The 69,521-nt window shown below is 38.9% G+C and overlaps 6 protein-coding genes and 1 long non-coding RNA gene across 12 annotated transcripts; 5 read left to right on the forward strand and 2 right to left on the reverse strand.

The window, feature by feature from the left end:
• The first annotated feature begins 247 nt into the window (after nt 1-247).
• On the forward strand, nt 248-7,991 carry dhx40 (DEAH (Asp-Glu-Ala-His) box polypeptide 40). Of its 2 annotated transcripts, XM_042486445.1 has the most exons (17): nt 248-574; nt 961-1,106; nt 1,962-2,081; nt 2,208-2,444; nt 2,533-2,599; nt 2,677-2,808; nt 2,958-3,057; nt 3,178-3,264; nt 4,456-4,638; nt 4,735-4,815; nt 5,231-5,388; nt 5,858-5,972; nt 6,147-6,255; nt 6,544-6,638; nt 6,758-6,827; nt 6,966-7,194; nt 7,371-7,991. In XM_042486445.1, the coding sequence occupies exons 1-17, from the start codon at nt 403-405 to the stop codon at nt 7,490-7,492; spliced, it is 2,223 nt and encodes a 740-aa protein (XP_042342379.1). In that variant the 5' UTR covers nt 248-402; the 3' UTR covers nt 7,493-7,991. The 2 variants fall into 2 exon arrangements, with proteins under 2 accessions (XP_042342379.1, XP_042342380.1); XM_042486446.1 differs by lacking the exon at nt 248-574 and having other exon boundaries at nt 997-1,106; nt 2,003-2,081.
• Nucleotides 7,992-8,849: 858 nt separating this feature from the next.
• akt2 (v-akt murine thymoma viral oncogene homolog 2) lies at nt 8,850-21,104 on the forward strand. The gene is made up of 14 exons (XM_042486390.1): nt 8,850-9,250; nt 11,762-11,937; nt 12,701-12,832; nt 12,961-13,072; nt 14,186-14,339; nt 15,160-15,291; nt 15,421-15,486; nt 15,697-15,765; nt 16,003-16,125; nt 16,279-16,407; nt 17,131-17,345; nt 18,802-18,889; nt 18,978-19,080; nt 19,189-21,104. The coding sequence occupies exons 2-14, from the start codon at nt 11,892-11,894 to the stop codon at nt 19,266-19,268; spliced, it is 1,449 nt and encodes a 482-aa protein (XP_042342324.1). The 5' UTR covers nt 8,850-9,250; nt 11,762-11,891; the 3' UTR covers nt 19,269-21,104.
• A 2,343-nt stretch (nt 21,105-23,447) lies between these two features.
• On the forward strand, nt 23,448-29,898 carry LOC121943540 (cyclin P). 2 transcript variants are annotated; one of them, XM_042487080.1, is made up of 9 exons: nt 23,448-23,614; nt 24,905-25,030; nt 25,320-25,395; nt 26,127-26,299; nt 26,517-26,615; nt 26,909-27,064; nt 27,310-27,468; nt 28,277-28,455; nt 29,334-29,898. In XM_042487080.1, exons 1-9 carry the CDS (start codon nt 23,561-23,563, stop codon nt 29,500-29,502), a joined length of 1,191 nt encoding a protein of 396 aa, XP_042343014.1. In that variant the 5' UTR covers nt 23,448-23,560; the 3' UTR covers nt 29,503-29,898. The 2 variants fall into 2 exon arrangements, with proteins under 2 accessions (XP_042343014.1, XP_042343015.1); XM_042487081.1 differs by having other exon boundaries at nt 26,130-26,299.
• A 1,132-nt stretch (nt 29,899-31,030) lies between these two features.
• On the forward strand, nt 31,031-37,916 carry LOC121942785 (CLOCK-interacting pacemaker-like). Of its 3 annotated transcripts, none has more exons than XM_042486041.1 (4): nt 31,031-31,276; nt 33,861-34,043; nt 34,703-34,902; nt 35,740-37,916. In XM_042486041.1, the coding sequence occupies exons 2-4, from the start codon at nt 33,869-33,871 to the stop codon at nt 36,754-36,756; spliced, it is 1,392 nt and encodes a 463-aa protein (XP_042341975.1). In that variant the 5' UTR covers nt 31,031-31,276; nt 33,861-33,868; the 3' UTR covers nt 36,757-37,916. The 3 variants fall into 3 exon arrangements, with proteins under 3 accessions (XP_042341975.1, XP_042341974.1, XP_042341976.1); XM_042486040.1 differs by lacking the exon at nt 31,031-31,276 and adding an exon at nt 31,440-31,637; XM_042486042.1 differs by lacking the exon at nt 31,031-31,276 and adding an exon at nt 31,440-31,637 and having other exon boundaries at nt 35,743-37,916.
• Nucleotides 37,917-39,277: 1,361 nt separating this feature from the next.
• LOC121942784 (sodium- and chloride-dependent GABA transporter 2-like) lies at nt 39,278-46,410 on the reverse strand. Of its 2 annotated transcripts, none has more exons than XM_042486039.1 (14): nt 46,236-46,410; nt 46,021-46,080; nt 45,401-45,541; nt 45,026-45,113; nt 44,786-44,918; nt 44,568-44,702; nt 44,387-44,490; nt 43,372-43,496; nt 42,549-42,661; nt 42,329-42,466; nt 41,981-42,083; nt 41,678-41,778; nt 41,343-41,513; nt 39,278-39,726 (listed from the first exon to the last, which is right to left on the reverse strand). In XM_042486039.1, exons 1-14 carry the CDS (start codon nt 46,393-46,395, stop codon nt 39,634-39,636), a joined length of 1,665 nt encoding a protein of 554 aa, XP_042341973.1. In that variant the 5' UTR covers nt 46,396-46,410; the 3' UTR covers nt 39,278-39,633. The 2 variants fall into 2 exon arrangements, with proteins under 2 accessions (XP_042341973.1, XP_042341972.1); XM_042486038.1 differs by having other exon boundaries at nt 46,021-46,155.
• Nucleotides 46,411-48,486: 2,076 nt separating this feature from the next.
• LOC121943397 (sodium- and chloride-dependent GABA transporter 2-like) lies at nt 48,487-52,058 on the reverse strand. Its single transcript, XM_042486922.1, has 7 exons — nt 52,013-52,058; nt 51,070-51,182; nt 50,844-50,981; nt 50,039-50,141; nt 49,685-49,785; nt 49,362-49,532; nt 48,487-48,597 (listed from the first exon to the last, which is right to left on the reverse strand). The coding sequence occupies exons 1-7, from the start codon at nt 52,056-52,058 to the stop codon at nt 48,487-48,489; spliced, it is 783 nt and encodes a 260-aa protein (XP_042342856.1).
• Nucleotides 52,059-52,160: 102 nt separating this feature from the next.
• On the forward strand, nt 52,161-56,107 carry LOC121942787. Its single transcript, XR_006105827.1, has 7 exons — nt 52,161-52,221; nt 52,541-52,603; nt 53,359-53,399; nt 53,585-53,743; nt 55,129-55,202; nt 55,412-55,516; nt 55,673-56,107. It is a non-coding gene; the product is annotated as an uncharacterized LOC121942787 (long non-coding RNA).
• The last annotated feature ends 13,414 nt before the right edge of the window (nt 56,108-69,521 follow it).

The raw sequence follows: 69,521 nt of genomic DNA on the forward strand, positions 1-69,521 counted from the left end.
CTACTGAGCTCTTTTTTGACGAACTTATAATAATAATAAACGGACCAATTACAAAAAAGTCCTCGCATCGTGCGGTGCTCGGGCCCTAATTAAAAAACTGTCCGGTCAGACTTTTATTGTGGTGGGGGAGCTTTGGTCATGTGCAGAGCCCTTTAAGAGATTTGTTTATTCTCGTGCACTAGTCATGTGGCCGCAACTCGACCAATAGAAACGCAGAATGGGTTAGTTTGCGGAAGTTATTGAGCAAGCGTGTCGTCTTTGAAACGACAGAGAGAAATGGGAGAGAAGTAGCTCTTTAATAAAGTTTAATATCGTCTGTAGGCACAAACATTAACTCAAACGTGTTCCGCAGGATTACTGTCAGCAATTCTTCAGATGTAAAGTTACCTAGAGTTGTCAATTATGTCCAAATCAACGAGGTGGGAGCCAAAAGAAAATGAGTCGAAACATCTGCCGATTTATAAGCACAAAGCTGAACTTGTTCGGGCTGTTAGAGAGAGCACTTTTCTGGTCGTCACCGGTGAGACTGGCAGCGGGAAAACCACACAACTACCAAAATATCTGCATCAAGCAGGTAAGCTGTAATTTAGATGTCCTACTCCGGCATGAAGTTGATGCTAACGCACAAACAACATCAAGATACAGTTTAATGTGATTTTGTTCACACAACAAACAGCAGCCGCGTCCCATGTAAATTAGTGATGTTAGGATACAAACATTGAGTCATATTTATTTATTTTATTGCATTTTTTTGTGGCCGACTGCACGTTTTTTTAACGTTTCTGTATGTTTTTACATATGTATTTATCTAAGCTAAGGGTATATTTTATTCTACATTGTCTTTCTGCTGTGCTGTGTAATAGTTTGTATGCTTTCAAAAGCCAATAAAAATATGTTTTTAAAAAAAGAATACAAATGTGACCACTGAGATCAAATGTGAACCACTTCCTCTTCTTTAAGGTTTTTGTAAAGATGGCAAAATTGGCATCACCCAGCCCCGCCGGGTGGCTGCTATCACAGTGGCCCAGAGGGTAGCCCAGGAGATGCAGTGCACTCTGGGTAGAGAGGTGGGCTACCAAGTACGCTTTGATGACTGCACATCACAGGTGAGAGACAACAATGACTCATCACTTGTAGAAAATAGAAATAGAAAATTCAATGTGTTTCTTACAAGTATGTGTTCACCCTTTGAAACCTGGAGCAACATCGCATTAATCGTAAACCATTTGAAACTGAGCAAATTGATTCAATTTCTTTCAAAACATGGAAAAAAAGGCAATGAGCAGCTTGGTAAGAAATGATGCACAAATTGCAAGACATAACAAGAAGAAACTTTTTTTTTAAGGGAAAATGTCCTTTTCTATGTCTTGTTTGTCTTGTTCTATCTTTTCTTTTTCTTTCTTTTTCTCTTTTCCTGAATTACAGGTAATGTTATTGTACTGTTTTTTTGGTTTTTTGGTTGTTTTTTTTTTTTTTACCAATTTCTTAATAGTTTTGGATCATTTCCTCTTTGTTGCTCTTTGCCTTCTTCCCATTTTATAGGAAGAATTCAAGCAGGTTTGCCCAGGTTTCAAAGGGTTAAAGGTCCCGTATTATTCTAATTTTCAGGTTCATATTTGTGTTTTGGGTTTCTACTACAACATCTTTACATGCTTTAATGTTTTTTAAAAATGCTTTATTTCTCTATACTGTCTGCCTAAGTATACCTGTATTACCTGTATTCTGAAACGCTTCGTTTGAGCATATTATATAATGTACTTGTGATATCACAACATCACAGAAGTCCTGACGGCTTGTTTAAAGGCACAGCTTCTGAATACAGGCTGTATGCAGTTCTCTGTTGACAAAGTATTTGTATTGAACCTATATCTCCTTTGAAATAATAAAAAAAAAATGAGCTGGAAATCAGATTTTGGCAATATGGGACCTTTAACATGAAAATATGACTATGTTTGAGCCAGAGTACAGTGGTGAAGTACATGACAGACGGCTGTTTGCTCAGAGAGATCCTGGCAGATCCGGTGCTTTCTCAGTACAGTGTCGTAATCTTGGATGAAGTCCATGAACGCAGCCTCAACACAGTGAGTCAAAATACAGTATGACATACACCCAGTATCATTAACATTTATAATTTCTGCACTACGCAGTTTGTGCTTTTTGTCTATGTTTCATTGCATGCTTTGAGTATGGGTTTGTATTCGTTACAGGATATTCTCCTGGGTTTGTTGAAGAAAATGTTCTCAAACCCTGCAAAGGCCAATAAGGGCCGATCTGTCCCTTTGAAGGTGGTGGTGATGTCCGCCACCTTGGAAACTGAAAAACTTTCAGCCTTTCTTGGCGGCTGTCCTGTCTTTGCTATTCCTGGGAGGACTTTTCCTGTCACCTGCACATTTGGTTTTGCTGTGGGACCTAAAGACATTGAGAGCACCGGTTATGTAAAAGAGGTACTGGCTTCAGCTTTAGGTCAAGTGATTTTCTTTATTCTTAAGATTGTTTCAGGAAAAACAACATTTATATTATCTTCCTCCTCAGGTCGTCAAAGTGGCCCTCGATGTGCACACCAGTGAAATGGCAGGGGATATTCTAGTGTTTCTAACAGGTAAATCATAATTAACAAGTTCACAGTGTGTCTTAACCCTGACAAAATCAGTCACATTAATCCTCCATGTTCCACAGGTCAGTCAGAGATTGAGCGTGCCTGTGACTTGCTGTTTGAAAAAGCTGAGTCTATAGACTACCGCTACGATGTGGAGGACCAAACAGTGGAGGGCCTTCTCATTTTGCCACTTTATGGATCCATGCCCACCGGTGAATACACACAACAGCTGGCACAATTTATTCATTGTTGAATAGATAAAAATGGTAGCTTTTTCTCAATTAAGTCAGTATTTTTCTTTGCGATACCACTGTGGTAACACCGACAAAGAAAACATTTATCATTTATGGTGTCATCATAGATCAACAGAGGCAGATCTTTCAGCCTCCGCCTCCAGGAATAAGGAAATGTGTCGTGGCCACAAACATTGCAGCAACATCTCTCACCATCAATGGCATAAAGTGAGTGAGTTGCATTGTCACTGGCTGACAACTAGGCTGCATCACATATACTTGTGTGTGATCAGCTGCTTTAAATATTTCACACAAAACATATCATCCTCCATTACTTTCCTCATGCAGGTACATTGTAGATAGTGGGTTTGTGAAGCAACTCAACCACAACTCAAGGGTGGGCATGGATATCTTGGAGGTGGTGCCCATTTCAAAGTGAGTTTTTGAAGAATTAACTAACTTTTCTTGCTGAAACCTGTGCTATTAAAAGGAAAATGTGCCAGCTTTTTTTAGATGTCTAATCAGTGACCAAGAGGCTGAGTTTTTCAGTTCGCAGAGCCGTGCAGGTAGTGCCTACCTGTATACCAGGATGCATTATGCATGAGCTACTGACACCCATAGCTATTAGCCAGCTAGCATATAGCCATTACTTTATTGGCCAAAACATAGCGTAGCTGAGGTTTTTAAGTTGTAAACCTGCTTAGGCAACAAAATAAAAACCAGGAGGCTCTGTAGTCTGAACCAGCATGAACCAAGATGGCAACACCCTTTATTATTTTCCAGATTGTCCATGGCAGTGCATTACTGCTCCACACCTTTTATTTTTTTACCTTTCACTATAAAAGCCCAACTTAAATTACTTGGAGCATTTTGCTAAAAGGGAAATCAACAAAATAGCTTACAATAGCATTAGGTGGTGAAAATATTCACTCAGTGTACTAATCTGCCCTCTAGCCCCTGCTGGTGATGGTTGTCTTTTTCCAGTTTTTCCAAGTGAGGAGTAAAACTTTCATGCTCACACACACAGAGGCTTCACCAGCGTATGTGACATTTTCAACCAAAAAACTGCCCATGCTCAAATTCATTGCAGCAGAGTGATGCAGTTTCTGTAGGAATCAGAGGCCAATCTGAGCAAAGACACCACCAGTCGGTGTTTCCTATCCTATTGAGGTCCCCACCAACCATATCCTCTTGCACAGCATCTGCATCCTCAGCCGCTTTCTGCTGCATTTGTTTGGCCGTATACTCTGGCTCAAATAAATATGGCTAAATATCAGGGTCAACACTGTAAAGTCCATCTTCGTACATAACATCCTCTGCACTCATATTGTTGCATGCGGGCTACCACAAGCCGAAGTCCAGCCTGTAGTTCTTCCTGTATCCAACCATGTCACTGTTACATCAAATGATGGCAATGGATGCAGGGAGAACAACAGACTTTGCAACTGTGAACTCAGTTTGATTGGTGAGTTTGGCACCCTCTCAAGAATGTATTGCTTCTATTGACTATATTTACCATCAACACTGATTGGACATCCACATAAAAAGTGGCAAATTTTCTCTTGAAGAAAGCTTGCCAACAGAGATTTGGATGGGATTTTTTGGGGGGGGATTTTCTGTGATTAGGAGCGAGGCTCAGCAGAGAGCAGGCCGAGCTGGACGAACCTCAGCCGGGAAATGCTTTCGAATATACACCAAGGAATTCTGGGAGAAGAGCATGCCTGAATATACAGTTCCAGAAATTCAGAGGACAAGTTTGACTGCAGTGATACTCACACTCAAGTGCCTGGGCGTCCATGATGTCATTAGGTACGCTGATACCCATCCTGAGTCTATTTGCTTTCTTATAGCTCATCTTTTTTTGCTCCCTGTACCTTCTTTAGTAATGAGTTGATCTGTTTTTAGGTTCCCATATCTTGACTGTCCAGAGGAAAGGTTTATTCTTGAGGCTTTAAAGCAGCTCTACCAATTTGATGCAATCAACAGGTGAGTGGTTATACCTGTGGACTTGAATCAAGCTTTTGGTTTTCTATGCACAACAGTTATAATAATGATAAGAAATTTATTTATATAGCAAGGCAAAGCTGAGGCTGTAAACCCTAGAGTTAATAAACAGTAATAAAACAATTTAGTCAATAATGCCGACAACAGGCAGACGAGTAAAGACAGAATAAATTAGGGAATTCGGAGCAGAGACATATTCGATAAATACCACAAATAACAAAAAGGCATAGGACACAGAACTCTGATAATAATAACAACAGCAATGATGATAAGCAAGTAAAAAGACAAATTAGAGACTAAAATCAAATGAAAATATAAAAAATTTAAATAGTTGTGGGTTTTAGTAAAATGTTGAAGTAAATGTCATGAACTCCTATCTGTCTGGTGTTTGATGTAGGAGAGGTAGAGTGACTCAGCTGGGCGAGCTGATGGTGGAGTTCCCCCTGCATCCAGGCCTCACCAGGGCCCTGCTCAAGGCTGCCTCGTTAGGCTGCCAGGACCTGCTGCTTCCTGTGGCTGCCATGTTGTCTGTGGAGAACATTTTCATCAGACCAGGTCAGCAATTTGTCTTTAACTGTGTGAAACCTGAAAAAAATACTTTATTTCTTTATGGGAAGAGGGCAATGAGGAATGTAAGATGAAATTACTCAAAAATTTGCAAGAATTTGGTAAAAAGTAAAGGAAAATTATGTGAAAATTAGCACAGAAAACAGTAAAGTAATGTAAAAAATGACGTGGAAAAAAGCGTTTAAAAAGTATGAATAATTCTGAAGCATGATATTCAATTTATAATTATGATAATTGTGTATATCTAGTTTTCTGAACATTTTTATGTAGCCTTTTTTAAAAGTCTTTTTTTTAATCAACTAATTTAAATTTTTTGGCATGTTTTTGGCAAAACGTGTAATTAAAGATTATGAGGTAATGTATTACTTACTGCCATGTTGGTTTAATTATTTAATAATTCAGGAAATGACCCATACAGAGCAATGTAGAGTGAAGACTGACCTCTTCCTGCCTGCAGGCCACCCTGAGAAGCAGAAAGAGGCAGATAAAAAGCACAGAGAGCTGGCTGCCAAGAGCGGCAGCATGAACGACTTTGCCACTCTCCTCAGCGTGTTTCAGTCATGCAAATCCAGGTAAACAACTTGACTGATTAATGCTGCAAGATGCATACATATTATTTAACTTTTTTGCATTCAAAGAAGTGGCCGTGTTAGTCTATCACTTGCTGTGATTTCAAGACATCATTCTGAATGATGTGATATTATAACAGCTATTATAAGTGTGAGCCTTTTTCCTACATCCTGCAGTGACAGACCCTCAGCATGGTGTAAAGATAACTGGGTCCACTGGAGGGCGCTGAAGTCGGCCTTTAGTGTGGAGACTCAGTTGCGAGAGATCCTCCTCCGCCTCCAAGAGGTACAGCAGTTTACTTTTATTTTGGTGTGTTTATCTTGGAGTGTGTTGTGATTGCTTTGCTAAATGTTTTATGTCGCTTTTAACAACATCTACATACAATTCTGCCCATTTATTACTAGCTGTGATAGATAATGCTCACTTCCCACTTCAGTGTCTTACTGGAATATTTGTAATGGATCTCTTTGCAGATTACTGTGGTCAGATGTTTTACTCTGTCATTTATTAATTTATTATTTCATTTGGCAACATAATGATGTAATCATAAATATGAGTGTGACCCTCTTTCAGAAGAGAGATTTCCCTGTGGAGACATTTGATGGCAATAAGAGTGAACTCTTCAGATGCTGCCTGTGCACAGGATACTTCACCAATGTTGCTAGAAGGTATTTTCTGGGTCCATTTAAATAATCAATATTTAATTCTCCTTTGTAGTACTTCTATTATCTGTTAGTAATGTGACCTTTGAATAATTATTCAGTTAATTTTTTGCCACTTTACATAGGTCTGTTGGAAAGGTGTTTTGCACAATGGATGGTCATGGATCCATGGTTCACATTCATCCATCCTCATCGGTAAATGCATTTTTTTTTTTTTTTTAAATCTTGATTAATGAAAAATAATTTTCACAGAGGACAAATTACGTTTGGAATCAAAGTGTCTATGCTTCCTCTCTGATTTCTCCTTTAATTGTGACCCTGTGTTGCTCCAAGCTGTTTGACCAGGAGGCTGAGCTGAACTGGGTCATCTTCCACGACGTGCTGGTGACCTCACGAGTTTATATCAGGACTGTATGTCCTATTCGATACGAGTGGGTGAAGGACTTGTTACCTAAACTCCATGAGGTGGACGTCTATGAGCTGAGCAGTGTGGCACGAGAAGAAGTCACTGATGAGGAGATGGTGAAATGGGAGACCAGGGAGGCAGCTAAAAGGCCACCAGGTTTTCAGAATTCATCATTCTGTGTTTTAAAACCGTGATCTTATACAGCTTAATGGTTAATGCCAATTCTCCTTGATATGATTGTGTATGTAATGCTCAAAATTGAAGAGTTCCCTTTTAATGAAGACATATAGTAATTTATATCAAACTAATAGATTACTTTGTTATTTTTTCAGAGGTTTCTACTGAGGATGCCATGAAGAAGCTGGAGAAACGAAACAACGAGGCCTCTGTCAGCGATGCTCGTGCTCGATACCTGCAACGAAAACAACAAAGACAACAAAAAAAAGCTCTTTGATAGAAAGGGCTTTCTTCAGAGGACTTGATTCATACAGTGTATCACAAAGGAGCATTTTAATCCCTCCACAGCTGTGATAGCGGTGACTAGAGGCATTATATTGTCAGATTGTCCATCTGTCTCATTTTTGTGAATGAGATTGGAGGGAATTTCTTAAAATTTGAACATTAACTTTAACTCTTCTGAATTAAGCAATTAGATTTTTGTGGTCGTAGGTCAAAGGTCACTATGACCTTGTCTGTGTCATTCCCATCAATGCAATATCTCAAGAGCACCTTGTGGACTTTTGGTTGAGGGGGGATATTTGGTCAGAAACTGAACTGGTGACATTAATCCTTGAGTGTTCACCTTGAAACTGTGCTGACTGTATAGATCTTCTATGCTGCTGCAGAGAAGATGTGTGTGTTACATCCATGTTTTGACAGACATGGATGTAAACTGTAACTACAATATGACTGTTTTGCGGAGGTATACAACCACAAGGTTGTGATTCTAGTTGGAAATGATATGAGTAATAAACATTTGTTACATTTCTAACACTGGCTCTCTTCTTTAATCACTCAACTTTACACACAATGCTGTAGCAGTAGTTGGGTCATGCGTGTCAAGGTTCATATGTAAAGAAAATTGGTGCTTTGTACTTAAACTGTGAGTAGATCCCATGAAAACTAAGTTTAAAGTGGAGGTTTCGAACACTGGGTAGAAAGAGACAAAAGTCTCTGAGATAATCTGTAAACCAGCTTTGTACAGTTAGGGAGAGGTTAAGGTTACAGTATAGTACTTGATGTACTTTCACACTGACTGTTCAGGTGCAGTGAACCCACTCTGGCCTCCTGTGTCACCTCCTTTTGTGTGCATCTGCGGGGAAGATGTGTGTGTTGCATCCATATTTTGACATACATGGATGTAAACTGTATATGCAATTTGACTTTTGTGGAGGCAAAACAGGTGGTAATTCTAGTTGGAAATTATAATTAAATAATAAAAATTTGTTACATTTCTAACATTTTCTTTAATCGGCCACCTTTACACAATATGCTATAGCAGTAGTATGCTCATGGGTCTTTTAAAAAGGTTCCCATGGAAAGAAAATTGCTTTGTACTTAAACATGAGTAGATTTGAAGAAAAACTAAATTTAATGAGGTAAAAAAAAACCCACACATTTTTGACACATTTTAGTTTTTTTTTTTTCTAAAACAACGTCTATCTAGAGACAATCTGTAGACCATCTGTGTGCAGTTGGAGTGAGGTTAAGGTAACAGTATAGTACTTGATGTACTTTCACACCGACTGTTCAGGTGCAGTGGACCCTCGCTGGCCTCTTACGTCACTTCCTTTTGTGTGCGTCTGCGGGGCTGCTGTACTGTCTGGCTGGGACGGAGGGCTTCCACGCTAAGCAGGCGACTGACCACATTAAACCCATCAAGAGGCGGTTTTATCTGTCCGTAATTGGGAAATTATTTGTATTCGACACAAATATCCATCAGGTTGGAGCTCAGCGGACTTTATTCTCTCTCTGGCTCGCTTGCATACGCTTCAGTGAACCACTGCAGCAGCAACAGACCAAGCACGCCGCCGCCGCCGCTGCTGTTGTTGTGAGAGAAGAAAACAAGCTCGGCGAGCTAAGCTGTGTGATCATTGACAGAGTTCAATACACACAAGCTTCAAGTGATAACTGGTGGGAGCTTTGTACAGCCTTACCTCCAAGCCTCTTCAAGAAAACAACAGCTGGGACTTTTTTTGTCGCTGGTGTCGAGGTAAGAAAAGCCAGGGTAATGAGAACTAGTGGCTAACTGACATGCTAACTAGCCGTTAGCTTGGAAGCTATTTTGGCTAGCTGCCTTGTTTGGTCGTAATGCGGTCATGGTCAGTGTCCTCACTGCTGTCTGTCTGTCTGCCGCGCCACTTGGACAAACTGCCCATCAGCTATAGTTTAGTGTTGTAGCAACTTGTTTATTGCAGTGTTACGATAGAAAAGCTAACGACCTATCTTGGACTCGGAAGGTAACGTTTGTTGACTTTGCCTCAGTTAGCTATCGTTACTCTTAAAGGATAAGGATGTGTCAACGAGACGTTAATGATCCGCTAACGTTAGGCACCTTGTGTTTGTGCTGGGTACACTGTAATTTTTCAGACATTGATTAACTGCAATTAGCTAACAGGGTAGCTATGTAAGGTATTGCTATTCATGCTCTCCAGTGGTGGAATTTAACAAAGTAGATTTACTCAAATACTGTGCTTGAGTCCGGATTTGGGGCACTTGTACTTGGCTTGAGTCTGTTGTTATCATGCCATTTTATACTTCGAAGTTACTCCACTGCATTTAAGAGGGAAATATTGTACTTTTTACTTAGCTACATTTATGTGAAAGCTTTACTTATTATTATATTTTACTTATTAAGATTTTTGCTTAAAAGGCACAAGAAGAGGAAGAAATTTCTATATTATGTTTTATCATAAATTAAACTACAGAACATACATTTATTTGAATAGTATAAAATTTAGTAGTTGTACTAGTGATATATACATGTATATATGTATGTGTGTATATATGATATGATGTGGTACTTTTACTTTTAATATTTTCAGTACATTGTCCTGACTAAACTTACTTACTTTCACTTAACATTTTCAATGTAGGACTTTTACTTGTGAAAGAGTATTGTTGTTACAGTGGGGTATTTTCACTTTTATTCAAGTAAAGGATCTGAATACTTTGTCCAACACTGATGCTCGTGAAGGTTTGACTAGACAATTTTGTCCATATCCTGTTTATAAGAGCATTGAACTTGTAACTGGTGGACAAGGTCCACTTGCACAAAGTTATTGTGCTTTGTATTTATTGTCTCAAAGAGCAGCCACTGTGACTCTAGCCATTCAAATTAGTAGTTATGAACAGCTGTGGATGCACCTCTGATGGCCGTAACAAAGTCTGAAGTCGTGAAGTTGTCGTTATCTTTGTAAACAAAGCAGTTCAAACAGTCTTTGTAATCTGGTTACTGTATGCACTGTAATATTCAACCCCATCACTTTCACTGAAATACTGCGAAATTCTGCTAAACCTATTATCTAACATAAGCTGTTGATTCAGGGCTGACCCTGGATCACCAAGGCCTCTCCACAAAAACATTAAGCAAGAGCTGTGGGAGGCTTTTACAACTGACAATACAGAGCTTTCCATTTTGCTTATTGTGAGCACTGTTGCATATTTGGCAGATATTTACTTGGCATCACAAGAGTAAAAATATCTACCATTTTTAGACATGGCACTGAAACTCTTTTGAAGTTCAGGGAGATGATGCATGAGATGATGGAGGTGCCTGGAGTCTTAATATCTAGCTTGTGGTCATGATAGTCATTATGCTAGTCTCATTTCGATGTCAATGCCATAAGTGTCAGATGGTCAGATATGAGGTCGTGAGAAGACGTGCAGATTTCAGCAGTTTTCTTTGTTGTGGAGTTGTTTCAAGTCAACAGAGCGCCTCAGAAGGTGAGGAAGTTATTCAAGCGCAGTGCTGTGGTGACAACACTCAGATAGGCATCAAGAACAATACAGTTTTGAAATATGGGTTTCACTTTATGTCTTCAACAACACCCTCCCGGCTGTAGTTTTACTTTCTTTATGCCCCATCTCACATATATTTTTTATATATAATTTTTTTACCTCTTTTATTCAAAGGGATAAAATTAATTTTAAATAGTCCTAAGTCACACAGCTGTTTTTCTCACACCTTTACAAGCCAGCAGAGGTGTTGCAGTTTAGCAAAGAGTAACAGTGTGTGATATTTGTGAGTTGTTGTTTTTTTCAACTAATACAAGTGGTTTAAAGCCTTTGAATTGTAATTGCGTGATAAAGCTACAACCAGGCTATGACTAACATTGTTTTTGTATTTTAGGTATTATTTGTCCCCTTTATTTAATTCAATTTTATTAATAAAGCCTGATTTCGTAAATCACAATTTGCCTCTGAGGGCTGTACACCACATGACCTCCCTGTGTCCTTGTACCCTCACAGTGTATAAGGAAAATTTCTCCAACAGAAAACCTATTACAAGTGAAAAAAATGGTAGAAACCTCAGGAAGAGCAACTGAGGACGGGTCCCTCTTTCAAGACGGACAGATGTGCAATGTCGTGTTGACTGAACAATAAAATTACAGTAATCAATATGACATATTGAAACAAAGGAAAGAGAAAGAAAGAAAGGGAGGGAGAAAGTTACTAATTATGTCTTTCGCACTAACAGCATTTCTTTGTTCTTTTCCTCCAGGTGTTACATGATATATATTATTTTTTTATCTGAGCCACCGTCGGGGCACCTGACCAATAGGAACAGTTTGCACAATTTTCACCAGCTCGTCTGAAGCCCCCTCCCAACCCAGACAGTCTTCTGCCCCAGCATGAATGAAGTCAGTGTTGTGAGAGAGGGATGGCTCCACAAGAGAGGTAAGGGGGGCCCTTGTGTTCCCTGTCCATCTTCTGAGTATACATTTAAGTCATACAGTCCATGTTAAATGTGTATCTTGAGTATTAAATACTAGACCTGTAAGGTATCTGTCAAGTTTATAGGTTCGTCATTAATGGAGAACAGCTGTGCTCAGCTTGGTGTAGTCCAGGGGTTGACAGATTATTGGCCTGGCCAATTATTGGGCTGTTATTTGGCATTTTGCTGATTATCTGTATTGGCGTTTTATTTTAATGATTGCCAATAAAATTAATTGATTAAAAAATTGCAAAGAAAATGTCAGCATGACATGAACTTTTATTTTGTAAAACCTCAGGGAGCTGTTTTTATGTATCCATTTTTAATTTAAAGTTTCACTTAACTTTATTTTTAAAAAGTTGCTGGGAACATGCCGTATATGATGTTGAAAGTTTCGGTTTTGATCAAAACATTTGCTAAAGGCATTTAAACAAAGTTTTGTGTTGTAGTTTTTAATATTCCAAATTCTAAATGTTGAAAGAAAGTTTTGCATTCTTATTAGAAATGCTTTTCCAAATATTGGTTATCAGTCTTATTAACAACTAATAATTGGTATCGGCCCTGGAAAAAAACAATATTGGTCAACTGCTAGTTCATTCACTTAAACTGGATTCCTTTTGTTATAATGATGTGACATGGAAGCCAAAATTAACCCCAAACACACAAGCAAATAGTCAAACATTAGAACAAAGTTGGATCAAAAAACTCCACCTGTCTGTTTTCCAGGTGAATACATTAAAACGTGGCGGCCTCGTTACTTCATCTTAAAGAGCGATGGCTCCTTCATTGGCTACAAAGAGAAGCCTGAGGTGTCCAGTGACCACAACCTCCCGCCGCTCAACAACTTCTCCGTCGCAGGTCTGTTTTCCCTTCTGGCTGGCAAATTTCTGCAAGTGCCAGATTAAACTTTGAAAGGTTCTTTTCTATGGTTATGTTGTAAGTGCCTTCAGTTATTCAGTGTTTTCTGATATGTTTCTGCCCTGTAGAATGCCAGCTGATGAAGACAGAGCGCCCGAGGCCTAACACATTTGTCATTCGATGCCTGCAATGGACCTCAGTTATTGAGCGGACCTTCCATGTAGACAGCAACGAGGAGAGGTAAAACACTTTCATCCCAAGGCTTTTAGTTTAAGTCATATTCTCTGTCTCTTTGGTAGAAAAAGGCCTGGTGAAAATATGAGCCACCTGTAGCGGACTTAGGCCAGTACATCTGAAAATTAAATTCATGTGTAAAACAGACTAGTTAACTCTGCTGAGTCTCGGCCTAGTAAAACTTTTTTTCTTGTTGCCTCCTGCTTCCAGTTATGAGTTACAGAATACAATTCTACAATTCTACAATTTCATTTAGCAGACGCTTTTATCCAAAGCGACGTACAACACAAGCAAGAATTTAGACTTAAGGAATAGTGGTGCAGAACACCCAAACTGCCTGTTTAGTTGTTCTCACTAATATTTTTTTCTATCGTCAGACATGAATAAGTTCAAAGTTAAATCAGCTGTTTACAAATGCAAGCTCTTCTTTGTTACTGCGCTTTTGCACTGAAGCAACAGTCAGATCATCTTTAAAGTGATTCATGTTTGACAGGGTAAATATAAATACAAATTTTTGGAAAGGATTTGTGGCTTAGTTTAAATAGAAGGCCAAAATGAATGAAAAGAATGAAATGCATTTTCAGATTTCGTTTAGTATGGACATAGCCCAAGCCTCCTGTCTCTATTGTATTAGAATGGATATTACAGAAGTATTGAAAGTGGCTTGAGGAAAAATGTGATTTAAAATTTGTTTTACATGAGATAAACATAACACATAGCAAGGACAGAAAGAGACAAGGTTCAAAATTTAGTAGGAAAGACCATCATGCTTGAAACAGAATTCAATGCCAGATTAGACCTGATTATTCACCCCTAACCCAAGCAGTCATTGAGTTTTGTTTACATCAGTTCTGCCAAGCACTAAATCCCGGCAGCCCCCCAGATTAACCTCTACCTTCTAAATTTAGCTTGCTAGACTACCGTTTTTCCTTTAAGATATATTTTTGGCACAACATCTGAACCATCTGTCTGCATACAAAGAGTTGGCAAAAACATGTCATTGCTAACTACAATTTGTACCTTAAGGCAAAACTTCTGCCAATTCAAATGTTTACGGAATTGATTCAGAGTAATGTGGACAGATTTGATAAAGGTAACGTGTGTTTTGTCCTGGGTCAGGGAGGAATGGATGCGATCGATCCAGGCAGTGGCAAATAGCCTGAAGAGTCAGCAGCAGGATGAGGAGCCCATGGAGATTAAATTTGGCTCACCAAGTGACAGCAGCGGCACAGAGGAGATGGAGATTGCTGTGTCCAAATCCCGCACAAAAGTGGTCAGTATTTGCACAAGCAGCGCCTGGCAGCTGAGCGTATGCTGTGTTTGTCCAGCTAAGCTCATCTTTATTGAGCAAGTTGTTTAAACTTTAAGCCTCTTTCTCAAAGCTTTTTTTTTTTTTTTTTTTTTGGTGAAACAACCTTTAAATGAGCAGAGGGCAACATTTGTGTTCATATTTGTCTAGTACTGAATCTTTTAGATGGTTTTCAGTGGTTCTGACTGTTGACATACTGCATATTTAGGTACTTTATATGGTTACTGATCAAGTCAAAGTTTGTGGTTCTTCAAAGTATTTTGATTATTTTGTAAAAAAGAATGTTTTGATACTTTTGTGGGCTTATCCTTATTTGAATAAGTGTCCTGCTTGTACATTGTATTTGATATTATTCAAATAGTGATCAGTGTCCACCTTGTGTTACACACCTATCACTATATTTTGGCAAAAGGCTTTTAAATAATTTTCATCGGTGTTGAAAATGTTCCACCTCCTCACTGCTGTTTTTCAAGTGTTAATTTAAAGGCTTGGTCCTACAGTTTTAGGAGAATCATTTAAAGCTATTTCAGCGTAAAATGTCATGTCTCACATGCATGAGAAAAATGTGTGTGTTAGAGTGCATCATATGTAAAGCAACAACATCAGCAGTGGGGACGGTACAATAGGGAGCTGCTGACTCATCCAAATGCTTATTACAGGCCAGTACTTTTTAAAGACAGGCCATTATATATATTTTTATATTATATAAGAACACATTTTAAGTCCTATCAAAACTCACAGATGCACATTTGCTGTGGCTTGTCTTTGAACATTTTTCCTACAGACCATGAGTGATTTTGACTATCTGAAACTGCTGGGAAAAGGGACATTTGGTAAAGTGATCCTGGTGAAGGAGAAGGCCACAGGGATGTACTACGCCATGAAAATCCTCCGCAAAGAAGTCATCATTGCTAAAGTTAGTGCTGATCCCACCACAGTAAAATCTTGACTTTAAATTGTTTTGCAACAGCAATGTTATTTATTAGTATGGGGTTTCTCTGGTTGCATGTATTACATATGTGTATATGATTGTGTATTTTTCTAGGATGAGGTGGCACATACAGTTACAGAAAGCAGAGTTCTCCAAAATACGCGGCATCCCTTTCTAACGGTGAGTTTTCTAACGGCAACTTTCCAAAGTTGATGGGAGGGGAGGCAATTATGGGGAAAGATAGTTGATTGTTGAGCCTCATTTCCAGTTTGTCAAATACTGATGGAACCTGGCAATCAACTGTCATTCTCCAAAGTCACCTACTTCACCTTAAAGGGACCATTAAATCTGTGAAATAGGGATGCTTATATTTGTTTTCCTCTTCAACAGACACTAAAATATGCATTTCAAACGCATGACCGGCTATGCTTTGTGATGGAATATGCAAATGGAGGAGAAGTAAGTTTTCTACTTTATCTGGCCTCAAATTGTGTTCAGTGTGTTAATATACCAGTTAATGACCTATAATCCAAAAATTCTGATTACAAAGCTGTTTTCTAAATGACTGTCGACAGGCAGAGAGAAATGTTTCAACACCTGCATAAAAAATTGACCCCAATAATGAGTAGTATCTCAATGAACATGGGGAATTATTCTGTCCCTTATTCCTGTATCTGCTTTTTTACTCCTTTTCAGCTCTTCTTTCACTTATCGCGGGACAGAGTGTTCACAGAAGACAGAGCAAGATTCTATGGTGCAGAAATAGTGTCAGCACTGGAGTACCTACACTCACGAAATGTAGTTTACAGGGATTTAAAGGTAAGGTGACTGCTTGCTCTGACATTATAGTATTTATTTATTGCAAATAAGATATAGGGGTTTTTGTTATATGCTATAACCATAGATTATTATACAATCTAGATCTGAGATACATCTGTATCGGTCAACTAATAGAAATCTTCCCCTGCACAGCTGGAGAACCTCATGTTAGACAAGGACGGCCACATAAAGATAACAGACTTTGGGCTGTGTAAAGAGGGGATCACAGACGGCGCCACCATGAAAACCTTCTGTGGAACCCCGGAGTACCTGGCACCTGAGGTAACTCCATAATGGATGTGGACGATGATGTAAATAAGCACTGATGCCGCTGAGCTGGATGAACATATGGTTGAAATTATTTTTGATAAGTTTGTAGCTTCATGTATGAGTGTTTTGGAGCAGCTTTGTTGACTTAACTGTGTGAAAACCTCTAAGGACAGAAATTTAGCTGGTAGAACTGGTTGTCAAATCACAGTGTTGGTGCAACAATGGTGCAACAATACAATGCGAATGGTAAGTAATGGCTAGTTAACCTGTAGAATATTGATAATCATCAGCCTCCTGGGATTGGAAAGTTTGCTCTTTGTGTTTGTTGTTTTCTGGCAGAGATGCATCCACAGCAGACTTCGTCTCCTCTGAGCTGAACTGCTGTAAAACGAGTTTGTTTACATTAAGTCAGTTAAATAAAGTCATTTTATATCTGTAAATAGCACTTATTTGAATTATTTGGGGGCTTTTTGCCCGATGTGACCATTAGGTTCCAGGGTCCTCTGGTTCTGTAATGTGATGAAAAACACTAGGAGGTATAATGGACTATTTCCACTGAAAGCATTATCTTGACTTTGCCAGATGATAATTTATAAGCTGAGATGGCTGCTGCTAAAAACAAAAAATCCAAATCTATAATCTATAAAGGGCTGTAATATTAGAATAAAAAAAGATTCTCCTGCACTGATATTCTGGTTTTGTTTCTCTCCCAACTCTTCATTCATACCCTGTCAGGTGCTAGAGGACAATGACTATGGACGTGCAGTGGACTGGTGGGGACTGGGTGTGGTCATGTATGAGATGATGTGTGGTCGGTTGCCCTTCTACAACCAGGATCACGAGCGTCTCTTTGAGTTAATCCTCATGGAGGAGATCCGCTTTCCCAAGAACCTGGCCCCTGAAGCCAAGGCCCTGCTCGCCGGCCTGCTCAAAAAGGACCCCAAACAGAGGTTCGTGGTTGCAGCTACTGTATGTTTTTACAACATAGGTCTCTGTCATCAAGCAATAATTTAGTAAATGCAAAAAGAATTCTTTGTGTGGATAATTAAGATCAAAATCAGAGGATGATAATGTAATAATGATGTCTCTTATAGTGTCTTTCTGTGAACCGAACTGGCAAGCATCACTAATTATTTCTGTAGTTGAAAGTCTGAAATAAAAATTGTACCCAAATATATTTTTAAGATATTTAACCAAAACAAAAGCTTAAAATATTTTTAAAGTCATTTTTTTTTTAAAAAAACTTAAAAAAACAGTAGACATAAAAGACATAATAAAAGCATTTCAATCTATTAAGCAGCATTTCGAAATGATAATTTTATGCACCGCTGCTGTTGCTTAAGATTTTCATTGTTACACAACAGATTATTAAAGGTATACTATGCAAGATATTTAAAAAAAATCATAGACTTTTACAAAAGTCACTCCTCTAAATCACACCTTATGGCCCACTAGAATATGTAGCAGTGTTTTCCTGTGGAGAGACTCTGCCCTCTGCCTGAACTTTCTTATTTTCTTATTATTGTGTTGTTTTCTCAAAGTTCCTGGCCACAGCATGTAGAGGAGGTCAGGACTATAAAAAGGTTACCAGGTGCCATACCATAAGCAGCACGCATCCAAGAGGAAGCTTGGAAAACAGCGAACACAGTGTTTAAAAAAAAAAAAAACGCAAATATTATGAGGTGAAATGTAAAGCGTACAACGCTGGGGTTGGCTTTCGCTTTCACCAGCAATACTGTTTACAGATTCCTGCACAGTGTACCTTTAAAGTCAAATTTTATTTTTGAGACGAAAAAAACACTGTGAAAATTACATAGGCGATGGCGTGTGGAGGGTCAGGGAGTTATCATTCTTTGGCATTTTCGCCTTTATTTGACAGATTACAGTGTTGAAACAAGGGAGAGAGGAGTCTTCACTCTAAAAAACAAGGCTGTTCAGCCGAATTACCGGCTCCTGAAGATGCAGCAGCACAGCTCCAGGAGAACATTGTCTTCCTTGGATTTTGTACCATGTCCGTAGCACTCAATTAGTTTGCTGAATCCTCCATTGTGCTCGGGGGCACCACATATTCAGCTATAAAATATGTAACCACATTATTAAGCCTTTGTTCCTTCTTGATTAGTTTTGGTACAGGGTAATGGCTATAAACAGGGACATAATAGATTGTTGTTTTGGTCTAGCCCCAGTGTTTCTGGGAACAGGCGAAGAACACCTGACTTTTGTACATGGAGCACTTGCCTGGCTTAGCAACACGTGCACCTGTAAGTAGTCAGGAAATGAAAAATAAATTGGTTTATACTAGTCAGAAGGGAACAATACGTTTGTAATGACTGTTGGCACAATAATCTGAATAAAGGAAGGGTAGCTGGTGAATGGGTGGTGATGATTAAGTGTTTTTGTTTACAGACTTGGAGGCGGACCAGATGATGCCAAAGAAGTGATGAGCCACAAGTTCTTCACCTCCATCAACTGGCAGGATGTTCTTGAAAAAAAGGTGAGTTTAAACAAAAAAAACAAAATATTTTGACATTTAAAATAAGATATTTAGATTGTAAAATGACTGACATCTTTCTTCTCTTTAGCTTATTCCACCCTTCAAACCCCAGGTGACATCAGAGACGGACACGCGTTACTTCGATGATGAGTTCACAGCACAAACAATAACAATAACTCCTCCCGACAAGTGTAAGTATATCAGTCATTTGGCTTTAATATTGGATTTAAGTGCTTTTAGGCATTTATGTGTGTTTTGAACTCATATTTTTTCCCTCTCTCCCTTTGTGTGTGCTCCAGATGACAGTTTAGATGCAGAGGATTCAGATCAGCGCACGCACTTCCCCCAGTTCTCCTACTCTGCTAGCATACGAGAATGATCACTCAGACTCTTGAGCAAGCAGGCAGGCTAACACACGATCACAATCCCACATACACACTTGCACTGCTGGGGAACGACACAAACAAAAACTGGCACAAGACACATTTTCATTCGGTCTTTAACGCACACACACACACACACACACAGACACGCACACACACATCCTGGCAAATCAGACAAGACAGGGATCATCGAGTATGAAATGAACACACAGGCCGCGAATGACTGACCTCAGCAGGTTTGTGTGGATAGACTGGCAGCTTTGTATCTGTGTGTCCTCTCAGGGCTGGCTTTAGGCTTCCCTGCAGGACCTCCGCTGCACTACACTGGGGTACCACATCAAAGCCTTGACACTTTGAAAAAAACCAGGTTATGCCAGCAAGTACCACCTCTTTACCAGCTGTACCCATGCTTCACACACACATACCAACCCATGCATAGACTGCATATATATACACACACAAATGTACTTGATAGAATTTTAAAAAAAAAAGCATAATCAAAATTAGGAACATGGAAAAGATTTGGGGAAGAAGACAAATTTTTATTTCATCGATTGTTACGGTTTTAACTGTAAAGCCATATTTCTGCATTTTTTGTGATTTTTTTTTTTTTTGGTTGTTTTTATTATTTTTATTTTAACAAGTGCTCTTTCTGGAACTTGCTGTTACAAATCAAGTGTGGGACTGTTCCTACAGTAAGGGGGAAATGGGGAAGAGGGGGAGGGGAAGGAGGGTTGCCATTTCTGTGTTTGCACTGCTCGTGTGTATAAGCGAATGGATGAGTGGACGTGTGAATGGATGTATGATGTATGAACTACCATTTTTATTCTCAACCATCCATTTGTGTCTGTTTTCATGCATGTTTTTAAACTCTGAACTATTGCTGGAATATCGATGAGAGGACACAACAGGACACACTCAATGGCCTTTTTTTTTAAAGGGAACAAGCATGTAATTTATGAATGCTGTGACCAGCTTGGCACTAAACTGACTCAGTCAGGAATAGAAACAGATCTCTTGCATGGCTAACCTTTGCTTAAAAAGCTGCATTAATTTAACTGAAAGCAGTCAGGCTCTTAGAGTTTGTGTCACTGTATCCAGACTGACTTACAGACCAACTAGCTGCTGGTTAGAGGTGTAAGTGTTTTCATGAGGCCAGTCGCACTATGTGTTGAAGAGAGCAAGAACATAAGGAAAGAGGAGCATAGACTAGACGCTTGACCACACTTGTTCCCCAACTTATCTAGAGAGACCAATGTAGACGCACACAGCCACTCGCTGTCCTCCATCCAGTGATTCTCACTCCCTAGCTGAAGAGTTAGGCACCAATCTTTTGTTCATTTTCTATTTGTAATATCAGTAAGTTTTAAAGATATTTTTTTAATGTTCCCATATTTAAAAAAATGAGAGTTCAATTGTTGTCAAGTCTTTGTAATAAGGCCAAAAACTGACTGATTTGGTGGACGTTTAACACTTCAAATGATTCCACGTCTGATGTTTAGAACCCTTTATTTGTGTTTTTTTTCTTTTATGATGTTATTTAGGCACTTAAATCTGAGTAGTTATATGTCTGGAACATCAGTCTGCAGGTTTACAATCCAACTTAACGCTGCATGAGCTGGTTGACCAACCTTCAACCTGCTGACAGGGCAAACGAATCAAAACACCAGCTGATGCATTGTTACGTTGAAATGAAAATGTGCATACTTTGAGTCATGAGGGCACATGATAACACACACAAGTGCTCATATTGACACAAGTATTTTATATTCCATACTGCTGGAAGAGATGTTGGTTGCTCTTTGAGCTTCATTAAAGGAACATCAAGTTTGTTTTTCGTTTCTCATTGTTTTGTTTTTGTCTGTTTATATTTCTCCTTTTTTGTCCATTTATTTCTCAAATTTTGGAGACACGTTGTCTTGTTTAAGTATACATTATATAAAAATTATATATTAAAAGTTTTAAATGGCTTTCTTTTTGATTACGCTCTTCATTTCAAGGGGTTTCCATCAGAGGAATGTTTATTCTAATGAATTTATCTTGTATGGACATTACTTCTGTTTTGCTTTATCACATACCTTTGGCTCAACTGAATACATTGTTCATAATTTGCAAAATTTTGCATATATATGACAGGAAAGTCAACATCAGCTTGACCATTCTTTTCTAAACTAGAAGAGAGACTAAGTCCCTACGTAACAGTTGTACTTCTTTTAAAAAAAATTCATACAGTGTTGGAACAAAGTATATATGACCCATTTTTTGATTTAGACTGCAGAGTGGAGAATAATCAAATTGGTAGCTTAATACCTTTTTATCTTTCATTCTCAGCAGAGCGCTTATTCAATGATTTTCAAAGTTTTTGCAAAAACCTTTATCAGCATTCCCTGGGATTCCCCTCATGTCACACATTAATTTGTTTTTATTAAGTTTGTGTGTGAGTGACAGAGCGACAAGAGTGTGACAGTGAGATGTTTGAGTGAAAGTGGTGATGAGGACACAGAAACGCAGCAGGTTTTCAACTCATCGTTGGGCATCAGGTGGCCCCAGTTCCTGCCGATGAAAATGTGATCGAATGGCATTGATTTCACAGTTCACAACTCCAGCACCTCTTCTCACTGGCTCAGGCTCAGCCATCATACTCTAGCCTAGTGTCCTGCTTTGGAAACGGCAGGATCAGATATCAGAAACACTGCACTGATGGACTCCACTGTGGATTTGCCTTCATTGCTATCATGGCCATAAGGGGGTGCTGCTGAACTTTTTTAATATTGGTTGTGAAGCCATACTCTGAACCTCGCTCCTGGCCACGCTTTAAGCAATGCTTCACAGCTGAACATGCAAGTTAATACCCCTGACCTCTCCTGTAGGCATACACAGGCACAACAAGTGCCTCTTCACTATTGTGTAAATACCAAAAAAAAAAAAAAAAGCTTGATGGTGAATGCAGCATTCGTAGTGGGGGGAAGCCTGCAGCTTTGTAGAATTTGATTTGCAGCTTTACTATGGTTACCTTGCTTCTCTTTGTATTTGAATGTGATCAACAGTCACGAATGTCACACCTATGCTGGTGTAACATTTTTTTTTTGCTTGTTGCTGTTAGTTGAGGCTCAAAGGGCAATGAAAAAAAGCAATCTTTAAGGGGAGGACATTGTCCTGGTAGACAGTTTCAGCCCCCCTTTGCAAGACTTTACAATGTAACGGGTGATACCTGCTACAATATGGTAGCTTATAACATTTGCAACTATAATGTGCCAGTAAACATTTTTACTGAATAAAGCTGTGTGGGTCTTATTTTTTTTTATTTTTTTTTTTTTTTGTTATCATGCACAGTCTCATGCATTCCACTGTGCAACAGCTCTCAAGTCTTTTGTAAAACTTACCATATGTATAGGACACAGAAGTCATGGCCTGGATGTTGTGTCAGGAAATTAGAGCCTTTTAACATTGTGACAAATGAGATGATGAGCCATTTTAAAGCCTGGTTCTTATAACTTTTTTGTAGCCAAAATCCTTAAATTCGGAAAGTTTCAGATATGAAAAACATAAATTTAGGTACTGTACTTGATTTGTCAGAGTAAGGAGGTGGCTGGGCTGTAACTTTTGGGCTACAAATATTTTACTGTAGCCTCCCTGAGTGATTGGGGGAGATGACCCTCCCTCCACTATAAATAATCTTATTTCACAGGTTAAACTGTGTGATTTTGGAAGTTTTTAAAGAAAACATGCCTTCAAAAGTCACTTGTATGTTTTGGTGTTCTAAAAAAAACAGTCCCTTAACATATCCAAAATTAATTTTGTGCATTGTGGGAAAGGCTGTAAAACTGAATCTAGGTAATAATTGTTTAGGGAGATTAAATTTTAATTAGACTGCATTTGAATGAATTCAGCACCTCAAAAAAACTGAATTTGTTTCGGTTATTGCAAAAAATAATGGATTGGGTAAGGTAACTTGCACCACGTTGCAAACTTTATAAAATATTGCCGTATTATGGTGTATTGGCTATTTAAAAGTAACCCATAGCATGCAATAATAAGCTTTTGGTCGCTTAAATGTAAAAACATTTTTATTGCAACGTGAAGCAAAACGTGGTTTATTTGTAAACGCCGACCGGAAGTCCCGTGCACGTTGACACCGGTGTCCCTACAGCAATCAGCGCGGCTCACCTGTATTTATTGGCGGCTGCTCCTGCGGCATGGCTGCTCTCTGTGCTCCAGGCCACCGCCGACACCTGTGGATAAGTAGCTGCAGCGGCCCGGTACAGGGACACTGTCTCCGGCTGTGACCATGGCCAGGACTGGTTTCTGCGAATCCAAGCCCCTGCTGGACTTACACAAGAAGGTGAGCATCAGTCTGCTCAGTGGGCTCTGCAGACCACAAAAAAATACAAAAATACAAAGTTCTCATATGGAGTGCTATTCCACTTTTCACGTGCTTGTATGTATTTTCTGTTCCTCTTACATTTATGTTTAACTATTTCCCTCGATGACAGCTCATTTAGGCTATTTTCTAAGTAATCGATGGCTGACAATACTTATTGAGAAATTAACAAAAGAAAAACTCTCATTGACACTTTAAAATTCCTTTATTTTATGTGTTACTTAAAACGTGTGTTGATAAATATTGTAATAAATAACACAGAATTTATTTTAGATAATATGAAAAACGTAGTTGGAACAAATTAACTTGTATGGGTTGTCGACTTAAAATATTGTGTTCATAATTATGGGAATTAAGCATTTAATTAACATATATATTAACACACATTTTTAAGTTGATTGTTCATAAAAAAAGTTTTCACATCATGTAAAAGGAATTTTAAAGTGTTATATACTGTTACCATAATTCTGAAAACACATTTTTAAGTTGCTAAGTAGTAAAAGTTAAATTGATCTAAATGTTTCCACATTTAGAAGGAATTTTAAAGTTAAAGTATGATAATTATGAACACACTTCATTCCTTATAAAATCATGTTATTTGGACTTATTTTTTCACATTATTTTAAAGGAATTTTAAAGCGTTAAACCTTAATCTCAATAATTACACTTTCCCAACTCATGCTTTTTTTCCCTCAAACATTTTTTTTTTTTCAATTGCTTTGTTTGTCCTCGAACTCTACATAGTTCAAACAGGCGTGCTCCGTTGTGTGTGTGTGTGTGTGTGTGTGTGTGTGTGTTGTGTGTGTGTGTGTGTGTGTGTGTGTGTGTGTGTGTGTGTGTGTGTGTGTGTGTGTGTGTGTGTGTGTTGTGTGTGTGTGTGTGTGTGTGTGTGTGTGTGTGTGTGTGTGTGTGTGTGTGTGTGTGTGTGTGTGTGTGTGTTTCCAGTTGGAGTAATTGCATCCACCTGCCATGATCCCAGGTGTGAATGAGTTGCTGATTAGATAGGTGGAGTAGGAGCTTTGGTGCTACTGATGACCTGAAGTCAACCACTATTTAAGCACATTTATTTTGTGGCGTTACTGTCCCCTGATATTAACTGATGTTTGTACATAGAACTCCAGCCAACTACAGTCACTATAAAAGAATATTTATTTATTTATTTATTTATTTATTTATTTGCCTCAGCATTGGTAATAAAACTGGGTAGGTCAGGGTCATATCTGTGGAAAGACTTAGTGTTGTTTCTTCCAGGCGGATGAGAGGCGAGCCCCGTTAAGAACTCGGTTGAATGCCTGTGGACCTATAGATTGCTGGCGGCCTGCAGAAGTAGATGAGTCCAGAATGGCTCCTGTGAAAATGGAGCCAGAACGCAGATGGGTACGCCTTCTTTTTTGCTTGTCATCTTCACACAACATACTACAGTGTCTTGCTCTTCTTTCCTCCTGTTTGAACTTATTTTCACAGCATACCAGTCTTACATGATTGTGTATAAAGACAACCGTGTTTGTAATCTTGCTGATCCGTGAATATGTTGCAGTCACTGTAAACTGATTGGTTCAAAGAATCAGCGAAGAGTGTTTCATCTTTTGTGTGTGTGTGTGTGAGTCATGATCATAACAACCCCACTTCTGAGTGCATGTGTGTGTAAAGAGATCTCTGTTTGCAGGAGAGGAGGTTATCGACGCAAACAAGTGAAGGCATCCTCATGGGGTTCCATGAAGACAGTCAAACACGCTCAGCTGGTAGTGTAATTGATAGCAATGTTTTGTTTTTTTTTTTCCTCTCACACCAGTCTCAAATAAATGCAGGTAAATGTCCAATGATTAGGATTTACCAGAACTGAAACTGCTGTGTGCCAAGCGTGTAGAAGAACTACGATGATCATCGAAACAAAATGGCCCTATTAAGGGTCACAGTCTGATTTGTCCGTTCTGGGCTACTGTAGAACAACATGGCAGACTGTGGGAGAGGACCCACTCTGTGTGTAGATTTAAACAACTCATTTTAAGGTGATCACATGCAAAAACTCCTATTTTCACCCCAGGCGTGTGTACACATACAAGGAATTTCACTCTTTTTTTTTTTTCTTTTTTTTTTTTTTGCTCAGTGTACTTCGACAGATAAAAATGCAGCTTTTTAAAAAAATCAGGACACAGGACACAAGTTTAACAAAACTAAGCATAAACATTTTAATAAATATATAAAAAGTATATTTATGCCTGACAAAACAACCATGAATAAAAACACGCAATGTCCAAAAGTCTTTTTATGTAAATTGTAAACAATAATACAGCAGTGCTGAATGCAAATTTGATGGAATAAATATTGAATGATTGTAAGTACAAGCGGTCATTTTTGCTGGATGATATCTAAGATTCAGAGCTCAGATGCTGGCAGATTGTTACTTATGCTGTAAAAGACAAGTGAAAAAAAAAAAGTGATTTCTCCCTAACCTCTTTTCCATCCCGTGTAGCAGATGGGTGTTTGGAGGAGCCTGTGCTTCGTTACGCTCATGGGCTGCAGGGTCTTCACAGCCTACAGGCACTGGTGCCCAGCTTGCTGCGCCATGAAGTGGAGACGGCTCTGGAGAAACTGGACCTCATATGGGACCGGACGTACGCCTGGGACATGTTCTTGGATATGATGGTGAGTCATCAGGAACAGAGATCACTAAATGGCTTCATGTGTTTATGATTTGTTTGTAATATTGTAAAAAAGGAACATTATCCCTAAAATGTCCTGTATGCAGACCTTACCACTAATGTGTACAAGAGAGGCAACATAGAAGATTGGCACACTTATCGCACTGTATCTCTTAAAATATTTAGTGCTTGCCTCCTGTTTTTCTGTTCTCACCCTGCAGAGAACTCAAACAAGACAGTCTTTTCCCAATGCCGACCTGCCCCGGCACTTCACTGATGCCACCCGCTCTGTCCTGGTAGACTGGCTTATTCAAGTACATGTGAGTCTCTCTGTGGATGAGGGGTTTTCTATCGCAAAACAAAGCTGGTCTAAATAATAATTTAAGGTCCACCTGTTGCCCCCGTGACAGGTTCTCTTCTTTTGTTATCTTTTTATTACCAATTGCAGTGACTTTCAAACCAAAAAATTTAAAAAATAAGCCTGCTATCGGCAGCTCATTCGTACCACTTATCTAGCTTGGTTCGAAAGTGGGTGTTCCCCCCCGAAAATTTGTCAAACTACCTCTGTAATAATCTAATGGGTTTTCTTGAATGCCCGGTTTATTCCTTTCAGGAAATTATGAATTTTCAGGAAGAGACCCTTTATCTGGCCATACATCTCCTCAACCGATCCCTGCGTCAGATCAAGGTGACCACAGTCAACCTGCAGCTCCTCGGCATGGTTTGTCTTTTCCTTGCTGCAAAGAAGGAAGAGTGTCTCCTACCTGAGGTAAGGTGGCTCAGCCCTCCCCAACTATAAAGCGTCTGTGACGTCCGCCAAAATACCTAAATAATCCATGATCTGTTTACTTCTGTTAGTTCAGTGTTTCTTTAAGTTTAATTTTATTTATTCATAGCTCATTATAGACTTAAAGCAATGAAAGGTTTATTTCCTTTATGAAAATTGATAAATAGGATACTTTTTTTCCACTTTAATTGTTGTAATGATTCCTTTTCTTGTGCTTCCTCTTGCAGGTCTCCTCACTTTGCTACTTGATGGACCACGCCTACACTAAACATCAGGTGCTGCGAATGGAGCGCAAAGTCCTCCAAGGGCTGAATTTCGATTTGTCCTACTGTCCCCCTTTGCATTTTCTCCTCCTCCTCGCCTCCATTGCACGCTGCAGTGCTAAGGTAGATGTGCATTTTGTGCTCTTTTTCCAGTTTCTCATCCTATCAATGAGATTATTTTCCAGTAACAGAGGTGTCATATCTGAGGTGTCAAACAACAGCTGCACACATAGATGCAGCAGCCAGGGGCTTTTTTGCTATATTTTTATTTATTTATTTATTTATTTTCAACTCCATGGCCACTTTTCTACAATAGAGAAGCACTTATCAGCAACAGGAAAAGTTGTGTGGGGTTTGGACAGAATGCAGCAGACAGCAAGAGGATTCCCAGCAATGGCATATGTCAAGCAGTGAGTTAGACCAGAGGGGAGAAACAAAACCAAAAGCGTTGGATGAAGAGAGGGAGAGCCGGCATCAGGGCAAGGCTGACCTGACATGGGCCGAGAGCTGTTCCTCTACCAAGCCTTTTTCTGGCTAATGTCCAGTCGCAGGAGAATTAAGTGGATGAGATGTGACTGAGGCTTATTCAGCAATGAGAAATCCGAGACTGCTCTGTGCACTTCTTCAGAGACATGGTTAACCCCTAACATCCCCGACCAAGCTATTGAACTGGATAGGCGGACCCTGTTCAGAGCAGACAGGACAATAAGATGTAGATAAGATGCAAATTAAAAAAAAATGCATGAATTGTATGATGCTATCAGTAGCAACATGCCCTAGCAGCCAGATAGGATTTTCATTGTAGCTGGTGATTTTAATCATCCCATCCTTCAACTACAAAGATGTAGCAGGATCAAGGACAAACTTTGATTTCATTATTTAAACTATGTTTAAAAAATGAATAGTAAATCTACTTTGTCTGTGCCACCAGGTGGTGTGGATGGCTCGTTATCTGCTGGAGCTGTCTCTCCTGGAGAGCCAATGTGTGGTGTTCCTGCCTGTGCAGCTTGCAGGAGCTGCTCTCTGCTTGTCCCGCCAAGTTCTGCAGGAGCCCCCGACACCAGAGGGGGAGGCTGCCTGGTGTCTGGCCTCCAGCATCCATGTCGGCAGGTTTGTGTCTTCACTCGTGAAGATCCACTGTCCTAATCCACAGTGACCCTGAGCCCGTTAAGCGCCTTTATCCCTGGCATCATCAGCACTGTAGTTACTGAGCTCTCTGTAGAACATGAATGAATGAAAAATTTCTTTCTGACGTGAAAACAAAATAAATAAACAAACAAACAAAAAGTTAACTTAGTGCTAACAAATAAGCAGAATAAGTGTATATGAAAATATACACATATACATGCATATACCCTTATGCACCATATATACATACATGTATACATACATGTATGCTTTATAGACACATATACTTATAAACACACACACACACACGCATATACATACACATATGTATATACATGCATATATACACACACACACACGTTCACACATAATGACCACATTTCTATATCTTACTATAAACGTTATTGCCACATATTAGACACACAAATATGCATACATACTTTGAAAACACCTAGTGATTTTTAAAGCCCACTCTCATCACTGTACCTTGTGAAAATCATCTCTTTGTACCTCTTTTTGAACTGGATCATGTTTGGACATTGCTTTAGCTCCATGCTTATATTATTCCACAGCTTCACATCACTAACTGAAATACATGTACTTTTCATAGCCGTGCGAACACCTTGCATCTTGAATTTAAATTTCTCCCTCCAACTATAACCCCCCTCTCTATCAAAAAAGATTTCAGAATATTACCTGGGAGTCGTTTGTTCCTTGCTTTATGTATTATTTGTGCAGTTTGATATTCAGCTAGATCACAGATACAAAACTTCACTTTCCAAGTGTTCTTGTATTTGTCAGCATCCATCTTACATGTCCATTTCAAATCTGTATGCTTTGTTTTTTTGGGTTTTTTTTAGTGAGCCTGCCCTGCTGAGGATCATGCACATCCTGGCCGGTGCAGCAGCCAGGGCCCACACCCCAGAGACCTGGGCTACTTTTATTAAATTCTCCTCCCCAGAGGCCATGCATGTGAGCAGACACCCAGGTCTAAAGAACGCTGCTGCTCTGCTGGGTCTTTGCACTTGACATTCCTGATTCCCAGAAACTTGATCATATGCTAAAGTTTCAAGGTATAGATGCTTGACCAGTATAACTTGAGGACTTGCCCTGGTCTAAGCGCCTGACCAGGGCTGTATATTCTTTGCTGTGGATCCTGAAGAGTTTCCATGCAAATGTGTGAGGAAGAAGTATGAATGACTTGATGCCAAACATTGTTTGACAAAGGACTGTATGCACTTTGCGTGTCTGTAATTTAGCTAAGCCTGTGGCACACCTGTTTTATGATCTTATCTTGCAGCCAATTTAGAAAAATATTAGAATTGTATTGATGTGTCCTTGTCTTGTCATTTTGCGAAGAGGATGTGGGCTGTGTCAATTATTTTGAAAGTTTTAATGTTAAAATAAAGAATCTGCTGCAAAGTTTCAAGTTTCAGCTGTTTATTTTGCACAAACTTATACAATTTCTACAAGACAGCAGAGCCCCCTTCTGACTGTATGGCTGCATTGTTGGTCAGTCTGCTCACATATGCAGTCATGTAGTCAGCTGACTGGCCTGAAGGAGTCATCATAGAGAATGTTGCACAGCTGTTACAGCAGAGTATTTCTTTTCAGTAAATGTTATAAACAAATGTGCCTCTTATACACCCTGCCTAATTTTAAAACTGATTTTTTTTCTGTAGAGAATCGGTTTGTCCTACAAGTTGAGCTCTCTAAAGTTATGTTTATGCAGTTATTGTGAGCAGCAACACCTTTGCAGATACATACATTTGTGTAAAGCTGGTGTCACCAGTCAGTTGTTTGCAACAAAGCCTGGCAAAAGTTGAGACTGCAGTTCAAGTTCATGCAGTTATAGGTGGAATCATCTTTCTCAACACATTCATTTTTATCCAGTGATGTAATGTAAGTAATAATAAATATATAAATGTCAGATACATCAAGACTTTTACTCAAATTTTATTCTCATGGGTGACTTTAACTTCCTCCAGTCATTTTCTCATTAAATATCTGTACTATAACAAGTGTGGCTTTCAGTTCAGTTAAGTTTATTCACTGAGTCGATAAAAATATAGATACAAAAATGATTTCAAGCAAAATTAGACGTGTGAAATGGGACACCCTGAGGCTATTCAAAGCTTATAAAAGGGGCACCATACAATAAAGTTTACAAATATCCTGCAACCTAACTCCAATTTTAAAATAAAAAAAGAATTCAAAATTATTTTTAGATCCTAAATGTATAGTAATATTAATACTATATATATACTTAATACTATATATGATATTTATACTTATATTTCATGTAGATTTCAGGTGCTTCATCAGCCACTGTTTTTATCTTTATCCCTAGTGTGACCTTTACTGAAGATAAAGTCTTATGGGGAGCCTTGTTGTTTACTGCACACTTGCAGCATGTATCCCATATATGTGACGTTGCTTACATGTGCACTATTTTCTGATTGGCTATCGTAGTCGTCCCACTGACCAATAGGCGTTTAGCTCGCGGAAAGATCATTTTCATTGTGTCTGGTGGGAAGTCCAACAGGCTCGTGTAGGTTCACCTGAGGTAACGACAGCACGGATAATTATTTCAACCTGCATGTTTAATTGCGTAATTTATGGCCTTTGTTTGTCTGTTCGCATACAGGGTTGAATCACACAACATGTCGATATGCATCAGGCTATTCAATCATTTTTTAACATTTCGTGTTCACGTGAAACGGCGGCGTCAAGCTAGATAAAATTAGCCACCAGGATTTCAAAACAAAAGCGGGGAAGTTGCCACTGTTGGGTAAACGTTAAGGTAAGTCTTGAAATATTATAACAAAATGCTTATGATTCTGAATTACACTGAATATTTTCAGATTTGGCGGTTTTATTGACAAAATCTGTCCATTGTCTGGAGGTGTGCGTTTTATTTTTAAAACAACCGGATATGATGTTGTCAGTGTTGTCTAACCTGACAGACGTTGCCTAATCGCAACCTCAGTTCAATAGTCTTATCACAAAGAGAGGGAAATTAATGTTTTTTTAATGTAACTCCGGCAGACAACGATTTAAGCATGACACTGCATGTCAACCCCAGCGTTGCACGGCGCCTTAAAAGCGAGCATAAGCGGGAAAACGATTATTATTGGAAATAATTGGCTGTTTTACATGTCAAGGTAAGTTTTCCACTGCCGATAAGAGAGCTTTTAAATGTATTAGCTTTGAAAAAGAATAAAAAGTGACATTGAGAACTTTTTATTCTTGCACAATGCTGTCGGCCTGTTATCGACGCATAATGTCGTTTTAATTTCAACCAACCACTTTGGTTATTCTGTATTTTTGACTGTTGAAGGCCAGTGTGAGAGGAAGTGCTGTACAGAGAGCGCCGGAGTTGAAGTTGAGTGTTACATAATAGGGAGAGGGGGAGGGGGTGCTGCTGGTTCAGCTGAGGGCAAGATGTGCTGTCTTCACGGAAGCACTGTTGGAAGTATGAGACGGGTTGAGCGTACACAAATGACTGAAACAAAGAGTGTAATTTACATTCACGATTGCGTAAACTTTTTATGAATAGGTTGACGCGGTGTGTATTAAAGACGAGCAGCAATAAATTGTGCAGTATACCATGAAAGGAAAAACGTCAGTTGAAATCCTAATGCACATTTCTGCAGAGGTTTACGTTTATGTTGCTTAGTGTAACATTGTATTCTGTAGCAGACATAAAATGTGAGTATTAAATGCATGGCTCCGTTGTTGATTCGTGTGTCCTTGTAGAGACGTATCCCCCCCCCCCCCAGCAGCAGTGAGTCATTCAGGGTCAACCATAAGCAGTCTAGCTGATCATTTTCACAGCAGATTCAGCAACCCATGTACTATCTGTTCCACTTCTGCATTTACATATGTACTTTGACCATCAGATACAGTAAGACCATCCAACTCTCTGTGGAGAACACAGCAACAAACCAAAAAGTAATTTATAAAAAAAAATAATCCTCTGACAGAATGACAAATTGTACAGTAGGCTCCTGCCTGTTGTTTCCTTATTTACATCCCCTCCTAACTTGTTACAGGCATAGGATTTGGAGTACAATAGAACATCAGATAGCTTGAACCGGGTGTGTGTGTGTGTGTGTTATATATATATATATATATATATGTATGTATATATATACATATATATATATATATATATATATATAGTCATTTTGGCAGTACACCTTTAAGAGTAGTAGCTTTTATATTGTTGTGTGAGAGAGAAGAAATAGGAATAAAAAAGTTAAAGACCAACTTTAACAAGCTGCAGTAATCTTGTTAAAACATGAATTTTAACTGTACGTTCTCTTTGGGTAAACGATAAATCAGGCTCTCTGTCTTGGTGGGTGGACTCAAAATAACACATGACCCTCACATTCCACGGGCTCTATGTAAATCCACAGTGGGCAAGTAAATGCACACATGCATGTAATGGGAAAGGTGTTTATGCTAATGGACTTATTTGAGGGTTTTTTTTCTTCTGATTTCTTGGGAGTTTAAACAGGAAACACTATACAGTACATACATGGAGAGTTTTGGCACTCTCTCTACTTGTCACTTTTCAAAATTATATCTTATTCCTCTGAGTTCTCAGTTTAACAAGTTGCATAGTCTATCTACTGGAGCCTCAGAGAGAGGCTGTTAAACTACCAATCGTGCTCAAATTATGACTTTAGTACTTAGCATGATGTAAAAGTAAATGTTTTGCTGAGATTATCTGTAAGGTATGATTAGTGTGTATGCACATGTTGTCACTGTGCTGAAGTTGCGTTGGTTACACCCCTCAAAGGCAAACTTACAACTGTCAGCATGTTCCACTGTGGATTGATGTGGAAAATTAACATTGGAAACACTTTTAAAATGGTTTAAAGCTGTTGTGCAATTGACTGTACAACCAGATTAAGAAAGAACTCAGGCAAAAAAAAAAGACTCACTGCTGCCCAGTACTAACAAAGTAGTTTTAAAAAGCTATGTGGCATTAACTGCACATAAGTTTTTTTTTTTGTGAAACTATGTGCTGCTAATTAAGTGATGCAAGGGCATACTATCTATTCAACTTATCCATTCATTATTGTCATCTATGACATTCAATGATGGAGCATTCAAACTCTGCATTTATATATATCACTTTCTCAACAATTGCACTGTTGATATTATCTTATTTTTTGTTGTTTTTCATCTAAAAGAATTAGTAAAATAAAACTTAAAACAAGAGGAATATTTTCTCTACAAATAGTCATTAGAGGCTGGATCCTATCCCAGCATGCAGTGGGTGATGGCTCTCTCAAAACAGTAAAACATTATTTTGTCTTAATGCTTTCAATTCAGGCATTCAGAGACAGACTAAATATCCTGTATTGTCTCATTAGGGTCCAAGATGCCAAAGGAACAGCGTGGCTTGAATGAGCACAGCTCTTGTGCTACATCCAGCAAGAATGCTAAAAATAAGAGCAACAACATGACACTGCGGGCCATGCGTGATACAAAAGACACAGATGACTCAAGTGGAACGGGCTCCCACTGCAGTTCAGAAAAAGACTCTGGCTACTCTGGTAAGTAATAGTAGCAAAAAATGTAACCAAAGCAAGACAGTCACAATTTACCAGGTTTTATTCCCTACAGCTATTTCCCATACACTCCCATTTATCTTTACAAGTCAGCTCAGGCAGCAATCGTTTTTAAAATGAACGGGACAAACAGTACAGTACATGATTAGTAGGACATTTTCTTGGCTTTGAAATGAATCAATGACAAGGATGGTATTGTGCTGGCAGCAGGTTTAATGTGATTACTTTTATGTCCACATCAGATGAAGTCTGCAGGAATTCAAGCAGTTTTTATTCTCAATTCCTTAATTTTGGGGGCATAACTTAATTGAATGATGTTAGCATTCTCTTAAATTAAGTCATGATATTGAATATTTATTTTCACACCTTATCCTACCTATGATGATATCTCACTACATACATACTTTGGCTGCATGTTAATAATCTTTATTCTGTTGCTTTTTCCTATAATTGGCATACAGAGTGGACATATGAATATGTGAAAGCATGTCTGTCCCACTTCTCTCCACCTTTTGTAAACATAAATGTATAAATGTTTGCATATTTTAGCATAAGATGGAATTTATTATTTTTTTTTTTTAAATTTGAGCATGACTTTACTCTGTGTCAGTCAGCATGTATTTGTTGTTCCAAATTCCCTTCAGACGGCTCAGACTGGCAGCAGACGGATGCAGAGGACCAGCGCAGCAACAAAAGCCAGTCCAGAGGCAGCGAGCATGCAGAAACTTCACAGCCCGGTCAAAACAAAGACGATGGGCAAGGGAATCCTGGAAATCTTACCTTGATGCTAGCAAGCCATCAGCTCCCACCCATCTACATCATCAATAATATGGTGCTTAACCAGGTAAGACAGGTGTAGGTGCAGACAGTGAGGTAAGGAATTCACTTTTGCTCTGTTGAAAATAACTCACAAGTAAAAAGTGAACAGAAGCAGAGATGAGGGATCGAGGCAGGAAGATAGGTTAAGGAAGAAATGAGTGAGACACGAATAAAGAAACAATGTTGTTGCAAATGAAGCTGCAAAATGTCAGGGACAGGTTAGAGACTGACTATTACAGTAAGAATGGCATGTATTTCAATACTTACACTTGTTTGTCTGTGATTTTTTTTCTGGTTTTCTGAAAATGGTAAGGGGGGGTGTCATTATGCATCTCCCCAAAACATGGATGAACAAAAGTAAATTTAGTAGAGATGTCATCGGTATTGGCAGATATTGGTTTTAAAATAAAATATCTGAACTGTCTGACATGCAGATTTGTGATGATATCACAAACCAGTATATATTCTTTTTGATTGACAACTTCGGGTGGATGTTCAAGACATCCACCCTACGTTGAAGTATCTTTCTTATTTTGCACAATGAATGAATATTACATTCTTTAAAAAAGCGTTGTGTCTTATCTCCATCTGCTGATCGGCCCTTGCGATAAGAGTATGCATAATATTGTGTTAATTTGCATTACAGAAGAGACTGTAAAAGTATTGATATCGGTTATCTGCCAAATTAGTTGTTTTCATGCAGTATATCAGATGTCTGCAAAATGGTACATCTCTAAAATTTAATATTGCCAAGTCTTACAATGTGATTCCTATAAAAATGAACTAAATGTACTCATACCCCCCTTTAAATACTGTGTTTGTTTTCTGTCTCACGGTACTTCTGTCCTCTTCCCTGTTCCAGCAGTCGGACATGATCCATAAAAGAGGTCAGCTGCCCCTGAGAAATGGAGGCAGGGAAACTGGTAGTTCTGATGCCACCCATATGATCATTTTCCAGCAGCCTAGCTTGTCGCAGGCCTCCGTCCAGCTCCACAAGCCCTTACACCAGAGATCCAACGTCACAGGGAAGAAAGAACATAGCACCTACCTGCCCATTCTCAAGTCCTACCCCCGCATTGCACCACACCCTGGCAAGAAGCCGCCTGATAAATCATCATTGAACGATGAATCACAGAACCTGAGCAAGAGGGTGTGCACAGAACACAAGCGTGATGACACACCTGTAACCAGCAGTGTACCTGAGCAGCACTTTTCTAAGCAACCCAAAGTAGCAGTGTTAACTTCTGGGCTGCCATGTTCCACTTCAACCAGAGATGCTCGATCCTCCTCCAGTCCCAACACTGTCTCCTCGAGTCAGGACTCCCCATCTGGGTCCAATTTGAACACCACCTCCTCTGTCCACACAACCAGAGGACTTCACAGAAACAGCACCACCAGTACTCGCCATCGCCGTTTCCTCAACACGGTAGAAATCCTTAGACAATCAGGTCTGTTGGACATTACATTGCGCACGAAGGAGCTGATGCGCCAGAGCAGCGCCACTGAGCGAGACATTGCCCAGCTCCGCCAGCACACAGAGCTACTGTGGCAGGCTGCCATTAACCCCGCCTGCAGTATTAGTGGTATCACAACCTGGGAACATGTGCATAAAGCCATGGCCGAGTCTGGCAGATACCCCAACCTTAAAATCCTGCAAAACCTTCAAACCCTGTGTCATCCAGATTCTGCCAGTCAACTAGCAAATATTTCCACAGGTGACGCCAGTGGGCCACAAACCGCTGAGAGCTCAGAGGTGCTGCCGTTTCACCTTCTCACTACTATACAGCAACCAAACTCAGAACAAGCCAGAGAGCTTCAGGTCGGAGATAAATTCTTAGAGGAAGTCACCTTCATACCTCCTGACAGTTCCACCGATTAGCACGTCTGCAGTGCCTTTAAAGGGAGAGCGAGTACACAGGACTGTTTTTGGATATTATGTGTGGTTTCAGTGGTTTACTCCTGGTTATACGAACCTAGTTTTATAGGGATTGTGATGAATTATCTCTGAAGGTCAACTGTAATCCAACAAAGACTTGAGGTTAGGACTAAATGTTGCAGTCCATGTTTTGTTTCCAGTTGCCTTCTTCTACCAGAATTCACTGTTCAACATCTGAAAGCGGATCCCGTATTAATTCACGCAAGTGCAATTCAGGCCCGAAGCACCATGTTTTACCACTGCAGATTTTATAGAACCACTCAGATGAGTGGAGGATCTCTGCTTCTGAGCCGCTTAAAAGTTTATGTGAACATAAAATGTGTTTCCCCAGGAGACAGCGGAAAGTTTCTCATACACAGGTTGCACTATAATAATAATAATAATAATTCCATGTCCTGGTACATGAATGTTGAGAAGATGATTTCTTGCAACCTGCGACCTTCAACAGAAATATTAACTGGTGTCATCAAAGCGACACAAAGCTAAAGGCTTCCAGAAAAATGGCCCATAAAGGAAACTCGTAGCACTTCAGACACAAGTGGGGCCTCAGTGCTGCAGAGAAAAAGTCTCTAACATCACACACTGCACTACACTGGACTGCGGCAAGGACTTCTATACGAACGCTCTTCAACAAAGCCTTAAAAACTCTTTTTCACTTGATTTTTGTGCTTTACCACGGCACATCATCGTCACATGTTATCATATCGTCATCATTTCACAAACACAGCACACTGTCTATCAATGGAAGCAATCCAACCACAGACTGTATAATTTCTCCGCAGCATCTCCATGATAAGTAATAGCATTTCCTCTCATGCAGCAGCTTTCTTGTCTTTAATGTTTTTCGTTATTTTTGTCATCTGTGTCAATCAGAGATGGAGCACAGTTGGGATTTGGTATTTTGAGTTTAAGTTTGACAATGTCTAAATATAAAAAGTATGTTGCATGGTTATATGCATGTGGTATATGTATGATTTTTCATCTATTTCTTTGTGCTTGTGCAGACATTGCTGCCGGGAATGCACACATTCTGAAATTTAAAGTGGTTTATACAGTGTATTTTGATAATTTTACAGTATTGTAATAAAGCAATATATAAAGAACAGGCATTTTCAGTGTATTAAATGTTCAAATGGAGCCTCATATAACCATGACCCTGAGTTAATGCAGGTGCTGCCATGGACACCGAGTCACCAAGGTCATGATGCACATATGAGAAGGACTTGTGTGTGATTGACTGTTTCTTTAAAGCCATGAAAAGATCCTTTCCAGTCCATCCATTGAGCTCCACAATGACAGAACACGTACAGTGCTGTCAGGGAGACTGTTGAAAATGTCAGTGAAAAACAGTGTTTTTATTCGTTTTTCACAAAATATTTCTCTGATTCCTTTTCAAAAATATACAGAACAAAATTTAAAACTCAACTGTCATCTTTGACAAGAAGAGGAGTATTTTAATGCACTCAGTAAATTTATTTCTCTCAAATTTATGTTGCAAATTTGTTAATGTGTTTGTGAGCACATCTCCTTTTCCAAGATGATCCATCCACATGACAGGTGTGACATCTCAAGGTGCTGATTAAACAGTGTCATTACTTCTCAGCTGTGCCTTGGGATGGTCACAATATAAGGCCACCTTAAAATGTGCTGTTTGACTATGCAACAAAATGCCAAAGAGCATGCCAGTGGCACACCAACTGTCAGACTGTCCATTGGAGCTGTTGCACGTGAACTAAATGTTTATTTCACTACCAAAAGCCCTCTTCATTGTCATTTGTGTTAATTTGGCAGCACATCTGGTCTCAGGTGATCTTACAGGTGAAGACGCTGGAGGTGGAGGTCCTGAGCTGGTGTGGTTACACGTGGTCTGTGGCTGTGTGGCCAGTTGGATGTACTATCAAATTCACAGAAAAAGACCCACTGGAGATGGCTTGTGGTAGTGAAATGGTCATTAAGCAGCTCTGGTAGACATTCACACAGTCAGCATGCCAACAGCACACTCCCTCAAAACTTGCGACGTCTGTGGCATTGTGTTGTGTGATCACACTGCACGTTTTAAAGTGGCCTTCTTTTGTGACCATCCCAAGGCACACCTGTGTAGTAATCAAGTAGTTTAATCAGCATCTTGATATGCCACACCTGTCAGGTGGAGAGATTATTGTTACTTGAAAAGGAGAAGTGCTTACCAACATGGATTTTACCAAATTTGTGACCAAAATTTGAGACAAATGTACCTATTGAGTGCAAAAAAAGTCTTAAGATATTGAACTAAAAACTGAAAAATTGAAGTAAAAACAAAAGTGTCATATTTACAGTTTTGTTCAGTGTGGAGTCTCTTGAAATTAGCTTATTTATGACATTAATTGAGATATACATGCTTTAGTGCATGTTTTACTTTACATTTAGCCATTCACAGTTTTTAATCATAATAGAAATCTGATGGTAATCAAGATGCGATAAAAGATTAGCCTTTTACTGCAAAAATACCACTTTGAAATTGTGTACTTTGCATGTTAAAATAGTTTATTGTTACTTTGAATGTGGGACATTGACAGGAGAAATGTGCATGTTTAATATTTCCACAACACTTGCAATGACGTCACATTAAGAATTTTCCATGATAAGCATGACATTGCTGAAATAAATAAGACTGGCGTGTTTGTCTTCAACCTTTGGCCTGTAGACTGTACAGAGGCAGTAAGAGTGATATCACAATCAGTAACCAGCCCGCTCAGTGCCAGATCTCAGTTGCTGGACATACGAATGCAGTTAGCAGAGTTCAGTATTAAGTAGCGTTTCATTTTAACTGGTAGTGAACAGTTATAGATCTTCCTCTCCGACGTGCTGCAGCTCAGCTTCTCTTGTTTGTGTCAGTGAGTAGACGGGTTCAGGTCGACACAGATGATGGAAACGCTAAAAATAGAAATATTCACTATAAATTTCCAGCGAAAGTGTAAGAAAATCCCAAACATTCAAGTATTCTTGTAGATGGGGCGTGACTCGTCTGTGGAATCTCTTTTGACATTTCATAGGAAGCTTGAGTCATTTTGAGATACTGAAAGTTTTGAGGAGTATATGGATATAGAGATAAAATCTGTTAAAACTACAGACATGCCTGCTCTTTTGCTTTTTATCAGCAGCCAACACTCTGAACTCCCTCACTCCCACTAGTCAGTTTAATTTGTGCACTTGGATTTAGGAGAAAAAGAATCATAAAACTTGAACTGAGATTTCCATTTGCAAGGTCTTAAACAGCATCTGACTTAAGAATAAATTAATAGCCAGTTGGATTCCTGTGGGATTGTCTGATGATGTTAGAATGACACAATAGTACCCTTTAAAATCTGGTTTAAATCAGAAAATCAATTCCTTTATCATATACACCTCTCAGCTACAACATGAAGACCAGGACAGGACCCCCCCCCCCGTGAAATTGGCCTTCCCAGTAGGACAATGCACCATGGCACACCGCAAAATCTTTCTAGGAATGGCCAGAAGAAAGTGGCAAAGACCTCGAGATGTCCACCTGGCCTTCAAATTTTTAAATGGAGCAGCACCTTCTTATTTAACTGATCTGGTCAGACTGTATGCACCGTCTCGTGCTCTCCGCTCTCAAGGATCTAGCCTGCTGATGGTGCCGAAAGTCAGGAAAAGGACTGTTGGTGAGCGAGCCTTTTCTTTCCGAGCACCAACACTTTGGAACAGTCTTCCTCTGGACATAAGACAGGCATGCTCTCTGGATGTTTTTAAAACGAAGCTGAAGACCCACTTTTTTATTTGCTATATGTCCTGATTTGTTTTTACTGTGTTAATGTTTTTATAGTTTTAGTTTTATGTTTTATTGATTGATTTTATTAGCTGTACAGCACTTTGACTGAAAGCGCTTTATAAATAAAGTTATTATTATTATTATTATTATTATTATTAAATCTCTCAGATCCCAATGTGATTACACATTCATAGGACATGCTGGTGCACCACCTAACTACTCACAGAGAACACCTAGGCACTTAACCTGACTCTTCTCCTCTTTGCCCTTTGGGGTAGAGTAAGGGGGGGGGGTTCAGCACTTCTTCTGCCACTAGACGGCAATACCTGTGACCAATCACACCTGAAGAGCTTTTTGCACTTACTAAGGGTTTTTTCCTTAAGTCTAAATTCTTGCTTGTGTTGTACGTCGCTTTGGATAAAAGCGTCTGCTAAATGAAATTGTAGAATTGTAGAATTGTAGGATCCGTCATAAACGTCCTGGTGTCAATAATAATAATAATAATTCCATGTCCTGGTACATGAATGTTGAGAAGATGATTTCTTGCAACCTGCGACCTTCAAGGAGGCCCTACTGTGGATTGGGAAACATTTGGGATACTTGGCACATCCCACATATGCTTGATCAGAAGGAAATCTTGGGAAGTTGGAGGTCAGGTCAAAGCCTTGAGGTCTTTGTCAATGACAGATGCACTCAACATTACAATACACCATGCAATTTCTTGAATTGATTATCACAATCAGATACACAGTTGTCTCACCTGACTGAGGTTCCCAGCCCCAGTTCCCAGTTTATACAGCGCCCATCCCGGCACAAGCAGGATGGAGGAGAGGGCCAGTACCCAGCCCAACACGTATGCCCAGGTTGGGTACACGTACCAGCGATTAAAGGTCAGAGGCTGGAACTCAACCAAAGAACATATAAAAGAGCCCTGAAAAATAAAATAAAAAAAGAAATTCTGAAGTTGACTTTTCAGTATAGGAATTTAATTCAGCATAAAAAATCCAAAGGATACAATAAAGTGCAAAGACATCATTTAAAAGGACCAAGGCTTTAGGATTATTTATCATCATGCAACTCTAAAAGCCAACTCACCAGCAAGACCAGTGGTGTGAGGAAAAGCCAGCAGATTTTAAAGAATGGGTTGGCATTCATACCCGTCATATCCTTAATGATGCCATACAGCCGCTCTGCCCCTTTATAGGAGATGAGGTTGGGTGATCAGTATATAACGACCAAGTCAGACTAGATGTGGTTGAGAATACTACTCAGCTGGGGAAAACATTTGCATGTCTTCAGCTGTGATTGCTCTTTCTATATCTGTCCTTTGTGAGACTCAACTGTATGGAGTTTCACTATAATAATGATGGAGTACCTTTTTAAAAACAAGATACCTACCAAATATCCATCCCAGTGCCAGGGTTTCAAACACACTGAGAAAGACTATGCAGGCTCCGTTGGAAGCATAGTACTCAAACAGCTGGAACAAATACATCCCTCCCTAGAGACAACAAAGACATTTATTTGACATGGATGTATGGAAGCCTATTCTTCACAACCTTTTTTGCTCACATTTTTATAATATATTAAACTTATATGTTGTAAATATTACAATGTATTGAGCTGAAAGCGTCTAGTTATAATACTAAGACAAAGTCATTACATAAAGGTTGGTTTATTTTGCAGCAATACTCTGCCATAATGTATTAATAAATAATAAATGCATATATAACACTAAATACTGACCTCAGTGATCATGACTAGCTGAGAGAAGAAGCACATGAGGCAGAAGAGGAGGAGGAAACGCTCCCGTCGGCCTGCCCTGCGCATTACCGTGGGGAACATGTCTATGATGGATGTCATCACCACTTCCATTGCAACAAACTGCAAAGAGAATGGATAAGACACAATGTGTACATTTGTAAATATAAACTACAAAGAGTTTATTATCCAGAGTACATCTTACTTGTGTGTCCAGACCCAAGAGAATGATCATGACAAAGAAACAGACGGACCACAGTTGGGGAAGTGGCATCATGGCTACAGCCTGAGGGTATGCAATGAATGCCAAGCCTGGACCTGAAAAAAAAAACAACAATGCAGGACTGGTCATTATCAACTGCTTTTGTTGTTTAACCAGTTTAGTATCAATGACTTTGTAAAGCATAAGTGATATATATCCACATGGTTAGGAAGTGGAAATTCTCATCAATCAAATAAGCCATAAACAACAACCTCAGTTTGTCAAGATCAAGGGAACTGGAATATTTACTGGACATCACAAATGTGTTTAAGAAGGACCAAATGTAGGGAAGGGAGTCATGAGAGTGAGGCAACATTAACACAGGACTTTGGTAAAAATTAGTGTGTGTGCAAAAGTTTATCTAGTGTATGAGTCTGTGCACACACTGACTTTGGTGACGATTAAGTGTTAATATTATTGTCATGTCTCTGTTTTCCCCCAAGATGGCAGCAAAGATTTTACCCATTGGGGATCAGCGGTAGGAGGACGCGCTCAATGCCTAGAGATATACTTGTTTTTAAACTAGCATTCGAGTAGCCAATCAGCTGCAATGTCAACATAAATATTCACATATAGTTGCTTGTGTACGATGCATGTTACTGGAGGATTCAACTAAAAGGCACACCAGAGAAGTCAGACCACATGGAATTTCCAGATTTGCATGATGCAAACAATAAACAAACTCTTTGTAAGGTGTGATGCTCCAGAACATGGGTGCTGGAAGAGGAGGTTACATCTGTCTGAATATCTCTTGTGATTTTACTACCTGACTCTGCCACGTCTGCAATGGGAACACCTTGCTCGTGAGCCATGAATCCCAGCACAGAGAAGACTGCAAACCCAGCAACCACACTGGTACCACTGTTCAGTAAACAGAGCCACAGACAGTCTCTGCAAAACACAAAAATGCAGGCGTACTCCATGAATTCATAGCATGTAGATGATCATTTTTATACCTCTGCTCCGGTGATAGTATGGCCAGAGGCGTCATGTTTTTGGGTTGTTTGTTTATCTGTCTGTTCCTGTTCTTCTGAACAAGATATCACAATTTGTTTTCAAATTTGGCACAAACATCCATTTGAACTCAGCGCTGAACTGATTACAATTCGTTTTTCACTGTGACCTCACAAAACATGTTTTTGGCCATAACTCAAGAATTCAAACAAATGTTTTTTGGGTTGTCCATGTTTGGGTTGTTTGTCTCATTTTAGTGGAAGCAATATCTCAAGGAGGCATCAAGGGAATTTCACCATATTTGGCATTAATGTCCACTTGCACTCAAAGATGAACTGATTAGATTTTGGTGTTCAAAGGTCAAATATCAGGGTCACTGTGAAACCACAAAACATGTTTTTGGCTATTATACAAGAATTCATACTTTAATTATGACAAAATTTCACACAGATGTCTAATAGGATAAAATGATGAAGTAATAACATTTATAAATCAAAAGTAATCTTCACAAAAACACTTTTCTGGCCATTACTCAATGTCATATCTCAGGAGCGGAAGGAGAGACAGTGGGTCAGATACTGAATTGGTGACACTAAACTTGGTTGTCCACCTTGAAACTGTGCTGATTGTATACATTCTCTGTTTAGCCAGAGGGAAGATGTGTGTAAGGTATCCATATTTTCAGATTTATGGATGTAAACTGTAAGTGAAACTTGACTGATTAGTGGAAGCATACAATCAAGAGGCAGTAATTATAGTTTAATATGTTACTGTGTAGCTTTTGTCTTCTAGCGCATGAGTTTGTTAACGTAATGATAAATACTTACGTATAACAGTTGTTGTGGTAACTGTTGTAGCTACCCAATACTGTTAATGTGCCCACACCAACACCATATGAGAAAAAGATCTGAGTCCCAGCCTCCATCCAAACCTGCTTCAACACAACAAAAGTGTAAAAGTTTGTCCACCTGAACTCTACAATGGTACAATATATCAAGAAGCTCCTACCTGAGGGTCTGTGAGTCGTGAGGGTTCAGGCAGAAGATAAAACAGTACTCCTTGTAAAGCCCCGGGAAGAGAGAGTCCACGGATCAAAAGAATGACCAACATCACATAGGGGAAGGTAGCAGTGAAATACACCACCTTGAAAGAACAAAAAACACAGTCCAAGGCATTTAGAAATTGACTATTCACTTTCACTATAGTATTATGGCTTATTTAAATACCTTTCCTGTAGACCGGACCCCTTTCCAAATACAAAAGTAGCAGATGATCCACATAGCAATTAGGCACAACAGCACCTCCCACCTGATACTGCCGATCTCCTCAATGCCCCCTGAGATAGCCAGCACTCTGCGTCTAGAAAGTAACAAGATGGATAAAAAAAAAATCATTTAGACTTAGAACTTCATTTGGGACATTTAAAAGAACGTAGAAGCTTAGTTTGTTCATATTTGTCGACGTACTCCCAGAACTCTGTGGCCGCAGAGGTTGTGTTGGTCTGGTTGGTCCATTCAGAGGTTTTATTGCGTGTTGAGAAGTCTACACAGTCATCTGAAAAGACAAAACAGTAATCATGATACAGATGTATAATATCTTCAAGGAGATGATTCCGAAGTTTAAATAAAAAGAAAATAGAACAATCTTATTCAGTCTTGTGTATGTCACCTCACTGTTTTGGCTAATGCCCAGTGATTTCCCTCGTGCCTATGGAGCACGAGCGTGAGCAACAGGATGCTGACTGCAGTTCACTTAATAGCTACTGGTGCCACTTATAACAAGGATTTTCCAAAAAAGCGGCATAATCCCTTTAATGCACGTGACAGTTTTATCCGTTTTACCTGTGTTCCAGTAGTTGTTGCAGCTGGCCCAGGGGAGCTGTGAGCTGAAGGAGAACACCAGGTAGAGCAAAGCCCAGGCCAGAATAATGATGTAGGTCATCAAGCTGTAGAGAATGATCAGCTGCCCACCATAGCCAATACCTGCAAGGACACATTTGGTACTCTTTGCTATAGACAGTCATTATAAAAACCTGACTTCCTCTATTCATCCATTACCCACACTGCTTAACCATCAGGGTCATATCTACTAAAACTGCTTACTCAATCTGAGATATTTTTTTCTTCCTATAAATAGAAACACAAAGCAAAGCTACATCCACTATTTTATGTAGTCTATGATAAAGATAGAACACTGATATGTACAGAAAAAATGTTTCTCTATTAAGTTCGTTGTTTGTGAATTTTACATGATGTATCTTAATACTGAATGATTTTTGAGATTCTTAAGGCTGTCTCACTTGACTCAACTATCCAAGGTGGTGTTGTCATGACAGAGCCGACCACTCTCCAGTCATAAAAAAGGAGCCAATACTGAAACTACCAGCTACGCTTGGAGCTCATCAATCATTAGGGCCTTTTCAGTGAATCTTCAATCCACATTTAATCCCTTAACACCATACCTTCAGCAAGTGGGCATAGCTTCCTCCAGCAGGTGATGGCGCCCTCCTGGGTGAACTGGCCTATAGTTGTCTCCAGCAGAAACAGAGGTACGCCACAGGTCACCACAAATACCAGATATGGCACCAGGAATGCACCTGAGTTTACAAAGTTTACAGTAATGCAAACCTGTACTACAGATTTAGGGTAACAAGTGGTGAGCATCATATTTTCTTACCTCCTCCATTTTTGTAGCAGAGGTAAGGAAACCTCCACACGTTGCCCAGACCAACAGTATTTCCCGCCACAGCCAGGAGAAACTCCACCTTACTGGCCCAGTGTCCTCTCTCCTCCACCTCCGCCTGCTTGTGTTTTGTTGCACATTTTTCATTTGACATTCCCAAAATGTCAGTCTGACCTCCACTGTCCTCTTAACCTATATGCGTTGTGTCCAGGTCTACTCTGCCTTTATATTCACCACAAATTCTGTGTCATGTAATGAGCAACAGCCTGACAGTTAATTAGTTCTTAGTGGCAAATGATCATCTCAAGGCAGAGCATAAATTACAATCACTGACAAATAACTAGTGAGAAGACTTCATGTTTCCTGTTTCTACAACTGATGTTAAATTTAAGTTAAACACCAAAATGTCCCGATTTTTAGCCGAATCAATCAAATACATTTAATACATTTCTTGTCCTTGTTTAGCTGAATTATTCTCCAGATGCATCAAAGTGTTTCATAGCCGTAGACATGTAGCCAGCATTAGGGGGAACCAAATCTGCAGGGAGTCAGAAGTTTTTCCCACATTTTTTAATACAGTTGAAAGTGATAAAATAAACTCCTTTCACAACTGCACAAACCTGAAATTATCTAAACATTACACAGAGGAGCTGAATGTCAGAACACAAATGTCCAAATCTGTTGGATTATTAAATGGACTTTGTCCAGTTACCTCCTCAGTACAAAGTCTGTGTAATATCCAAATGAGCCCATGTCTGAATGGAGCATGTTATTATAAGGAGAATTCATTGAATGCAAGTGGGCATGGAGATAACATTTCTATCATTTACACAAGACGCAGAGACGGTGAGATTCGGGAACTTCTGTCGGTAAGGGGGCCAATGCTGAAGTCGCCGAGGACTCACTTATGTCTGACAAATCACAAAGTGGCTACGTGACCATAGTGTAATCCATATCATGTCATGCCTCCTGCATTCTCTACTCGGAAGTCATCCCTTGCGTGAACCAGATTTTTCAGAGTTGGTGCATGTTTTGGACATGAACATTATTGTATGCTGCATGTGTGCAAAGGAAGCTCCAGACATAGAACGATGTTCACAAGAGAAAGCAGCTATAAAGTAGACAGTTCAGTGTTTGACTTTGATTGTACCTACAATTCTACTGGGGTCCAAAAACACCACTTGGACAAATCACATGCAGAACTGCAGTACACTGTAATACTGGAATCAATAGTAATAATTCTGGCAATTTGTTCAGTTTATTTATGATTAGGATTACATTTTATAATTTCAGACCATAGTACATGGTCGTCTGTAATAGAATTGCAATCTTTCAATGTGTTGTAGTGTTTCACCACACCTTGGGTCAACAGCCACCAGGAGATGGAGCCAGAGCAGGGAACAATGGCCCTGTAGAAACAGATACCAGCCGGGGATTGCAGAGGCTGGTCACCACCTCCCTCGCCACACGCTGCAATCATGAGGAGAACCAGCTGAAGCTCGTCTTTAATCAGCTCAGCACTAAAAGACTCTTCTCTGAGCCTCAGTCTGCAGAGGGGAAGGCAAGAGGACTCTCCCGCAATGCCAGCAGCAGATAACTTTAATGAAGCTTGAGTTTTATTGTTGCCTTGTCCTCACAGTGTGACTTGTGTGTCCCTGGAAGGAAGATGAAGGTACATAGGTAGATGAAAGTGAATTACCCTGGACCGGGAGAATTTCTGTTTTTGCTCCATTACCTTCCCCCTTTAATATCTCTCAGCCACTTTCACTAAAGCATAAAAAATGCCAAAAATATCTTTTAAAAATGAATTTATTTTATACATTGGTTGAATTATACACATTTTAGTGCACATTTTACAGCAGCTTTAACAACTTACTCTTGTGGATCTAAATATAAATCTGATGATGATTACAGTGTGACTAAAAAGACTGTCATTTTTTTCTGAAAAAAAAATATCGGTTTATCTGTTATATGTTGTTTCAGTCAGAGTCGGACATTGACAGGAGAAATCTGTGTAGCTTAATATTTCCACAACACTTGCAGTGATATTGCACTAGTTTCAATGATCAGTGAGACATTGCTAAAGTAAATAAGACTGGCCTTATTTATTTTTTAACTTTGGATGAAAGACTGTACAGAAGCAGAGAGAGTAATATCACTTTCAGTAATCAACCTGCTCAGTGCCAGATCGTAACTGGATACATGAATGCAAAAGAGAGAGTTCAGGATTGAGTAACGTTGATTACTAAGTGGTGGTGAAGAGTTGTAGATCTTCCTCTCTGATGTGCTGCAACTCGGTTTCTCTCTTTTTAGTCAGTGAACAATCAGGATCTGATTGGCACAGTTGATGGAAACGCTAAAAATAGAGAGAAATATTCAAATTTTCAGCAAAATTTTGACAAACCTTTAAAGTGAACTGAAGAAAATATGTAAAACAAAACCTGTATAACGGTGGTTTCATATGCATTTATTGATCGATGTGTTTTTACTGCATGTTGGCTGCTAGTGGTTAAATTCCTCATATTGGAGCAAATTACGGACAATGGTAGTTTGTACTCTTGAAATCAACAACATACCTCGATTATTAAATCTAAATATTTCAAACTTATAAAGACCTTCACATAATGCTACAACTACTACACTACTACTACTACTAATAATAATAATAATAACATCATCCTAAAACCTAACACTCCTCCTGCAGATGAGGCTTATTTTATCTGTAGAGTCTTTTCTGACATTCTTTAGGAAGCTTGGGTCACTTTGCTTGCATATTTCAAGCACTTGTAGTATTTATGTCTATGCACAGTGTATGTAGGTATGATGATTAATTCTGCTTAAATACTCAGTTAATGTTTTGCACATGGATTATAAGAGAAAAAGAGCTTTAAAGCATGACTTGAGCTCCTTGATTCCCATTTTGTCGTCTTTATAAGCATCCGATTTAAGAATTTTGTCCACAGCCAGTTGGATTAATGCATAATTGTTTGATAATGTTTAAACAGCCCAAAAACACCCTGTCAAATTTGATCATTATTAGAATATGAAGCGCTTTTTTATTTTGTTACACCATGCCATTTCTTGTACTGATTAATACAATCAGTGACACAGTTGTCTCACCTGACCGAGGTTCCCAGCCCCGGTTCCCAGTTTATACAGCGCCCATCCCGGCACAAGCAGGATGGAGGAGAGGGCCAGTACCCAGCCCAACACGTATGCCCAGGTTGGGTACACGTACCATCGATTAAAGGTCAGAGGCTGGTACTCAATTAAAGAACATATAAAAGAGCCCTGAAAAATAAAATAAAAAGAGATTCAGAAGTTGTTTTTAGCATTTTAGCATTAATGAGCATAAAATCTAAATAATACAATAAAGCAACATTCATGTGTGCATAACAGGACCAAACTGTGGAATTATTAATTATGCATTTATGCAAACTCACCAGTGAGACCAGTGGTGTGAGGAAAAGCCAGCAGATTTTAAAGAATGGGTTGGCATTCACACCCGTCATGTCCTTAATGATGCCATACAGCCGCTCTGCCCCTTTATAGGAGATGAGTTTAGATGATCAGTAAATAATGACCAAATACAACTTGATGTAAGTGAATGACTTTCCATGCTCACTTTGATACATGAAGATCAGTTTACCTTTTATTGAGAATGCAATATAGCTGATGAAAACACTGGTGGATCATCTGTGATATTTCTTTCTAAATATGTCCTTTGTGAGTGCCCTAACTTTATGGAATTTAATTATAAAATTGCCAGAGTGTCCCTTTAAAAACTGCATACCTACCAAATATCCATCCCACTGCCAGGGTTTCAAACAAACAGGGAAAGAGGATGCAGGCTCCATTACAAGCGTAGTACTCAAACAGCTGGAACAAATACATCCCTCCCTGAAGAAAACAAAAACCTTTATATGATTTTTTTTTTTCTATTTAATTTCATTTTATTTTGCTTAATATGTAAACATTAGATATAATGACAGCTATTCCTGACACCTTTCCCCCATAGTATTATAATATGCTGACTGTTAACTTTCATCAAAGAATATTTAAAATATATTAATTTAACATTTTTCAGTGATTAATTGTTGTGATCATTTTCTAGTTAGGTTATTAGTTAGTTGCCTTGGCTGAGTTATTTTTTTTTTTTTAGTTTGCTCATTATTCACACACACAGAGTCTTTGCAAGCAATTAAATATCCTTTCCACCAATCAACCGCACTTGTATAAAACACATATCACAACTTCAAATTCATATAATTTGGGTTTACACCTAGCTACACACGCAGAGAGGGAAATCAGGCTTTGAATCTGACGTGTTCCTTTGTTCTGATGACCACATATGATGAGGCAGAGCCTCCCCTGCTGTGTGACTTGGCTATCTCTCTTCGTACTTTTACATAATTGATCTTTTTTTTTTACGTAATTGATAATTACTTTGATTATAATCATTTATTATTTATCCATTTAAATGCTAAACCATGAGTACTCAACATTATCAACTTATATGTTGTAGATTGTTATATTTTGTTGCAATACACTGCCATAATGGATTAATAAATAATACATGGACATAAAACGATAATTACTGACCTCGGTGATCATGACTAGCTGAGAGAAGAAGCACGTGAGGCAGAAGAGGAGGAGGAAACGTTCTCGTCGGCCTGCCCTGCGCATTACCATGGGGAACATGTCTATGATGGATGTCATCACCACCTCCATGCCAACAAACTGCAAAGAGATAGAACAAGAAACAATATGGACTTTTCTAAACATGAACATGTTCTTCCACAAAGAGTTCAACTAGAGTACGTCTTACTTGTGTGTCCAGACCCAAGAGAATGATCATGACAAAGAAACAGATGGACCACAGTTGGGGAAAAGGCATCATGGCTACAGCCTGAGGGTATGCGATGAACGCCAAGCCTGGATCTGAAAAAACAACAATGCTAGACTCGTCATTGTGTATCAGTTGCTGTTGTTGTTTAATCCAATTTAGCATCAATGGAATTTTTGGTAAAATAAAAGTGACGTGCCTCCATATGGTAATGCAGCAAAAATCTCATTACTCAAGTAACAAGTACACAACAACATCCTTAGTCTGTCATGATCGAGGGCAACTGTCAAATTTACCGGAGGAGACAAATGGGTTTAAGATCTCTCAGAAGGATAAAATGTACAATAAAACAGCACTTCAAATCTCTTTGCATGTTTGTCTCAAGAAAATGATGTTTGCAGAAAACTGGATGCAGACTGTAAGGCCTTTGTCACTGAAAACAATAAGTCAGACAGCTTTATTCTCGTGATTATTTACTGTTTATCTTCTTGGTGTTTGGTGAGGAAGATGAAAAATATACAATGTGGGGGAGAAAAGGGGGAATGCCTGAAACAGACAGAATATCATTAACACAATTTCCAAGAACAAAATCAAACACTGATGAAACACGATTTAAGTGTTTGATATATATGCTTGATTATTATTATGTTGATCACATTGTTGGAGCATCAATAGACTGCACACGTACCCTATATGAGATGTGTCAGTATAAATCTCAACACTAACTGCTGAAGGAATAGGCTATATGAAGATGATTGAGGGACTGTAGCTATACCAGTATTGGTATGAAATAATAATTTGTGTAGGGAAGAGAAAAGATATGAGAGTGAAACAAAATGAACACAGTGAGAGCCTAACCACGAGGAGATGAGTGAAAATTAATGTGTGTGTAAAGTTTATCCAGTGTGTGAGTCCATGCACTCACATATTGGAGGCTTGGAGGGCTGAGTTAGTAAGAATGTATTTGTCATGTCTCTGGTTGTCCTCAAGATGGCAGCATATATTTCACCCAGTGTGGACAAGCAGTGGAAGAAGTGCTCACATAACAAGTTAGAGTTACCAAGTAAATATTAAGCTGTTATCTCCTCCACACTGTTACCATCTACCCAACTTGTTTTCAAAACCCACTCAGAGGTAACTCAGACTAGTGGGATAAAAATGCTATCTCCATGGAGATTAACTTTGCAACTTTTGCCAAAACTTGGGAATGTCAGTGAGTCTGGTTAGCTGGTTAGTTGGGCACCCTTATACAATAGGTCTTTCTCACAGCAGACATTTAGACTCATCGTAGGAAAAGCACAGGTGTTGTTAAAAATGGCTCTGTTGTATTCAGGTGTTCCACTTAGAGTGGCAAGAAACAAGAATGCATGATACAGGGAACCTGAAATCCACAGAACTAAATCGGATTCAGCCTTCATTAATGTCATTATCTACACCTGTGCTTTTCCTACAGTGACAACTCGCCATGTCCTCCATGAAAAAGGCCTGTGGAAGTGAAAGCAAATAGTTTGTGGCGGTAAGAGCATTTAACAGCAACATTTTCGTACAGAGACAGTAAACCAGTAGTTCTTACTGTGAACATTTTCTTTTTTTTAATTTCTGTTTTCAAAAAGATTTTTTTTACCGGAAAAACTTTCCAATTAATAGTTCCTATAAAAACAGTTGACAGAGTGTTTTGGATTCACACTGACATTGTTTCTGGAGAGATTTGTTGCTGCATGCTTCTCACATTTGCAGCTGCTTAATAATTGCAGATTCAAAAAGAGACAGAGAGGCAGCTTAGATGGCAGTAAAACAATACATCTAAAATTCAACAAGTATTTAATGCACCCTTTTTGTGAAAAGTTGTAAATAGATGAAAACATCTAATAGAAATCTAATAGAATCTAATAGACTTTACGTGGGTGTTCATATTTCTCAGCAATAGTGTTTCCCTTATACTGAAAAAAGGAGGAATTCAGAAAAATAAAGAAATCCTCACGCACACACTGTCTTGCACTTCTCATCATTGTCTTTGGATGTCACTGAAGGGCGACTTCAAGCAGCAGTCTCCCCCAGAAACAATTCCACAGCTGCATGTAGGAGAGCTGCATAGGTGTTGACTGTAACACCATAAGTGAATGATAATTGTTTCATAGTAAAGCTTTCCTTATGGTACTGTATTTGACTTTAATTAAATGTGCAAAATGTTAGATATATTTTTAAAGTAGCTAATTCACTGAAGTGATCACCCATTCTTTCTTCTTTTAATTTTCAAACCTTCTGCCTCAGGACTTTAAACGAGAGGAGGGTTGATGAAACTTTTCTGCTTGGTATGTGTGAACTGCTTTTATAAATTATAAACTTGAATTAATTGGCAATAACAGGTGGTTGAGGAGTTTGTCCCAGATTTTCACATTTCCTCCATTAAGAGTTATAATATAGTTGTGAAGTTATTGTTACGTTATTTTTTCACATTTTAATTGTTCTTTAAATGCTTTTTCCACATCCAATGCAGGGAAACATCTTTCAGTGGTCTGCTGCAGTGAGGATTACAGATTGCTACCAGATGCAACGTCTCCCATGTGCCAACCAGTTCCTGGTTAGGATTCCTTCGGTGTTCGGGTTTTTACTGGGACTTAAATTATCTGTTGAGGTCTACGCCTCTACAAAACAGGTAAAAAGTACTAAATAAAGCTTTTCCACATACAAACAAAGTGGTTTTCAGACACTGTTTGATTATACACCAAAGAGAACATACTAATTATATTAAATTCCATTTCTTACATCCCCCTAAATCCTACACGCCTGTAAAGTAATGTCAAGTTTTGATAATTACTATTTTAATGGATAAATGTAGATGTGATGCAAAAATGTGTTAAAACACGTTTACTTGATATGTACTCTTCAATACTAGATCTGACTGCTTATTATATTTTGTATATGTGTCGTTGTATTGTTGGAGAAATACATGCAAATGTACTAGCTCTTTACATTCGCATTATTAATGGGATTTCTGAGAGTCTTTAGACTTATGTAGTATTTTCAATTTTAAAACTACATTCTGACTGGTTTATTATTATTATTATTATAACTGGTAAAAAGTATAATATTATTATAATTATTATTATATTTTTACAGTAACTCAATTATATTTTCTTAGCAATTTAGGAATGAAGAGAAAAGTAATTGATTCAAATGAAATGGCCTCACCTAATTGATCACAGAGACTGTAAGTTCATACACATGAATATAATCACCTCTTTTCAGAACTTTTCATTTTAATAAATCCAAGCATAATTCTGCACAGCATCTCTCCTGCACTTTGCTGTGTTTGGTTTTACCTCACAGTTTCCTCTCCACATGGGAACTTTTGGTAAGTTACGATCAAATGTTCCAGTCACTTTTCAGGCTGTTTAAATTCAGCAGGCTGAAACTTGCATGCTGAACAAGGCCCAGTTATTCCATAAGTCTTTAGAAAGGACACCAAACACTATAATTTAGTAGCTGCATGAATACAATGCAGGGCAGCAGGTAGAGAAAACCAGAACAAGCTTACTAAACAATTTGGTATTGTCGTTCTGTTCTGGGAGGGGTGCTGTCTCACCAGGACAAAATTATGTCATATATAATTATACAAAATTAATGCCTAAAGTGTCTCAGTGGTGCCAATGTAGGCTATGGAAAAACACAATGACCTGCTGAAATCTATGACATGATCTGATATATTTTGATACTCTACAATCTTAAATGAATATGCTGCCCAGAGTTAGGACATGAAGCTAATGTCAGAAATTTAGAAGTTAAAAAACGGCATCAATAATAACCCACAGGAGAGGGTTAAAAACAAATCTCAGCTGATCTTCCTGTAACACCTGGTTCATCAGCAGAAGTATGAAGCAAAATGAATAACTCTTTGTTTGGTTTTGACTTTGTCTTTCTTCTGGGACAATGATAGGAAAGTACATTTACTGGAATATAATACACAAGGAAGTGCACGTCTCAGTCCCACTTCGATATGTGGGTGTGCGTGTCAGTATAAAAGTGCCAGCACTTTTGCAGGTTTGTCCACATGCCACCTGACAACATGAAGATCCTGATCCTTGTTCTGCTGCTCCTGCTGTGTAGCACTCAAGGTGAGGGAACATATATCACTTATATCATTTTTTGCGTTTGTTTATAACAGGTAAAATTGAGGTAAAAATACCTTTGTGCTTTTAACTGTAATGGACGCCTTCGATTAGTTTACCGATGCATTACACCTGGAAACATTAATTCACTGATGTTAATTTTGTAACCTCGAATCATAGCAAGTGAAAACTGATGACTTTTATCCTCTCATCAGTGCTCACGCTCAGATGCTACACCTGTGAAGATGAGAATGATGAAGACTGTAAGATGGAAACAAATTGCACTTCATCAGCTAACTACTGCATGACAGAGGAGAGAGGTAAGCAGAATCTATTCTGCCACATTCACTTCACTTTTGTCCACGTTTTAATATGTGAATATGTGTATTTATCTCTTTGGGGAAATTCATATGACATATCCGGTGACAGAGGAGTGGTTCAGGCATTTCATTTTTTTTTTTTTTTTTTTTTTGCAGATGACAAATTATATCGAACTTGTGAGGAACTGTGTTTCGACATGAACCTCTGCTGCAGTACCGACCTTTGCGAACTTTAAGAGAAATCACCTAAATCCGAATCTGATGGAAGAAGATTAGTTTGTTTATCAGTTTTTGTTTTAATTTTTAATGAAATCTACAAATGTCAAATTATGCAGTCTCATTCATCGTCACACAAACCGTGTAACACACTGGTGTTTTTGTTTTTTTGGTGAAGAGCTAATGTTGGAGGCGGAGCAACCACACATACACACGCAAACACACACTTAATCCCTTCCTGATGTCACTTAGTGGGTCATTGCAACAGTCTGCTTCTATGTGGGTCGCTGTCTGTCTCTGCTGCAATGTGAATTTGGACTCCTCTGTTTCCAAATCATGAAATGGAAAAAAGAATAAATCTGTTACTTGATCTCATCAATTTGTTTCAGCTCTCTTTTGTTACAAGTGAGACACAAAAATAAGTCTTTTGTATGAAGATTTATTTAAAAGACTCACACTCACAATTGACTTTACACAGTCAACCTGCCCTTGTGAGTCCCACATGGGTTTAAAACACAGTGTAGCTCAACCGTGCTGACTTCCTTGTTGGTGTCTGTTGGTTCATCATGATGTGCAGGGAAACGGATAGCAAAAGGCAGAAAACAAGAACCGCTAGCTGTTGTGGATAATACAGGTTTAAAAATAAAAAATCAGCAAAACCAAACTGTTTACAGCTAGAAACTCAGACTTCCTTTAAACTGGGCCAACAGTCAGTTGCCTATTTTTTTATTCATCCGCTTTATAATTGACAGTAAGCTAAGCCAATTATCAGAGACAACACACCCATGTACACACCCTGTGATCTTGTTGATAGCTGCTAATTACAGACTTTAAATAATAATTGATGTAACCATTGTGACATCACCTATTGGTTTGTGGACTCATGTTATGAAGCTTCAAGTTTCAGAGTTAATAATAATACATAAATTAAAACCTTGTAAAAATGTAAGTGTGAATGTACTGTGAATTTAAATGGGTAAGTTATTTTGAAAAAAAAAAAAGCACGTAGCTGTATAAGCTGTATACTTTTACAAGCAGAAACTGAACATTTCCTGTGAAAACAGAATTGTAATTTGAAAGATCACAATGCATTTGACAAGCGTAAATTGACACGTCATCTTGGAACGTCCAGAACAGATGCAGGAGGGTACCAAGCATTAGACATGCAGGTTTACTGATAAAGCAGCAGCATTTGAGCTGGGATAAGAGGGCATTGGGTGTATGGAGATTGATTGGTTTCTGGAGTGAGCCTCACATGGTTATTGGAGGAACTTCATTTTTTGGCACTTCTAAGTTGGCTTCATTTTTTAGTTTGCATTTTGCTGCTTGCTCCTTAAAGGCTCAGATGTTTCAATGCAAGAGGGTTTAAGGGTCGTGTATGGTCAATGAAGAAAATCTAATCGATCATCCTAAAGATGAAACCTAGTTTGTGTGCATTTCATGACTTTTTTTTAAAATTGTGTGCATTTTGGGATGTTTTCTTTGGTAAACAAAATAGCCCATACATTTTTTTGCCATTTGCCATTAAAAAACTTTAAAACTCAGTATCTCAAAACTGCTCAGAACACAGATAGAACCTCATAATTCTAACGCTGCACATAATAAGTCACATGTTAATAAGTTGTCACAGAATAATAATGTATAAATAACTCAGATTTGACAAAAATATTAGATAGAACCTTATGGTTCTATTGTGACGATTTATGTAAGTTAATAAAAAAAAAGGTAAAATGCATATGGGAAGAAATACCCCATCTTACTCAATGCCGAGGGGATGTTAGATTGTTTATTTATCATCCCCTTTTTTATTTGAAAAATTGAAAATGGCCTTTCAGGCATTCGTGAATTTCAGCCATGTGTCATCATGAAATGGGTCACACATATACCTGTGGCCGACGTGAATCTTGCCTGGCAGCATTCACTCACTCTGCCCTGTTTTCGGAGAAGTGGTTGTGTCACACCCTGTTACTGTGAGGTTGGCACCTGGCAGTCTGGACTCATGCCCAGAGTCACAACACTGGGACTTGTTTCATTCAGAGACTGACGGCTCAACATGGAGCTGAGGCTAGTGTGCCTTTAGATATCGACTACAGAGGAAGTATTTGAGTATATGCTTAGTAATTAGTCCACTTGAAAAACAAAACATGCAAAGTGGGCTGAAGTCAGTAGGAAAGGTATTATTTAGATAATTATTTGATCATTAAAACTTGTTCACAAAGACTCCATGTTCCATTTAAATGTGTTTCCTGGTTCTCAAATAACACACAGTCATTCAGGTCACAAACGTTATCATTATACGACAATGAACAGACGAAGCTGAATGCACTGCATGGCTTTAAAACACTTAACAACACCACAGATCGTTCCAATTAAAGCAAATCATGCTGTCACATCAGCATAAAAATATAGGTCAGAAGTGTTAATCTCTCCGGCTGTTCCGTCTTTACATTAGAGCAGGTCAGATATGAGAGGTGGATGACTGATGGATTAATAGATCACAACCTTTACACTTAAAGTGTTGCCGGTTAATACACACATATTGTGATTTGCCCAAAAGATACGAATTGACCCAGTGGTTATGAGCAAATATGTCTTCCAAAGAAAATAAAAATCACTGTGTGCAAAATATACGCCCCAAACCAAAGATGTAACAGCTTTCCGTCATCTAGAGGAATTATTGTGATTTCAGAAGAAGCAAGTATGTTGCACAAAGCCACATTTAGAGCATGAGAGAAAAACTCATCCGCTGCCCACACAGGAAAGAGCTGTGACTGAGGATGTGAGAAAGATTTCGTCTAAGTGTGTTTTGTTATTTTAAAGTCTAAATCGAAATTGAATGTAACATGGTGGTTGTAAAGCAGCAGTCATTTTCAGTCAAGTGCATTTTTCTTTCTATTTGAAAATTGCCTTTAAAAAATAGCTGTTTTAAATTAAGCATCTAATAACTAAAAATAGAATAAAGAAATAAATAAAAAGATATGCAAATTTTTTTCAGAGGAAACCATCATAACATGTTTCACTCTATCACTTATGAAAAGCATATTATAAGTCCATAAATTACAATACATTGTTAAAGATTGAATCAGGCATTTAGCTCCTTACACTAAGCAGTGCCTAGTAGGGCATCCTAGTCCAAACAATGGTTAAAAGTCTATCAGAACACAGTTTTTCCCCCTATTTATTACCCTATTAATAAACTTAAGATCCCCCAGATTTTATGACTCTTAGATTAGGAATCACTGGATTAAGCTGATAAAAAAGTAGTAAATCTAGTATGGCAAATCAAATACATAAAATAGTTATAGTACTAAATAGTAACTCGTTCCACCATACACACCAGATTTTTTTTTCTTACATTATTTTTGTTATGATGCATTTTGCTGATTATACTTCAGAAATGTTCGTTAAATGAGATTTTAAATGCAGGCTTTTACTTGTGATGTAGCAATTTTTAAATTATTGTTACAGTACTTTGAGTAAAGGCTATAACACTTCTTTCACCACTGAGTTTAGGTTAAAAAAAGAGCATGGCTGCCGGATAAAGCTTCCCTGCTAACAAAAAAAAATCCCTAAAAGATTCGAAACAAAGACTCATACTATTTCTCGACAAATGGTGGGCCTGTTGTCAAGAGTGAGTCCTGCTTCAGCTGGTAGAGTAATGGTGGTCCATCTATTGGATTAGTGGAGGGATTTCACTGTGGTATTAATCTGAGAAGACAGCAGGCGACCCAGGCTGGGCTCACGCTGAGCTGTTGTGTCTCTCAGTCTCTGGCTGTCACTCAGCTCGCTGTTTCACCTCCATCAGACGCACCGACACAATCTGGGGACCTTTCAGCCAACATGAACCTATTCTGCTTCTCGCTGGTAAGAGACGCACTTTGAATTTCTGCATCTACCCAACAGGCTGTTTATGTGTAACTGGAGGGAAAGAGAACTTTAGCCTTTGGATGCAAGAGGGAGCTTGGCCAGAAGCAATAGACTAAATATCTTTGAATTATGTCTTGCTGTGGAAGCACTTAAGTGAGAGAAAATGTAAAAGGTTATTATAATAGTGTTTCATCCTTTGAATAAGCAGGCAACTGTTCCTCTAGTAAGACTAGTACTGCAGGCTATTTCTTGTTTGTCTGATTATAACCCATTGACTGTTGAACCATTAGAGATGTAATTCTGATACTGAGTTTCTCCTTTGAGCAATCCACATCTAAACTAATCTCAAAATGTGAAAATGTCTCTAAACGTAACTGCTATATGTAGTTTTCCTAAAATTTACCATCCATTTACAATATAAGAAGAGCATGACACAATAGTACTGTATATGTGTATTTAAATGTTGTAGTTTCTGTATAAACTGATGTCTTTATAATTCAAAAGGAGAAAGCAGAAAGAAAGTATTGATTAGTGAAGTGATCGGGGTAAAGACAAGTGTGTGGTGGCAGCATACGCACATGCACGACTCGCACATATGGTCCCTCAGATGCCGCTGCAGCTGTCAGACTACACGTGGGCAAAAGGGGGGCATGTATACAGACAATTCTCTTTGGACAGATGTTGGAGATGTCAACCAATAATCAGGATTATTTACAAGCAAACAGAGGCTTGAACTGCGATTGCACTGATTGTCTCCCTGTTGCCGTTATTCCACATCACGTGTACGATGGATTCTTGTACACAAACTTAGTCATGAGAAAACATTTTACATGCATGTAGTTTGGGTTAGGTCATCATTGGTTAAAGTTAAAGAGAAGTAAATGATACTGTAAAAACTTAAGTGGGTGACAGAAACATATACACATAGAAACAAACTTTAGGAAAATGCTATCTAAAAAAATTACACGGTTAAGTTCAACATTAAGTCCACAAATGTGAGTATTTCTGTGTGTTGGATCTTTAAGTTTCTATAATTTCAGTCATGTCCATCCCCTTTGTTTCTCTTAAAATGTCTGCCCAAGAAAGAGATACAATGTCATCATATGTACAAGACAAGATGGATGGCGAGAGAAAAGGGTTATATGCTCCTAGAAGGAATCCAAACAAGCCAAACACATTTTAATCCACACTGAAATCTGTGCTGAGGAAATTCAATCCTTCCCTACATCCATGGTTGACAAGCAAATTTAAAAGAGCTTTGGCGCAACATTTTCAGCATATTCCCACAGTCATATCAAATCTGCATAATTCTAATTGCGGTGCTTGCATTTGTTTGCAATGCAACAAAGATTTATGTTGACTGTGGTATACATTTCTTTAAGTTTTCTTAGTTCGTTTTTTCTGGAAAGAACTGTACTATAAACTTTAAATTGATGTGTGTGCTTGACAATGCATGGCATTTCCTCACCACAGTGTGTTACCTATAAATCCTTCCTATGTGCTTCATCAAAAGTACTGATCCAACAGGATAGATGAAATTCATTCATGCATCAAAAATGCTACTGAAGTTCAACTACGCTGTGTGTGTGTGTGTGTGTGTGTCTGTCTGTCTGTCTGTCTGTCTGTCATCAGGAGGGGTCCATGGACAGCCTGTATGAGGCGGTGCAGAGCTCCAGTGATGGCCCGCCACCGCCCATCCCCAGCCGCTCCTCCAGCCGCACATGCAGCCGATCCTGCAGCCCAGCAGTCCTGCTGGATGACAGCACAAAGTGGAGAGGCTCTGGGAGATCTATTTCTATGGTGAGAGGGACGCTTACATAGTGTGCATCCACACACATGCATGTCTTGCAGATTGGAGTCATATGACCATCATGACCAGATTGCATGCGGTCACTTCTCAGAGGAATCGGGATTTTTGGACTTCCACTTGCCAGATAAAGCTTATTGTGAATGATGAATATAGTTAGTTGACAGCTGCTGCAGAAGCTGGACAATTCAGAATTTTGGGTCCAGCTTGTCATGTAATTAAATGTCACTGATAAATAATGTATTTATCAAATCAATTTTAATATGACAGTAATTGTTTATTTTGTGCAGATTGTTAAACACTAACATCTGACTAAAAAGGTTTTGTTTTCTTTCAGGATCTGCCTCAGGCGCACGGGACCAACTCTAATAAAAAGAAAAGAAGGTGAGCTCACCAGAGAGTTAGACACAAACATGCTAAGAGGGTACTAGTGGCATCAAATCACATTGATTTAAACTTATAGCTAAATCTATGACATATTTTATTTTGCTCCTTCACTAACTACATTATTCTGCCATAGACAGACAATAAAACTGCGTTAAAAAACATTAGAACATTCCTGTAGGAAATCCAGGCTTCTACTGTATAACCCTCCTTTAGTTTCTTTTGTTGGATGTGCGTGCAGAGAAAATCTGCCATGCAAGTGAAAGGGCTTTCCCAGAGAGGAGTAATAATATGGCTTGAAAGGCTCCCTGTTTATTTTCACAGAGGGTTAATACTGTAAATCCTTCCTGCAGCAGAAGCGACATGCTCTTCAGCAGCTCTCCTCTCCTCTTCCTTATCTCTGGTCAACACAATGCTGTGTCAAGAAGGATTGGCAGCCCATTAGACGCAATTGAAAAAAAAAAAGAGTCTTTTTATGTATTGTTTAGTGTAATTGGTATTGAATGTTTTTTGAGAAGCAGTGCCCTGTGGACTGTTGGGAAAGCAGAAGGCAGATTATAGCTTTGGGCTAGTTGGACTAAGCGGATTCAAGGCCCACCCGTCACCTCAACACCTTTACCCCCCCTCGCTTTAGTTTGAAAGAAACACAGCTCTGTCATCCCAGTGTGGTCTCTTGGCCTGCAGATAGAGATCATACAGAGTACCTCTGCACAGGATCAAGCTACTCTTACAATAAGACATCAGTTTTTAACCTTGTAATTTTTTGCGCTTTATGCTCAACTTTGCCATTGTGTTGTTACTATTGATTATAAGGAAAAATCATGTGGGCCTGTTGTGGTTTGTTGTTGGACTTAAGGACCAATTAGAGGCAACTGTATAATATGATATTTCTTTGTCAATATTACTTTCAGAACACATATATCCAAATCTGCATCGGATAATGAAACGCTAGGTAAGTACAAACAATTTCCTTTGTGTTTTGTTAACCTACATTTGGCAACTTTTATGTAAATAACTGTGTCATATTTTCTTAAACTTGTCATTGTATTTTAAAAGAAGTATTCTACATGAGACAGTCTGTGAAAAAAATCATGGCCTTCCTCCTCTTTCTACTGCTTCTTGTGGCAGTGAAGTCTTTAACACAGCTGTCAGTCATGTCAATCACTCAGTGAACTGTTGTTAAACTGTCAAAACAGGCAGCACTGATCGAATATGAATTCAATTATGTTACTGCATTATTTATTTCTCGTGTCAAACGTTTTAAAAAAATATTTTAGTGACAGTCTAGCTGTAAAATGAGAAACTTTGTGACAATTCCTTCATGTTAGATACCGCCTGAAGTGCGAAAATCATCCACTGGCCAACTTTTTCCTTTTACAACTAATGAGTACACTAAAATATGTTTCTGATAACAATTGAGTCAAGAAATATGCATTGCAGTAACAGAATCTTTATTTATATTTGATTAGTGCTGCTAAGTTTGATAGTTTGACCACAGTTCATGCAGTGATTGCTTGTTCACATGCAGCAAGGCCATTTTTTCAAAACTGTCTCATTCATAGCTGTGAGAATAGTAACAGTTTTCAGTTTGTTTGTTTTTTAAATTACCAACTACATGTTTAATGCTTGATGAATTAGCTGCATTGTGCTAATTAGTTTTTAAGTGTGACTGAGCATAATGGTCAAGACATATTCACCTATCATAAACATTATGGAAGACTACAATAAAATAATCTTAAAGCTCCACAGAAAATACTGTACTCCATTATTTAGATTAAAACTCCCAACTCGCAGGGCTTCCTGTTCTCAGAAAACAATTTCATTCAGTGTCTCTCCAGCCTCCCACCGACCTTAAAATCCTCAATGTTTGTGATTTGTCTCCCTTCACGGCAGATAACCCCAGCTGTAATACTACAGTTTGGCAGCCGTCCAAGAGCAGAGAAGATTTAGTCCACATCGCCAACAATCAAAATGAAGGTAAATAGGAAATAAATAGGTTAAGCTGATTCTATGCATCTATCTATCTCTGATGTTCATTTGGACTCCCAGCATGACGTCTGAAGAATTTGGGTTTTCCAACTAATTCACCACGCAAAAATGCATCCCAAATTATTCAATAACGTTGAACACGCTTGCAAAGATTGTATATACGCAGAGGTAGGTTTCTAACTGCTTGAGATTTGCACTGTTGAGAAAACATATCTGAGGTAGTAATGCAACACCAGTTTTAGAGGATGGGTTCAAACAAGGTCTGGGGAAACACAAGAGGGAAATTTATACAAACTATAACAACAACAACGTTAGAGGGTATCCACTTGATTAGATTAACTCAGACTGCCAAAGCCTCATATTACCCTCAGATAAAATTTGGGATAATTTTTGCTCAAAATGAGGACTGTGGATTTTGTCCCCCTTCACTTCCATTGAAAGCATGTTAGGACGGGATTTTTCAATGTCCAGTATGAACAGAAGGAGTGATGACAACAAGTGAAACCTCTATCAATGTTCATTTGTGCAGCTGACTATTATTTTTGGACAGATTTGAAAATTCCGGGGAGCAGGGGAAATACACAAATAACTAATAACTTCCTGTGCAACTTCTTGTTGTGGCATAAGGTTTTTGACTTGGTTTTCTCGTGTTTCACTGACATGATTATATATATGCAATATGTATTGCAATGTGTTGTGTCCTTCTAGAGATACGGAAGCCTAAACACAGAACCGAAACCAAAGAAGGGAAAGGAGCAAATCATTCTGGCACAAAGAAAAAGGAGAAACTACCCTCAAACCAGGTAATAATAAAAAGCTTCACTTATTGATGTTGGATTAATGCAATGTGATGTTAAAAAATAAAATCCCTTTTGCACTTGTATTTTTACAGCATGGGTGTGGGTAACATAGAAATATAATAAAGAACCAAGTGGAAAAGTTAACAGGTCTGTAGTTACAGGCCAGCAAACACAAATAGTATTATATTCTTTTGTCCTTCTATTAAAGCACATGCTCGTCCTCCATTTTATGTCACCACCACTGTTAATAACGCAACACTAAATATTATCATTATCTGATGCATCTGTGCCAAACTGAAGTTTGAGCCACAGCAAAACAAACCTGTTGACATGAGCGTGAATGGTACAGATTTATGCTCACATTGCACACTAGGCCATTTTGCGTTAACTTGGGAGTTTCAAGCTGCCACCTGCTTGTGACATTCAGAGAGCCTCTGGTGGCCTAAATGGCACAATCATTTAACGCAAATGCTGATTGGGTTTTAATACAGTGCAGATGGTCCAAAGAGGGTACTGCCCTCTGTGTAATCTCTAGACCACATGGCTGAGAGAGATGAGAAAACAAGAGGACTGACTCTCTCGCTCTCTCTCTGTTTGTGTGTGTGTGTTTTGGGTGGGGAGGGCTTAGAGGCCTCATGCCAGGTCACCCAGTGCCCATTCTGACTAATGCCCATCATAGTGAGAAGCAAACAAAACAGAGCTTGCCAGTAGTGGATCAGCAGCAGCTCTCAGTGCAGCACAATGTGGCTTTACTACTAAAATGACCAGTGACCCAAATTTGACTTGGTAGAAGATATTGTGTCTATTGTGTCTAATCTTTTCATAAATAGTCCCCCTCCCATCCCCCCAAGAAAAAAAACAGCTCTGTGAGGCTGTACTTGTGCAGTGAAGTGCTTTGAGTTAGATGCTGGCTAGCATTAGCATGCTAACATGTTAATCAGGAAATGTGTAAAATGAAGGTTGGGAACGGTGTCATGCACAATGTAACTGGAGCTGCATTGTTGTACATTTACAGCAGACAGCGCCATAAATAATGGGATGGTGTCTGCTCAAGTGCTTTTTGGTTGTGCACAGCCCGATGGAACTTTTTGCAACTTTTTAGGTTTTTGCTCATTACTATTCAACGTTCAGTACAGCTGATACTGATGGGGTGATAACAGGTAGGCTATCTGGACAAAAAGAAATGAGGGGATTGTAAAATTCTGTACCAAATTTCATGGTACCAGTAGTTTATCCAATACTTATTGAGAAGTTTCCCTTAAAAAGACAAAAATGTTAATCTAATGGTGGCACTAGACGTAATGTCAAAGGTTTACTAAGGTCAGTAGGTTTCATCCTCTGGGGACCAAGGAATGTCTGTGAAAAAGTAGATGGTTTTTTGATTGAGGATTGACATTGGCTGTGCTACACGGGCGAAAGGAAATAACACTCTTTTACCTTCCCTTGATGTATTATTGAGCAATCAGAGGAGGTGTCACATTGTGGAGATTCAGGAGTGAAAGTACTCATATGGGTTGTGTGTTACATCTTTTTAGAGTGTCCATGTCAATGGCGTGTCGACAGAGTCCAAACCTGCTGTTAAAAGACACCAAAAGACTGGGAAGAAACCGGCTGGAAAGAGCGGGAAAGAGACGTCAAAGAAAAGTTACAACTCCACAGGTGAGACAGCTTCCTACATCACAGCAACTGTCTAATCCCAACACTGAACCATCCTTTCAGGACTCTCTAGCACCTGTATAACTCAATGACTAAGACTATGACTATTATTCGTGCTTACATATGAGGAACAGACTCATGCAGCATTTTTTAAAAAAATGTAGCAACTCTAGTTCATGACTTTTTTGCGATGATGAATTCTGAATTATACTTCCGCTTTTAAGTGTTGCAATGCCCTCAGGGTAAGTGTCTGTGGTGTCCCTATAGCATAAGTACACAGAGGGCTGCATCTGATCAGACTACACATAGGGGTTACAAAGACAGGGGACATCAACGCAAGAAATGCTAATTGCTCCGTTTGGCCATCTACATATTCCCTCCTGCTTGGATATATGAAGTGGCCTCACGGATGATTTTCATCCAGCTAAGCAGTTTCCAGTACAAGGCGGCTCTTCGCTGTCTTTGTTATTGGTATGCTGTCAAGTAAATGTTGAAAGAGAAAAAGCAGTATTTCTTGGCATGACTGCATTAATCTTCCTAGTAGTTTTGAGGTTGTGTTAGGACACTCAGTGGGTAGAACAAATGCAGAACCATGAATCACTCAGTGTTGCAGTAATGAATGGTTTTGTTGTAGCAAGACCTCAACATGACGCACAAGTCTAATTCCAGTTTTAATACCAACACCCCTCACACTCTTTCAGTCTCACATAATTTTTACAAGTCTGTTTTTTTCACTGATAATTTCTCCCATCTCCTCTGTCAGTGCACTCCCCACCATGCGCTATGAGCCCACCCATGGGACCCCATTATCTGGACGTGCCATTTAGGTCAGACAGGAGGCCCTACCAAGGCAAGTCCTCCACCCTCCCAGCTCAGGAGAACACAACCCCAGGTCGATGCACAGACATGGCCACTCTTCCCGGTGGAGCGACACCCACTCACATCCACAACCAACGCTGGAGCAACCCAGGTGACAGCAGCCCTGCCTGGGGGACGATCCAGCACACATGCCGCAGGCCGCTCACAGAGTATCGCGCTTACTCTCATGACTTTAGCGCGTCACCTGGGAAGGAGTGGGAAGGAAGACAGCAGCAGCCAGCGGTCCAGGATGACAGCTTAAAACGGGACTGTAAACCACAGATTCCTCCAAAGGTGTCAAGATCTATCACGGATGTGGATCTCTCAGACCCAAATGTGAGTATCTGCTGGTTGTTAATTGTTTTTGAAACTTTTATACTTTTACTTTTATTAGTCCTTGAAAGAGATCTGAGCGCTGAGTCAGTGCTTTGATGATTCTGATGCATCATCCATTTCAGATATGCTTAGTTCAAATGCACTTTTACAGTGCTCTTCACTATGCAACCCAAATGAAGCTTGATATCATAATTTAACCTCTCAATTCCCACAGAACTAGTTGCATGTCCTTGTTATAAGGTTATCTAAAGGACAAACTTGTGGAATCTAGTTGATAATTCATTCTTTAATTAATCTTAGACTCTTCCATTGGGATTCTTTAAGTTAGTTGCTGTTCAATACAGCAACTTCAATGGTTCACTCAGTGTTAATACCAACATAATAATGCAGATTGACCTTAAAGGTCACTGCCTTTGCTTGCACTTGACATCTCTTATCATAAGACCTTGTAATGATACCCAGAGAGCACGTGCAGTGTGCACCCTGTGTGACACAAAGCAATTACAGCTTAACATGACTTGGGAGAAAATTATCTAAGATGAAAAGGATGATCTGGCGTAGAGATTACAAAATCCCTATGGATCTATAGTGTCACTGATTCTTAGTGATAAAATGTCCTTTAATTGGACACAAAGCCTCTTAGGATTATAGAAGAGATGGTTATGTTTAGACTCTCTCTTTGTACTGCCTCAGTTTTGAGAAACTATGGCCATTTATGGTCTAATACAGTCTAAAAATGTTAATAAACATAAACAACTCTCTCCCAAATCCAAATAATACAGTGCTAAAACTCTCTATATAATTAACTAAAAAGTCTGGATCTGCTACTATGACTATGAATTGGGAAAGATGTCATACTTGACACTAATACCCCCTTTCTCACCAAACTTGTTTTGGTTCTTGAACTAGTTCCATTCGGGGGGTCCTATAACCTTGTTTCCACCAGTTTTGAGTGCAACCATTGTAATTAAGGAAGTTTCATCAATGGATGGCGTAGCAAAATCCACAATGGATGTAAACCGTAGTAGCAAGATCTTTCTTAATCTTTTTTTCTGTCACCACGGATATTTGTTCAAATACTAAAAAACAAGCACAGACTTACTATTAGCGAGATCACCGCATGCTTTACTTTTCTGATTATTTCTCACTTGACTTTTCCATTCTGTATAATATAAGATGGACTATAATGTCGTCTTGGTTCACACCTCAGGTCACGAAAAACCTAATAATTATTGGTTCCACCTGGGAACCAACGTTTCAGATTTCGAGCCAATTTAGTCTTGTAGAAATGCTCCAAACATTTCAAAATTACGTCTGTTAAACCAGAACTGAACCCACTCCATGTCCACAAAATCAGGCTCCCTGCAGCAGCTCTGGCCTTTATACTTGATGACATTACAAGTTTGAGAATTATTCTGCGGTTCCTGGCTTTAAGAGAGAGTAGCACATGCTCAACAAATTTGATTTAACTTTCCAGGCCATGGAAATAACATCCTGGCTTTCTTAGCTCCACCTGTCCACTCTCTTTGCCCTCTTTTAAGTGTACCATTTGGCCTGTACCATACAGTTAATTAAATGTCTAAAATATTGGCCTGTACCATATGGTCAATCAAATTTAAAAAATACTATAAGATTCTAAACATGCCATTCTTACAACTTATACTATAATGTACATATACCGCAAACATGATGCTGCATTCTCAAAAATCCCACTTCTGCTGGAAAACTATTTAAAAACAAAATAAATTAATAATTCTTGCCAAAATGCAGAGGACCCTCCCTTACAATGCTTTAAAATATTTCAACAAAGATCAGGTGCCTTCGTTAAATGTTAGCTGTCTCATTCAGATGAACAACTCTCCAGGGAGTCAAGAGCCTCTGAAGTAATAGATTAGAAACCTTAATCTGGATTGACAGGAGTTTCATGCTGATTGCAGGCAGTGGGATTAAGCAACATTTTTTGTCTGTAGTATTCCCTTTTCTTCAGCTGACCGATTGAAATCCCCCACAATGTACAGTAGCCAAACCCTCCCTGGCAACGCAAGAGCAATGACTAACTGTAATAGACAATCCTATTGAGAGTCACACTGCA

The sequence above is a fragment of the Plectropomus leopardus genome, chromosome 5 (assembly GCF_008729295.1).
Source record: "Plectropomus leopardus isolate mb chromosome 5, YSFRI_Pleo_2.0, whole genome shotgun sequence".
NCBI lineage: Eukaryota > Metazoa > Chordata > Actinopteri > Perciformes > Serranidae > Plectropomus > Plectropomus leopardus.

Coding starts and splice junctions, on each gene's coding strand:
- dhx40 (XM_042486445.1), top strand. CDS start 403: ATGTCCAAATCAACGAGGTGGGAGCCAAAAGAAAATGAGTCGAAACAT. Junction 3,265..4,455: donor GAGGTGGTGCCCATTTCAAA/GTGAGTTTTTGA, acceptor TTCTGTGATTAG/GAGCGAGGCTCAGCAGAGAG. Junction 4,639..4,734: donor GGCGTCCATGATGTCATTAG/GTACGCTGATAC, acceptor ATCTGTTTTTAG/GTTCCCATATCTTGACTGTC.
- akt2 (XM_042486390.1), top strand. CDS start 11,892: ATGAATGAAGTCAGTGTTGTGAGAGAGGGATGGCTCCACAAGAGAG. Junction 13,073..14,185: donor GTAGACAGCAACGAGGAGAG/GTAAAACACTTT, acceptor GTCCTGGGTCAG/GGAGGAATGGATGCGATCGA. Junction 16,408..17,130: donor CGGAGTACCTGGCACCTGAG/GTAACTCCATAA, acceptor ATACCCTGTCAG/GTGCTAGAGGACAATGACTA.
- LOC121943540 (XM_042487080.1), top strand. CDS start 23,561: ATGGCCAGGACTGGTTTCTGCGAATCCAAGCCCCTGCTGGACTTACAC. Junction 27,065..27,309: donor AAGAGTGTCTCCTACCTGAG/GTAAGGTGGCTC, acceptor TTCCTCTTGCAG/GTCTCCTCACTTTGCTACTT. Junction 28,456..29,333: donor TCCAGCATCCATGTCGGCAG/GTTTGTGTCTTC, acceptor GGTTTTTTTTAG/TGAGCCTGCCCTGCTGAGGA.
- LOC121942785 (XM_042486041.1), top strand. CDS start 33,869: ATGCCAAAGGAACAGCGTGGCTTGAATGAGCACAGCTCTTGTGCTACA. Junction 34,044..34,702: donor AAAAGACTCTGGCTACTCTG/GTAAGTAATAGT, acceptor AATTCCCTTCAG/ACGGCTCAGACTGGCAGCAG. Junction 34,903..35,739: donor ATAATATGGTGCTTAACCAG/GTAAGACAGGTG, acceptor TCCCTGTTCCAG/CAGTCGGACATGATCCATAA.
- LOC121942784 (XM_042486038.1), bottom strand. CDS start 46,395: ATGTCAAATGAAAAATGTGCAACAAAACACAAGCAGGCGGAGGTGGAG. Junction 46,156..46,235: donor CTGCTACAAAAATGGAGGAG/GTAAGAAAATAT, acceptor TTGTAAACTCAG/GTGCATTCCTGGTGCCATAT. Junction 44,491..44,567: donor CACGACTCACAGACCCTCAG/GTAGGAGCTTCT, acceptor GTGTTGAAGCAG/GTTTGGATGGAGGCTGGGAC.
- LOC121943397 (XM_042486922.1), bottom strand. CDS start 52,058: ATGACAAATACATTCTTACTAACTCAGCCCTCCAAGCCTCCAATAT. Junction 50,142..50,843: donor AGCTAGTCATGATCACCGAG/GTCAGTAATTAT, acceptor TGTTTTCTTCAG/GGAGGGATGTATTTGTTCCA. Junction 49,533..49,684: donor TCACACCACTGGTCTCACTG/GTGAGTTTGCAT, acceptor TTTATTTTTCAG/GGCTCTTTTATATGTTCTTT.